The sequence below is a fragment of the Podarcis cretensis genome (assembly GCF_951804945.1).
Source record: "Podarcis cretensis genome assembly, chromosome: 5".
Lineage (NCBI taxonomy): Eukaryota > Metazoa > Chordata > Lepidosauria > Squamata > Lacertidae > Podarcis > Podarcis cretensis.
Window position 1 is genome coordinate 71,722,393 of NC_137174.1, and position 72,089 is coordinate 71,794,481.

The 72,089-nt window shown below is 43.1% G+C and overlaps 2 long non-coding RNA genes across 2 annotated transcripts; both read right to left on the minus strand.

Moving 5' to 3' along the window:
- Positions 1-26,027: 26,027 nt before the first annotated feature.
- LOC307216097 lies at positions 26,028-50,924 on the minus strand. Its single transcript, XR_013838911.1, has 3 exons — positions 50,850-50,924; positions 49,776-49,822; positions 26,028-26,063 (listed from the first exon to the last, which is right to left on the minus strand). It is a non-coding gene; the product is annotated as an uncharacterized lncRNA (long non-coding RNA).
- Positions 50,925-66,425: 15,501 nt separating this feature from the next.
- On the minus strand, positions 66,426-68,068 carry LOC307217457. Its single transcript, XR_013839603.1, has 2 exons — positions 67,958-68,068; positions 66,426-66,667 (listed from the first exon to the last, which is right to left on the minus strand). It is a non-coding gene; the product is annotated as an uncharacterized lncRNA (long non-coding RNA).
- Positions 68,069-72,089: the final 4,021 nt, after the last annotated feature.

Sequence of the window (72,089 nt, forward strand, 5' to 3'; positions counted from 1 at the left end):
CAGACACTGAGGTCCAGTGCCAAGGGCCTTCTGGCGGTTCCCTCACTGCAAGAAACAAAGTTATAGGGAACCAGGCAGAGAGCCTTCTCAGTAGTAGCGCCTGTGGAACGCCCTCCCACCAGACGTCAAGGAAATAAACAACTATCTGACTTTTAGAAGACATCTGAAGGCAGCCCTGTTTAGGGAATTTTTAATGTTTGATGTTTTATTGTGCTTTTAATATCCTGTTGGAAGCCGCCCAGAGTGGCTGGGGAGGCCTGACCAGATGAGCGGGGTATAAGTAATAAATTATTATTATATTATTATTATTATTATCTGTCAGGGAACTGACATGTCAGGGAACTGACATCGGAGCGAGAGGTGGAGGCAAGGCTCCCGAGCGATGCAGGAGAGGGGATCAGCAGAGGGGAAGGAATTCAGCACAACACCAGTAGAGAAGGGAGGGAGATGGAGGATTCGAAGAGGGGTCTCCAAGACTCTTCACCCGAGACTAGTGGAGAGAGCATGGGCACGCCTCTGCCCACTCCTTCCTTGCGCAGAAGAGTTCCGCGCAGGGAGAGTAGGCGGAGACTTGGCGTCAAACAACTTCTATGCTGGAAGAGGTTCAAGAAACGCCCACTGACGGATTCTGCAAGCGACTGAACGGCCACGGAGTGAAGGGCTGTCAGCCGAGGCATGGTTAGCCAGGCAATCTAGCCGAAAGTAACGGCAACTTACGCACAATTAACCCCTAATAACCATTACATTATCCTACACTTTCCAGTGCATTTCCTTTTCCCTTTACTTATTGCAAAATCTTTTGAGGAAGCGGGTTTGTTGTTCAAGACCTCCCAATCAGCTTTAATTGTGAATCTCATCCCAAAAACAGTGGGGATCAGAAGCACCCAGTGTTAGTGACATTTGGAGATGGGTAGGGTTGCTAACCATTGTCTTCCAACAGGGCTCCAGGGTGGAGGCTGCTTCACAGTTATCAATACACAGCTGTTGAAGTTATCTCAGGATGAGCACTAGATTCATTAGTTTAGTGACTGACTGACTGACTCATTCCATGTTCCATTATTTTCAAAGAAGGAAAACAAATTTAATGATTCAATATTTTGAGTTCACCTCACTCTTGCATTTCCCTTAACCAGCTCAAACCAGTTTTGTTGGTTCGATCAGTTCCTGCAGCTGCTTTTGTAGCTATGACAACCTAAACCCCAAAACAGAGGTTTAAAGCCTGTTCTTTTCCAGTCAGTTGATGGTCATTGTTAAAAAGGGTACTGAGGCCTGTAGTACATGAATCATCTTTTACCTGGTGTTTGAAGAAGGTACATCCAGCACCACTTTGGTCTATTTTGAGAAGTATGCTGACATCTTAAATAGCTTCTCCTTTTCACGAACCGTTTTTGTCTTTTGAAAGCAGACTTGGAATTCCAACAACACAATAGCTTTATTTTGGTACTGATTTTAAATGTGGGAGCTATGGAACTCCTCTATATATTTTTGTTTGAGAGTAGCTAGGTGAAGAAATTCTCACTCAGTAAAATATAAGATATCCTCCTTGTCAAAATGCTACTCCATGAGCACTGAAACTCAGAGCTTCTCTCTCTGTATAATCTGGTGGTAGAGAAGGTTCACTTGCTGTAAATGAGCAGCCACGGCCTCTTAGTTCCCACAAAAAGTAGTGATGGCCACCAAACGGGATTTCTTTGAGGGCTAGACAAATTCATGGAGAATAAGGCTGTCAATGGCTTGAAGCCATGATTGCTATGTTTTACTTCTGTTGGAGGCAGTCTGCTTCTGAATACTCCTTACTGGAACCTGCAGGAGAGGAGAGTGCAGGTTCTGTTTACAGGCTTCCTATAGGGATCTTCTTGTCCACTGTGAGTTCGTTTATCTGTTAGAGGCTGCAGGTAGAGGGTAGGGAAAAGCCAAAAGTGGGTGGGGCTTTATTTCACCTGGGTCAAAGACCCAGTTTGGCATCCTCCTATGTGCATTTGCGTACACACACATACACAGACTGGGAGCCTCAATAGCACCCCTCTGGAGGCTTGACCCAGGGCAAAAAACCTGGCTAGGTACCCTGGAACCAAGGCACCCCTTTTCTCTCTTTCTGTGCCCCCTATTCTCTTTTTCTGAGACCCCTCGTCTTCCTCTCTTACTACTCCTTCCTTTTCTTCCACTCAGTTAGGCTGCCAGGGAATAGACAGATCACTCTTGCTAGAGGTCTGAACTGATCACTTGCGGAGCTGTCTGCCCTCCTATTGCTCCTTCCATTGTTCCACCTGTTTCAGCTTTCCCCCACATCCCTCCCTCTCAGTCTCTTCTGCTCTGCTCCAAGCTTCCCCCCCCCCCATGAAATTAGGCTTCAGGTTGCCCACCCCCGCTGAACAGACTTTCTATGCTTCATTTTGCTTCCTTACCAGTGGATGGAAAAGCATTGCGTATTTTAAAAATCAAGAATATGGTTAAAAATACTCCGATTCCTTTTGTATAAACTAGCAAAATTAAATATTTGTATGGTCTGCTTTTTATAGGCATGATGTGATGCATCATTATAGTCATAGCAGATTTAACAGATGTTATGATATTTTTTCAGTTTTCACAAAAACGTTTAGAGCAGTTTCTTACTGGATTGTGCATGCACGCACACACACAAACACACAGAATGAGTAAACAGAGTTATGGCGTTTAATTATGTTTCTCTTAATTAGAGATGGGACTTGTAGTCAAAGTTAAAATCTTAGTACTTTCAGAGATAATTACCTTCTGATTCATGCCCCTTACAGATACAAACATTTTGTTTCCTCCATGTTTTGGAAACAACTTAAAGGCCTGAAAGAGATTTTGCTATTAGGTTTACATTGAGACTATTTTCTTTAGGCGACATGTTGTTATGGTTTCTTGCTGACCATTATTTTGTTAGACAGGTGGCTGGTTAGACATTCAGACTGATGGGAACTAATGGTTAAGAAGTAGGAATAAGGTCACATGGCTCCCCCCAAAGAATCCTAAGAACTGTTTGTTAAGGGTGCTGTCCTCAGAATGCAAGAGGGCAGGATTCTGAAGGACGTGCTCTATGGAGAGTTGGCTTCAGGCACCAGGCCTGTTGGCAGACCAACTCTGCATTACAAAGGCATCTGCAATTGAGACACAAAGGCTGACAACATCAACCCCACCATGTGGGAATCCCTTGCCAGTGACTTCAGCAGCACAACCTTCCTCTGTCTCAGCTGCAACAAAACATGTCTCTCCTGTATACAGCCACAGCAGGTGCTGCAACCTTCCAACAGTTTGACTCAAATGCCTGCCCCCCACCACTGCCAAAGACGCACTCCATTGTCTCCCAAGGCAGATGGATGCCAACAATTTTTATGTATTGACATCATATTGTGATTTCTTCACATTTATGAAAGTTTGTGTTTTCTGGTATGGTGTTGTTTTATTCTGTTATGGTCTATGGACTAACACATTCTATTCTATTCTATTCTATTCTATTCTATTCTATTCTATTCTATTCTATTCTATTCTATTCCTGCCTCATTGGAATGCTTGCTCTTTTTCTCTCTCATTCCCTGCTTGTCTATTTGTAAATAAAGCAAGTATTAGAAACAGCACGAGTCTTTTGAGTGCCCCCTCACTCAAAGGAAACCAAACACGAGTCATGTTCTCATTGGAGCTTCTAACTTCTTATGAAAATGGAAACAGTGCAATAAGGCAGAGGTCCCCTGTTGTTTCAATCAGCCCTAGAGTGGGCCAAATAAGAGACTTTTTGGTTTATATGCTTTATCATGTGAGCAAAACTGTAAGTTTTGGGTGGCAACAGGAAAGAACGTGGGTGGCGCTGTGGTGTAAACCGCTGTGCCTTGGGCCTGCCGATCAAAAGGTAGGTGGTTCGAATCCCCGCGATAGGGTGAGCTCCCATTGCTCGGTCCCAGCTCCTGTCAACCTAGCAGTTCAAAAGCACGCAAAAAAGTGCAAGTAGATTAATAGGTACCGCTCCGGCAGGAAAGTAAATGGCATTTCCGTGCACTGCTCTGGTGTCAGTGTTCTGTTGCGTCAGAAGGGGTTTAGTCATGCTGGCCACATGACCCGAAAAAACTGTGTGCGGACAAACGCCAGCTCCCTTGGCCTGTAAAGCAAGATAAACACCACAACCCCAGAGTCGTCTGTGACTGCACTTAATGTCAGGGGTCCCTTTACCATTAGGAAAGAAGCATGAAGACTGGTCATTGTGCATTAGCCAGGCTGCCACCAGGCTGCCACTATTTTATGGGAGGGATTCATGCACATACTGGAAATTTAGGTTTGCGCAATTAAAGTGGATTAAAGTGCTCTGTCATCCTAGCGCACCAATTTTACTCTTTTGTGGTTAGGAAACTAGCACGGTGATGCAATCCAAAGTACAGGATGGATGAATGATTCATGGGAAAATGTGTAAATACTCCACAAGCAAATCAGGGTGAATGCTCAATAAATAGATTATCTGGAGGAGCCCCTTGATCAGTACAAATGTCACCAAAATTCAAGAAGGTAACTTGTGTTCTTGTTTCAGTTGAGTAGAAGCCCTTTTAGAAAGCAAGACCTTTTTGTTGCTGTTAGATGGACAGTCTGGTACAGCAAATGGCTTCTCTTCTCTGAGAACATTTTGGTTAGTCAATGCTGAGCTTAAAAAGTCCCTTAGGGGTTTCTTTCCCTGCAGTCAGCAGCAGCAGCAGCAGCAGCAAAAAGAAAATGTGAGTGGGAAGTCTTCATTAATCCTTGCTGCAGTTCTTCAAATAATGACGGCATCATAAACAGATTTGCAACGCAGCTTATTGGTTGAATGAATTGTCTTGTGAGGATATGCTTGACGCAAAGGGATAAGCCAGTTACCAACTTAATTATGTTCAGATTAAAAACACTAAAATGTAATCTTCAATATCAGCTAAGCAAGATGACATGAGGTGCAATCAAATTTGGTTACTCAAAAATATTGGCTGCTTTCGGATGTTGTGATAAATTATGGTTTACAGTGGTACCTCAGGTTAAGAACTTAATTTGTTCTTAACCTGAAACCGTTCTTAACCTGAGGTACCACTTTAGCTAATGGGGCCTCCTGCTGCTGTCGTGTCGCCAGAGCACAATTTTTGTTCTCATCCTGAAGCAAAGTTCTTAACCTGAGGTACTATTTCTGGGTTAGCGGAGTCTGTAACCTGAAGCGTCTGTAACCTGAAGTGTCTGTAACCCGAGGTACCACTGTATTGTGTTGTGGGAATGAGCCCTGGCAAGTCTTGAGCTTGTGCACCTACTCCTCCCCTCCCCTCCTCCAGTGTGTCCACAAGGTGGTGATCAGGAGCATTCACATCTGATTTCATCAGGCTACAGGGGTCAGCAAACCTATTCAGCTTGGGGCCGGTCCTCAGACCTTGTGGTGGGCCAGACTATATTTTGGAAAAAAGAATAATGAATGAATTCCTATGCCCCACAAATAACCCAGAGATGCATTTTAAATAAAAGCACACATTCTACTCATGTAAAAACACGCTGATTCCCAGTCCGTTTGTGGGCCGGATTGAGAAGGCGATTGGGCCGGCTCCGGCTCTCAGGGCCTTAGTTTGCCTACCCATGAGCTACAGTTTAGTGTTATGTCTGACGCTAAATTATGGTAATGTTAAGTACAGTTTCTTGCACATTGGCAACTTTATAACCCATGGCTTAAAGTCAGCTTCTTTTATACAACCCATAGTTAAGAGTATGCTCCAGTCACTGAATTTAGATGACAAAATAAGCTGCAAATAATAAAAAAGGGAAGTTAAATCTTCTGAAGTCTTCCTTGCAGCTGCGCTTGGTGGGGGAATGAAAAACCCCAAGGCTTGCCTAGACTCGCTCCTGTTACAATAAACCATGGTTTATGAGGCTGAAAGAAATACCCAGACAACATTGTGTAAATCTAGTACCTTGTGAAGGAAGAGAGGCAACTGGTTCTGTGCAACAATAATTATCAATCTTCTTCTGCCCTAAGGTTGTATACACTTGAATTGTACTGATGCTGGGGAAAACTGAATCACGTTTCAGATGCTGCTGCTTTCCCATAAAACTTCTTCTTTTGTATGATTGGGTCACTCACAGGATAATTAAACAATTTTAATGTGCCTTTATCTTGCCTGGTTTCCATTATAACAAGTGGTGACAAGCTCTTGTAATGCTTTTACCTGAGCTCCAGCTCTTAAAAAGCAGGAGATATTCCTTCTAATAGTGTGGGGTTGGGGGTGGCTTGTGCAATCAGCAGAGCAGTGAAAGGTAGGGAAGGGTCTGAGGCTCCCAAGGTATGCAGGGAAATAGCTGTTCAGAAAATGGAGGCAACCCGTCACCCCTCCTAATGAAAGCTCAGTGTCTACAAAGCTCACATAGAGACAGTTAAACGCCCTGAAGGTGGCAAGTGGAATTAGTCAATGTCCTCTTAATGGAAAAAAGGGTCACCCTCTTGACAGCACAGGAAGTAGAGGTGGGAGTGTCCCTCCTATATATGTTGTACTGCTCAGGATAACCTTGTGAACATCCCTACATGTAGCATTTGAGTTCATGATTCATAGAGATGAGACTTTTTTGCCATACAGGAAATGATGGAAAAATGCACTGGGAAGTGTGTGATAATGCTTGACACGATGGCATCTAGCCTCCCTGCAAACAAATCACGATGGATGCTCAATAAACAGGTCATCTGAAAAACAACAACCCCTGTTTGCCTGTCACAGTGCAGCTCCACACTGTACATTTAAAGCACCTTTGAAATTGCAGTTTGTTAAAGGTGCTAGGAGTTGTCACTTTGTGAGGGGGAAACTGCAGTTCCCAGGATTCTTTGGGGGAAGCCATGTGCTTTTAAGTGTGTGTTGGATGTGTGTACCTACTCATTCTTACCACGCTTAGCCCCATTCGCATCCCAAACAGAACATCAGATGTGACGGTGCGTCTGAGCGTGCATGGGTCACATCTCGCCACTTCAGCGCATGCGTGTGACGTCATTTTGAGCGTCTGCACATGCACGAGTGGCGAAACCCAGAAGTAACGCGCTCCATTACTTCCGGGTTGCCGCGGAGAGCAGCTTGAACGTGCGCAACCCGAAGCACATTAAACTCGAGGTATGACTGTACAGTAAATGGACAAAAGTACAAAGATTCACAAAATGTTTAGGGGTATGTGTACCCCTGCGTACCCCCAGAAAAAAAGGACTAGTGATGCCGCTAGATAGCCTGTGATGTGGCTTTGTGCCACCAATGACTAAATACTTATAACCTACTTCCTAGCCCTAAGATGCTTACAGAAGATTCTCGAAATAAACCTACTCAAATCTAGTACAGGGGCAGAAGCTAGAGGATTATTTTCTTCCCTTGAGAAAAATAAGTACAGTCCAAAAAGTTGGATTAATAAATCTCTTTCGTCTACCCTATTGATTGTGTTTCTGCATGCCGCTGCCCAGCAATTTGGGAGGGCAAATTGGGAACCCCCGCACACCAGTGCACTGCCCCTGTTGCTCGCCAGGTCTCTGCCACCACCATCATGTACCCATCTTCTGCCTTGCCTGCCTGCCTGCTCCCTTCCCACCTTCTAATTTTCTCCTTCTCCTCCGCTGCTTTCTCCTCTGCCTCTTCTGCTGCCACAGTGGCCAAAGCGTCTTCTGAGAAGGTGATCATGAAAAGGTCACACCAGAGCGGAGGAGCTTTGTTGTGTCCCTTTCATGATTACCAAAGCAATCCCAGAAGGCACTCTGGCGCTCTTCAGGAGTGACCCTGCTGACTCACGCCAGGGCGCCAGTCTTAAATGGACATTCTGGCATCAGAACCGAAGCCACAATTGACTTCTGTGATGTCCCACTTAAAATGGGACAGTTGCGGGGTATATCTTTCTGCTTCCAGTCCTTTTTGGGGGGTTCCTGATTTTTTACTGCACTCTGAAAACTCAGCACATTGCTATTTTTTTTTAAAAAATCACCTGTTACTTGTTGAAGCAAAATCTATTTTGGGAGCAAAGGGATGTTCCGTGAGTGGAATGCTGAACGCACGCACAGATCCTTTCCATCATTAGCATTTCAACCATTTAAACATTATCACTTGAGAACAAAATATTTATATTTGAAAGTGGATGGGGGTTAATTCTTTATGCTAATCACTTGAACTTAAAAGACGGTTTGCTGTTTTCCTCCTGGCCCTGCTGACGCATACATTATGGAGGGTAGGTTTTGTAGGAAATCTTCAAATTAGTAAATCAACCCACCTCTCCAAACATTATTACTAATCAGAAGAAAAATTATGGGACTGACCTCCAGCAGTGGCTAATAATAGAGAAACTGCAACCACTAACATATGAATGGTAATGTTTCAGGTGGGTGATGATGTACGCTGTCTGTGTTATTACGTAGACAAAATAGCTGGCTGGGGTACCCACCCTCCTTCTGAACATTGTGTCCAAAAGAAATTGTCAGGGTCACAGTCTACTCCATATGGAGCTTTTGCACCTATTAAATACATCCTCCGTAATCTGTAAGAGGATGCATTAATGCTGTGTGTGTGTGTGTGTGTGTGTGTGTGTGTAACTGTGCCTGTTCCTTTATTTAAAGTCATACTGAACATTTTTTTCTGAGGTGTTTGAATAATAATAATAATATTAATAATAATAATTTATTATTTATACCCCGCCCATCTGGCTGAGTTTCCCAGCCACTCTGGGCGGCTCCCAATTGAGTGTTAAAAATAACACAGCATTAAATATTAAAAACTTCCCTAAACTGGGCTGCCTTCAGATGTCTTTTAAAAACAGGATAGCTGCTTATTTCCTTGACATCTGATGGGAGGGCGTTCCACAGGGCGGGCGCCACTACCGAGAAGGCCCTCTGCCTGGTTCCCTGTAACCTCACTTCTCGCAATGAGGGAACCACCAGAAGGCCCTCAGCACTGGATCTCAGTGTCCAGGCTGAACGATGGGGATGGAGACGCTCCTTCAGGTATACAGGACTGAGGCCGTTTAGGGCTTTAAAGGTCAGCACCAACACTTTGAATTGTGCTTGGAAACGTACTGGGAGCCAATGCAGATCTCTCAAGACCGGTGTTATGTGGTCCCAGCGGCCAGTCCCAGTCACCAGTCTAGCTGCCGCATTCTGGATTAATTGCAGTTTCTGGGTCACCTTCAAAGGTGGCCCCACGTAGAGCGCATTGCAGTAGTCCAAGCGAGAGATAACTAGAGCATGCACCACTCTGGCGAGATAGTCTGTGGGCAGGTAGGGTCTCAGCCTGCATACCAGATGGAGCTGGTAGACATCCACCCTGGACACAGAATTAACCTGTGCCACCATGGACAGCTGTGAGCCCAAAATGACTCCCAGGCTGCGCACCTGGTCCCCCACCCCCTCCCACCCCGTCCCCCAAAAACAGTACTTCTGTCTTGTCAGGATTCAACCTCAATCTGTTAGCCGCCATCCATCCTCCAACCGCCTCCAGGCACTCACACAGGACATTCACCACCCTCACTGGTCCTGATTTAAAAGAGAGGTAGAGCTGGGTGTCATCTGCATATTGATGAACACCCAGCCCAAACCCCCTGATGATCTCTCCCAGCGGCTTCATATAGATATTAAAAAGCATGGGGGAGATCTACAGCACCTGATATAAATCTAAGCTGTAAATTATTTTATGCTTCTTCTTTGCAAAGTGGGTTTTCGCCCCCAGATTTTCATTGTTTGTTGCCGGTTTTAAGCCACTATTGTGTACTGTGTGTTTAAGAATTTGTTCCAAACCTCCCAGTGAATGTTTATAGATGGGAAGCCATATAAATATAATGAAAAAGAAGTAACAATAATATACCAACATTTGGAATTGTGTGCATGAAAGCCCTGGAGGCCACCACTGTAGATAGTAGCTATTGTATGTTATATTTAAAAGAAAGGTTCTTATGTAAGTATGCTAGGATCAGGTTCACAGTAACACAAAATAGGAAGAATAAGATGAGGAATTGAATACGTATCACAATCCTTCCAAAAAGGTGCTCTAGTTTATTTATAGACTGCTTTCGGGGCCCAGCAAGATACAATTAAAATACAATGAATGCACCAAAACAATATAAAATAGCAAAAGTGCCAAGTACCCACCAGTCACACTGGATATCCATTTGTAAGATGAATTCATGCTCTCACTACAGGAACAGATCTTGGGCATTCTACCTCTCACTCGGAAGTCAGGTTCACACACATGCCAGCCCCTGCCCAAGCCAGCTGCTGCCACCTCTCCCCTAGGAACAAGGTCAGCTAAGACCAATCACTTTGTCACATCCTGAAGGAACAACCAGAAAGGGAAGCCTTGTTGGTGGCCCACCAGGGCTGGCCTACCAAATATCAAATCCAAATAAATAGTCTTCCTACCTGGAAACCAACTACAGCTGTGGCAAAATTCTTACTCTTTATGGCTGGGTATAGCCGGGGGCAGCGAATCCCCTTTTGCTGCTTGAGGTGAAACAGGAAGTGCCACCCACCTCAGCTGTCTCTGTTGGAATCCCTGATCTATGATTGCAGTCATGGGATTGTTGTCTATCACATGACAGTGTATGTTTTGACACTACAGAGTGGGAAGTGATGGAGACAGGATGTTTGTGTTACTGTGTTCCATGAAGTGGGACTATTGTCCTTTGTTCTTTTTCGCTTTGCTGTCTGATGCTAGAGAGAGAGGGAGCCATGTTGTAGCGCTCCGTGTGTGTTTATATGTAAATAAAGTAGATTAGCCAAAATGCTGAGTTGCTGAGGTCTGTTATGCAACTGTGCAAACTCTGCAGAACCCCAAGTGTGCCCGTGTCGGTTGGCATCGGTCGCTGTGATGTTCGAGCTGAAGAAAGCTTTTGAAGCTCCCAAACGATTGACCAGGAGGAAGAGAACATGCCAGTCGACCATATGTCTCTACCAGGGTCCTACTCGAGTGTAGGCTGAACTCCTGACAGTCTCTGCTAAGGGTGCCACCGCCATGCCACCAGCCTCTGCCCATGCTGCTTCTGCCAGCCCTGTGTGTAGCCAACAAGCTGCTGTTCTCCACATATAGCAAAGTTCAGCTTGTGTCATATTTGTAACTTAAAAAAAACAAAGAGTTCAGATGTTCAAGACTGTGTTGAAGGGTAATGAAAAATGTTGTTTCAGAGCAAATCCTCTGTACCTCCTTTATCCAGCTTCTGGGTCAGATTATTTAGTATGCTCATATAGTAGAGAGACGGTTTTAATGATTGAGCAAGGTTTTTCCACTGGTAGTGTGATATTTAATTAGAACATCATGAAACAGACCATATAGACATAATTAAGTACACATGCTTTAACCTTTCCTGGCAGAGCACAGTGTGTTTCAAAAGAGGCAACCACAGTAAAGCTTACTAACTGCATTTTTGGTTAAAGGAGGAAAGGACAAAATGCCAATGGGTGGAGAAATGTCCATTTAAAAGCACAATGTCTGTCAATTTCACTTTTATAATTTATTTTAATCTTATAAATTCCATATTATTTCAGAATTGGTATACTGAAGGGTACATAGATGTAAAATAACATACATAAAATGCCAAATGCCTCCTCTCCGTACACTGCAACTCCTATCCAGTTCTTTCTTCCTCACCCTTCAGCTGCTTTTAAATTTTATGGATTTTTTCAGTAACTGAATATTTGTTGATCTGTTGCATTCACGTCCCAGCCTTCCTTCCTATCTGCAACCCAAAACACACAAACTAAGCAGCAAGTGCTCCACAGTTTCAGGCATCAGTACCAGTGCCTTTTTTCTTAAAAAAAAACATGTTTAGGGGTACTCTCATTTTGACTCAAGAAATTCACCATTCAAATCAGTTAGTTCAAATCAGGAAAAATAAATACAGTAATAAATATATTGGCATGAGTTTATGTGCACTAACATCTTCCCGATTCCTCTGCTTGCTGTTGGTGTCCATCGCCAGATGTCGTCCTTTCAAAACCATGAATTCACTGAAGGCTTAAACAAACTCAACGGAGGGCCTACCAATTTTGTAAACATCCACATTCCACACTGCTTCACACATCAAACACTCGCTTCCATCTGAGACACAGGAAACAGGAAATGAGGGCGCCATCAGGGATAGCAACGGAACTGACGATTCACCATGCTAGAGAAGAAACTATTTTTAAAAAAATCATTTTTAGTTTCTTCTCTAGCATGGTGAAATTTTTAGTTTCTTCTCCAGTTAGATTCACAAAATGTTTAGGGGTATGTGTCCCCCTACGTCCCCCCAGAAAAAAAGCACTGATCAGTACCATCACAGTGGGGGTGTTTGGCTGTATGAACTCCATTTCCAGACCAAATGCCAACAATACTCCAAGTTACATAACTGACTTCTTCCTGACACAACTGACTTCCTAAGGAAAAGACAATTTTCAGGAGAACACTTTCTTAGCTACATGGATGCTGTGGCTTCTGCACTAACATCACCCATGAAGATGCATTATTGTTGGGGCTGCAGCACATCTATCCACCAAACCCTACCACTTTGTTCTTATCCACATGCACTTTTGGGGACAACATATATCTCCAGGTCAGCGGCATTGCCATGGGCACTCACATCTGCACAAACTCAAAGACTCCAAGTTCAATCCCAGCAGCTCCTGACAGTGTCTTCCATTGTAGGCTCTTCTTTCGCAGCGTTTCCCAAACTTGGGTCTCCAGCGGTTGTTGGACTATAAATCCCATCATCCTTTTCTAGCAGGACCAGTGGTTAGGGACGGAGGGAATTGTAGTCCAAAGACAGCTGGAGACCCAAGTTTAGGAAACCCTGGAGTAGAGGATGCTTCCAGACTGTCACCATTTTGCAGGAAGGATTCAAGCGCATATCAGGGATTTTAAAATTTTGCAATTAAATTGGACTAAAGTTGCCCTAGTGCAACAAACCCTCTTTTATCAAAGAAACAAATAAGCAACAACAGATATTTTTTGCAGTTAGAACAGTAACGGAGAAATGCATTGGCAATTAAAGCCATTTCCGACCTAGAGAGGAGGTGGTGTTGCGGGGTTCACGCCCCCGCCACGTGCGCGGGGGCTGGCTCTCAGCCTCCGCGCGATTAGGGGAATCCTTGGCCACGTCATCCCCTGGCCAGCCAATCAGCTGGCTCAGGGTGTGTGGCCAGTGCTATTTAATGCAGGCCCAGCCAGGGATCTCCCTCTTTTGCCGCTCAGCTGCTCCGGTTTATTTTTAGATGCTCTGGTTTGTTCCTCTCGGGGTTTTTGCATTGGAATTTTTGTCCTTTTCTCCCTTTCCTTTTTCTCCTTTTAGGTCACCTACCATTTATCATGCAAACAGGCTGAAGCCGGATAGTTGGTTAGGACCAATGCCTAAGCCAATACCGCTCATCACCTGTAACCAATAAAGTTGTGGCCAATTTTAGCCCATTAACCAAAAATAACAGTGTCATGTGCCTTTATTCCTACTGGGGGCGGGGGTAGGAACTCGCCACACAAATAGAATATGTGTAACCAACCTACAAGCAAATCAGGATGAATTCTCATTCTCCAACCACCTTTAGCTGTTCCTATTTTATCTGTAAGCTGCCTTGAGTCCCAGTCAGGGACAAAAGGTGGGATATAAATAAATATACAAAAACAACCAGTAAACAAATCAAGTGAATGCGGGCAAATCAGGATGAATGCTGAATAAGCAGCTTGTTTGGAGGAACCCCAGGAATGACCCCAAATAAGCAACATTTCCCAAGAGTGGTGTGTTTCCTTGATGCACGGTTTGTGGGGTATGGAGGTTAGATGATATAAAGGAATCTTTTTGAATTGTAAGAACTTCAGTACTAGAAAAGGGCTGATTGTCCCATAAAGGCTCATCTAGCTCCCTACATTACATATCTTTAGGCTCCAGGTGAAAACGTTTCTCTGTAACCAGGTCTTTGGTCGATTAACATTCTATGTGCTTTTAAATATGTTTGTGGAGGGGATGGGGTTATTGCTTTGCTTTTGTTTTACTGTGCATTTTGTGTTCTCATTTTGTATTTTTATGTTGTGAAGCGCCCTATGATCTTTGGATGAAAGGCAGTATACAAATTTAATAAATAAAAAAGAAGTAAGAAAGCTACAAGGCTTTGTAATGAATCTCCACTTGCCAGTTTCAATTGCAGTATTTTCAGTGGGTGCTGCCAGTTTTGCATATTAATGGACATGCTGCCTTCTAACAAGTTAGTCACGACAATTTGCCTTGTTGGAATAGTGTCGGGAAAGCCCTCTTGGCACCAAGTGATCAAAACCTTCCCTGTTGCTTTGGCAGACATCGCATCCGAGCATCGCATCCTGTGTTATTGCACAGCTGGCAGAGTAAAAATCAGAAGGAGGAAAGCACAGGGGCCTTCAACCCAGCTATCATGCTGCCCATGCAGTGCTGAGCGATTGTATCTGTATGAGTGGATTGACTCAACAGATGCATCCACTCCCTTCTCACCGATGGCCAGCTGTCTAGCACTATGTGAACAATTCCCACTTCCATTGTGCTGGATGCTAAGAATTAGAGCTGGGAATTATTCAGGCCATACCCTTTGCACACATGATTCGGAATCCAGTAGGGGTGTGTGTCATAGCTGTCAAGTGTCCCTTATTTGAAGGGACAATCCCTTATTCCAGCACCATGTCCCGCTGCTGTCCCTTACTGATGGATGTCCCTTAAATGTCCCTTAAATGATGTCCCTTAAATTTCAAAGGAAGCAGCTCAGCTCCTCTCCCTCCCTCCCTGCCGGCCAGGGAGGAGGGAGGCTCCAGTTGTGTTGCTTGGCTGTGTTGCTCATCCAATAAGAAGTCTAAGAACGACTGGGGGGTGGAGCTTGCATGCCTTCTGCTGATCAAATCGGCTGCGTTGCCTGGGGACTTGCCTTTGCTCAGCGCTTCCCAGCGGAGAGGTGACGGTGGTTTTCCTTGAGGCTTCGTTTGGCTGCTGGCTGGGCTTTCTGCCTTTGGCTCAGAGGGGCTCAGAAGTTGAACATACCTGTGCTGAGTGCTCGGATCAGAATTGGATGGATACGTCATCGACGGCCCACTCACCCTTGCCGGCGAAAAGGTCTGTCTGGAGTGGGGGCACATGGTGGGGGGAAAGGAAAGGAGATCTTGTGGGAGGCGGGGGCTCTTGAATTTGTTTTGGAGGCTCCTTCAATTGACTAATGGGGGAAAAGAAAGGAGCTGGTTGACTAAAATGGTGGGTGACTGGCGATCTTGTGGCGAGGGGGGGAGGCTGTGTGTGTGTGGCTAGTTAATGCAAGCTGAGGGGTTTTTGAATGCTGGACGCCATTTTGTTGCACGTGCTGCTGCAAACTTTGCAGTGCAAAGCCAGGCCAGGGAGCCATCTTAAGTTGAGGCTGCATAGGCCTTGTGGTGCATGTGATTCAGATTCTATTCAGTTGAACCTCTGGTTACAAAGTTGGTTGGACAGTGTTCTCGAAGCTACCAGCATGAGTTTCACCAGACTGCAGGAGGACAGGAAGACTGGAGTGCCTGGAACAGGTGAGGCTGCAGGTCCCTTATTTTGGCTGGTGGTCCCTTATTTTCAAGGCTGCTGGTCCCTTATTTTCAAATCTGTAAGTTGACAGCTATGGTGTGTGTGCATACATAACCCTTGGCGATGGTAGGAATCATAGTCTTATCCACAGGTGGCTTAATAATCAGATTCAGATGAGGAGCAACTTTGACAACTGCAGACACTCAGGAGCAGAGGAAGAGAGCTGCTCATGTGAAATTATGAAGTGTTCTACATATGTAAAAACGTCTGCATGAATATGGGTTGCATAGGAGCCAACTTGTAGGGGCCAAGGTCCCTTCAGCCCCCCAATAAAATATTTAAGGAGCTCCCCCCAAGTTGATGGACATTGCCATTCAAATGGTGTGTATGCGCCATCTTGTGATTGATTATGTGGGGCAGGGCTTACCTGCCTTCCTCCCACTATTTTATTCAATTTGGCAGCCCTGATAGGGTTGTGTCCAACCAAGTTGTCCCATTCATTCACAGGCTCCCTCTGCTTATGCACTGGGGCTTCTCTTCCATCTGCACACACCCAAATCTGTTCTGGAGGCTCCTCAGCTCTCTGCAGCAGATTTGGGGAGAGGAGACAGAAAGTTCGTCTGTGCAAGCAGAAGTCCTTGCGAGGATTGGACACCTTGGCTACAGCTCTACATTTCTGGCAGCACAGTTGTCACAGCTGAGATAGGCATTGGGTCAGTGGGCAAAAAGGCAGAGCTCTTCATTTCAGTCACTATGCTCAGTTTCCCACCCTCAAGTAACATAAACAAATGAGTAAATGGATGGGGAATAATTAGGATTTGAAGTATGGAAGCAGATCATAAAAGCTTTCTAGCAATTATGTAAATAATGTGGATTATCTTTATTTTGAATCCATGGCAATGCTGAATGACTTTTCATAGTTTGGAAGACTTATCAGGCCATAAATCATGCTGAACATTAGGCTGTATTATTATTTCTGAAGCTGAATATCGGCACATGTGGGGGATTTTTCTGGCTTTTTTTAATGTGTTATATTTTGGCACACAGTATCACAGAAGATTTCCATTCCTCCCGCAGGTATGAAATTTTCTCTTCTATTTGCACTGTTGTACTCTAATGCATGTTGTACTCAGATGAGTTCAATTGGACTTACTCCCAGGTAACTGAAGTCTTAATGTTAATATTAGGACAGTGTTCGGGCATTTTTTGTTCATTTAGGTTCATTTCAGTTTATTTATTTAAAAGCATTTCTAAACCGCTTAATATTTAAACACCCCTAAGCTGTATACAAAAATACAATACAAAGACAATAAAAGAGTGTCATAAAAGCGAAGATACAAATGTTAAAAGCAACATTAGGAAAAAGACAAATTCAGCAATAACAGGGATCAATTATAGATCAAGGAAAGCCTGGGCAAAATGATACGACTTCACAAAGCATCTGAAGCAATTCCAGAATTCCAGAGGCAATGGTGGACAATGCCTGTTTTCAGGTCACCATATTCTATCGGTTGCAATGGCATGAGTAATTTTTTTACAGGTGATCTAAGTGATGCTAACATATAAAGCCCTGAACGTCTTGGGACCAGGTTATCTGAAAGCCATAGTATTTGACAATGAATCTTGGGTTTGAGTAATGTTGTCACCTTGTCCCAACATCCGCTAGGCTTAATTTCCTTTAGCTGACAGTCCTGGGTTTTATCTTTCTGTTTCTACCTTATTCTGGCGCTGCAACATTCCTGTTTTTCTGACATTGCCCGCCATCCAAAGTATTTGTAATATTCTCAACTTTCTGGTTATTGTCGTCTCCTCACAATCCTTTGGAGGCTTCTAATCACTCTGTCACCATTTGCAAGAATTTTTGAGAGTGATTAGGTCTCTCCTCCTGTGTATCGCCAGGAAACAAATTCCTGTAATTTTTCTTCCTTTTTTTCCAATCCTTTGAAAAAAAGTGTGCTTAAGTCCCTTCATGTCTATTGTTGGTTTAATACTTCTTATTCAGTGGCTGAGCTCAGGCTGTTTTCTAAGGACTCTCCTTTCTTAAGTAAACGAGAAACATTATTTCCATATTATTTTCAACTCAGCAGGAAAGCATAGGAAGGCCAGTTATGCACCACAAAAGAGGACTCAGATTTGCATAAAAATAGCATAAGCTAATTTGTAGGTATGAATGCAACTTTAGAAATAATTTAAATAGAAATGCAATATGTCTTCCCATAGTGAGGAAGACTGACTGAGTGACCTATAGCTCAGTAGCTCAGGCTACTGTCCAATGTGCTAACTGTTTATGGGCAACTTCAGGGCTCCCTCTCTCCCTTCTTCTGGTTCATTACCTTTAAACCAGGCATGGCCAAACTTGGCCGTCCAGCTGTTTTGGGACCACAATTCCCATCATCCCTGACCACTGGTCCTGTTAGCTAGGGATGATGGGAGTTGTAGTCCCAAAACAGCCGGAGGGCCAAGTTTGGCCATGCCTGCTTTAAACCAGACATGGATTGGGTAGCCTTTCAAACAAGAGTACAGTGGTACCTTGGGTTAAGTACTTAATTCGTTCTGGAGGTCCATTCTTAGCCTGAAACTGTTTTTAACCTGAAGCACCACTTTAGCTAATGGGGCCGCCTGCTGCTGCTGCGCCGCCGAAGCACGATTTCTGTTCTCATCCTGAAGCAAAGTTCTTAACCCGAGGTACTATTTCTGGGTTAGGGGAGTCTGTAACCTGAAGCGTATGTAACCTGAAGCGTATGTAACCTGAGGTACCACTGTACCATCTTCTCTAAAGTGGGCCACACAGTTACCCTAGAAAAGCAACATAAGCTATATTGCTTAAAGAGAATTAACCCTCAATCTTGATATGTCAATGTGCAGCACATTATCTAAATTCATGTGTTGCTCCCCTTCCATTAAAGTTAAAAGCTACTGAAATTATTTAAATGCATACAGTTTCTGTATTTATTGACTGGGGAAATTAGTAACAGAACACTGGAAAAGCTTGAGCTGCATCTTGATCCTAGCAGGAGCCACAGTGGAGTAAACACTTCCATTGCAGCTCTCTGCTCCCATCCCTGGTCAATAATTCCCCACCTCCATGAACCTCAGCAGTCAAGAATGAGCAGTTAGCTTCTTGGGCAGGAAAAACATAATCTTTAGCTTGGAAGATTCACCTGTTTGTTGCCACCTCTTGTGCATGTGTAGATATTTGCTTAGATTTATATGTGGCATATAGGCATATATGATATGTTTCATTGTGCATAATAAAACTGTTTTCTTTAAACAGGCTTTGTTCCATTGATATAGTCGTACCGTGGAAGTCGAAAAGCTTAGTTCCCTAATGTTTTGGCTCCCAAACATCGCAAACCCAGAAGTGACTGTTCTGGTTTGCGAACTATTTTTAGAAGCCGAACGTCTGATGGGGCTTCCGTGGCTTCTGATTGGTTGCAGGAGCTTCCTGCAGCCAATCAGAAGCCAGTCTTTGGTTTTTGAACATCTTGGAAGTCGAACAGACTTCTGGAACAGATTCCGTTTGATTTCCAAAATACGACTATACTTGATTATATTAGAAACTGATGGAGGAGACCAGTGAGGCAGAGCTGCTTGGTGGTAATCTTGTATTTGTCAGAAGAATGATGCTAAAATGTAGTGATGACTGACCAGAAGTCCTTCTTGACAGATATCCTGTGCCTTTATCAGTGGCCTGTTGGAGACAGATTCAACAGGTGCAGCTTTCCTATCAGTCATTGCTTATAAAGTTAGTTGATTTGAGTTTTCAACAAATGCTAAAGAAATAACAATCTGATTTCTTCTCGCTGCATGGACCCAACACTGTAGCCAAATACCTTAATGAAAGACTTAAAAATCCATACAATCTGAGTGGGTGAAAATGTACCTGCCAAAAGGTTTTGTGAGATAGCAGGCAGACAGAACACACATTAGCCAAATTTGCCTCAGAGAACATGTTCTGCCTGGCTGCAGAAATTCAATAGTATTGACTTGAAAATAAAGCCCTTAACTGAGCAGTTTGAGCAATTTAATACTTAGGAGGAAAAGCCAATGTTTTCAGCAAAATGCAACAAATTCTTATTGTGGGCAATGCACACAGAGATTATCCATTCACCGGGGCTGCCGTTTCCTTTCAATGATAGCAGCAGAGCTGCATGAGGATTCCTTTGGAACAGAGGCAAATGCCTTACCTGGACTCAGAACATTGGTCCATCCAACCTACACTGACTTTTCCAACCTTACTTGGATTTGCCAGGGACTGAACAAAGAACTTTTTGCATGCAAAACATGTGATCTACTACTCAGCCACAGTCCTCCTTCCGAAACAACAAATCCTAGTCCTCTTTGGATCAGTGACTTTATTCCAGGCATAGGCAAACTTGGCACTCCAGATGTTTTGGGACTACAACTACCATCATCCCTGACTAGCTAGGGGTGATGGGAGTGGTAGTCCCAAAACATCTGGAGGGCCGAGCTTACCTATGCCTACTTTATTCAAAGGAGCATCAGAATCTGCCTTACTGGTTTATCAAGCTCAGTATTGCCCATTGGCAATGGTGCTCCAGGGTGTCAGATGGGGATGGGGCATTCAAAGCCCGACCAGAAGATGTTGGGGGTTGAACCTGGAACTTTTCTAAATGTGAAGTGCATCCTGGACTATACAAAAATTAATCTCTGATCTCTCTCTGTTTCTCCCTCCCAAGACCACTCCTCTACCTCTACCAAAGTTCCTTTACAAACTGTGCTGGCTTCTGGGCCAGTTCTGCCAAACTGACGCCAGCAACAATAGAGATAGAATCTCAGACTGATTTCCCCAGAGTCATTAGTGTTCCTGAGGAGCTTGTTCTCTGGTCATGGTGGGAAAAGAAGGTTTTAGCTGTGTGTAGAGATGTGTGGTAACAGACCTTCCAGGTGTTCCTATTTTCCAGGGAATGTCCCAGATTTAAAGATGCCATCTTGATTTCTGATTTGACCCTGGAATGTCCTGCTTTTCCTTAGGAAATCCCTATTTTCATCAGTGAAATGATGGAGGTTATGGTAGGACGTCCCTATTTTCATTGCAGAAATGTTGGAGGGTATGTAGTAAGCTACAAGTCCTTCTCAACTTATCTTTGCAATGTGAAGCCACTTAAGCATGCTTCCTGCCCATGCTGCAAAGGGAGCAGGAGAACCCTCAGGTCACATGAGAAAAACTGACATGACAGGACCTCCCCTCAGCAGTGTCACTTAAGTTTCCAGGAATGAAGATTCTGTTCAGATGAGGAGCTACATCACTTGGTGATGCCAGGTCTTCTGAAGAAGTATGGGAAGGAGCTGCACTCCTATACTGGAATTCTGGAAACCTAGTATGAGAAGGGAACTTCTGCCACCACAGGATTCAAGAAGCCAATATTTATTTAATTATCAAACACAAATTTAAATTAAGCCAAGCTGTTTCCCATAGACAATTAGCACATGTTCCTTTATATTTTTGTACATTATTCTCCCTCCTCATTAGCACATGGCAACAAGGTCATCATGGTCTCGTGTCAGATTGACCTCGACCAGCCAGCCCCATTCCTATAATTTGTTCAGCATAGTGAGAGAAGCAACTCAAATCACTGATGAAATCAGATTCAGTTATTACTATGCTGAAGAAAAGTTCATCTCAGTATTTTGCTAATGACTGAACTGGAGATCCAAACATGTCTGAAAGAAGATAACATATCTGACATGGCTCTGGTGGAGATCTAATTAAGCATTGTCTCTAATTGGACTGTCACGGTCAGGGCATGGAGACCATTTTATATCTTTAGCTGATCTGGAAACAAGTTCAATTTCCCGAGAATCTTCCAGCTGCCTGTCACGGGCACATAAGGCAAATGTTTCTGTTAGGAAGATTGCAGAATATATGTCTGTTGGGAGAAAGGAAGTAAGGTTGCAATAATTTTATCCTTCATATTTAAGAGGGAAATGCAGTGGAAGAGGACTGGAAGAAATTTAAAATATATCTTAAAAACAATTGTAGAATTGAGGAATGTTAAGATGTCAGGGGGTAAGAGGTAAAGAATTGCAGCAGTAATTAAAAAAACTAAAGGAAACTTTATGAAAGGGAATTAAGACAATGGACCTAAGGGTTGCTAAAGAACCATTAAACAAGGATGCAGGGATGGGGAGGTATGGGGAAGTCAAAAGAAAGAAGGGTATGAAATGATGATTTTGAAGCTATATTGATTTATATTGTTTTTGTTATCTGTCTGAAAAACGAATAAAAATTATTTTTTTAAAAAAAAAAAGAGGGAAATGCAAAACCACCTGGCATGGGACAGCTTCAGAATTCAAGTCCAAATCTCCCACCTAACCTGAGTTGCTGCCTTTGTAATTTTGAAGTTTTATTTTGAAACAGGCAGGGAACCTTTGCTCTATAAAATCCCTGGAGAGAAGGAGCCAATGTTAACCATAGCTGGAGCCTGAGCCATAAGCGGGTGGAACATGAACATGGACACATGTCAACAGATACCTTTTACATTGGCAATGGTCTCATTGAGACACTGCAGTAGTGAATTTACAACACACTCAAACACCCATATACAGTATATGAATCAAAACATATATATATATATATATATATATATATATATATATATATATATACACACACACACACACACACACACACACACACACAGTGGTGCCCCGCAAGACGAACGCCTTGCAAGATGGAAAACCCACTAGACGAACGGGTTTTCCATTTTGGAGGCGCTTCGCAAAACGAATTTCCCTATGGGCTTGCTTCGCAAGACGAAAATGTCTTGCGAGTTCCTGCGGGTTTTTTTCCCTTTCCCCCCTTTTTTCTAAGCCGCTAAGCTGCTTATCAGCTGATCCGCTAAGCTGATAAGCCGCTAAAAGCCGCTAAAAGCCGCTAATAGCGCTAATCCGCTAAACCGTCAATGGGCTTGCTTCGCAAGACGAAAAACCGCTAGACGAAGAGAATCGCGGCACGGATTATTTTCGTCTTGCGAGGCACCACTGTATGTGTGTGTGTGTGTGTGTGTGTGTGTGTGTGTGTGTATATATATATATATATATATATGCCCTGATTCATATATTTGTGTCTTAGTGAGGCTGTTACCACCCACTCGCCTTCACAATTAGAGGGTTCCATATTGCATGTGTTTTAAATTGATTGTAACCATATTTTAACTAGTTGTTGTTCATTAGAACTGCACTAGCTGAACCTACCAGTGGAGGCTGATGCCCATAGGGACTGGCGGGGTGGGAGTGAGGGAAGGGCGAAGGCAGCAGGGGAAGCCAGAACCAAGGACAGGCAGAGCCACCCTTGACTGGTTGCCATAAGATGGCAGGTAGGTGACTCAGTCTCTGCTGGATCCTACAGTATTCATTACTGTGCAGTTAAAAAAAGGAGAGATCTTGCATTTCCCATTACCTTTCTGGAACTTATGTGGATATTAATTTGGCATAGCTTTTCAAGCTTCCTTTTAAATGAGTAATAAAGTAAAGACTCTTCCTTCCTTCTGCCTTTTCCCCTACAGGAATCTGAATGCTCAGTCATAGATTAATCATTAGCCTTCTGTTCTTCTAGCTGGAGTATGGATTGTTGATTCCCCCACACCCCACCCGCAAACCACTAGGGCGTACTTAAATCTGCTGGCCATTTCTCTCCCTGTGTTTTATAGCACTCTGAGGACTCCACAGTTTAACCTCCCTTTTCACAAGCATGCTTAGGGGCTATCATAATCACTGCTCTCTGATTTGATTGCCTTCATACCATCTGTCATTTCATGTGACTGATATTTATGTCCGTCGCTGATTAGAAAACCCCTCTGCATGGAAAGACAGGATGTCAGAAGAGCCTTTCACTTCCACATTAATGAGACCTCTCTTTACAAACATACTCTCTGTTTCATTTATTCAGTCTTTTTTTCTTCCCACAGTCTATATCCCGGCGATTTCATCTTTTGCTTGCACGTTAAGTAAGGCTGCTAAAAGTACAGTACAGTGAAAATGCCCTTGAGTTAAAGAAATAATAACAAGAAGATCAATATTCTTCTTATATGCTCTGAATGATCATTATGGGAGAAAATTTAATCTGCTGTTGGTGAGAACTGAATGTGCATAACAACACACCTTCAAAATTGACATTGCTCCACTCATTTCCTTATTTTACTCTGTTTCCTTAGCTCTTGGTGTAGGATGGCTCATTTTTTTTATCAGGAAATAAGACTACATGATGACATTCAGAAATAGGAATGTCATTACCCATACCACTCAGGGCAAACTTTTGGCAACATTCAACAAATTATTCCAAAGCTACTGATTCCAAATAATTTCTCATACTTTTCTCCATAGTGATGCATTTGGTATTTACAGGAAATTAGTCCCCTTTTCTTCTCCATCCCTTCCACTCTAAATTTTTGAGATCACAATTCTAGATGGAGAATTTCCCTGTTGAATACAGATTTGTAGTATTTTATACGTGTTTATTTAAATGGAAACATAACTGAACAACTTCCATCAGGGGGGGAAAATATTTTCCCAGGGTCAAGATTTCTTCAGCCTTCTCAGATGGTTTTCAGAACTTGTAAATGCTGTAGATTCACTAGGAATTATAAGCATAGCCAACGAAACCTATCATTAAACTTTTTAAGGCTCACTCTATAAACTTGGTTTATAGAAGGTCTGCATATTTGTAAGTATCCTGCTCAGCAGTGGTAAATTAGAACAATTGGTTTTTGAACAGATGGAAATTAAAGCTCTGGCAAGATGTGCTCTAACTGGCTGGGCCTAATCACTAGTCTTGCAGCAGTATTTTAGGCTAATAAAAATTTCTAAGGAGACTCTTAAAACGAAGGACCTCCATGTACAAAAGTTTACAGCAGTCTGATCTGGAAGTTATGAGAATGTGGATAACAGCAGCAAGGCTATCTCTCTCAAGAAGGGTCCACAGCTAATGAAAGGTGCTTATTATCACATATGCCACTTGGGAATCCAAAGATAAGGCAAATCTAAAAGCATTACTCATCATGCACCTGTGCTGAAGTGTGCAACCCATTTAAGCAGGTCAAACATCACCACTCTGGTCCACAGAACCACCAGGAATAGCTTTTTATGGCAAGCTTGGGGAAAAACTTTTGGGAGGTTTCCACTTCCGGGGAACTTCAAAGAGATCCTGATTTCACTCAGACAAGCTGCCTGAAATGGTCTGTTTCAGTCCAGATTTGTCTGGATCAAACAACTTTATTGTTGGGTCCCATTTTCACAAAGCAGAGTGAATGGAATTAACCTGTCTTTCATGTGTTTTGTTAGGCGAAAACATTCGGTTTTGGAATAACAAGAATCTTACTCCTTATACCACCACGAACTGTTTCCTCTAGTGAAACTAGTTGTATTTATTTAAAAAGCACTAGACATATACTTAATTTGACTTTTGACTGATTCCTCCTTGGAAGCACAACAAGGAGAATTTAGCCTCTCTTCCCTGAATATTCAAGTGGCAATGATCATTCAGAAGCCTCTGTTTTGGACTCTTCATCTTGATTACTAACCTACTCATGTTTTTCAGAAAATGGCTTATTATCACTCAGGGGTCCTTTGAAGTTTCAGGTAATGGAGCTTGACAGTGAAAGTATTGCTCAGGACTCCAGTGGCAGAGCCAAAAAAAGTGGGCGATGATTAGCGTAGATCAAAGAAGAGTTGCACGGATAGCAAATTTAAAGGAAGCTCTGATACAATTGTACTGACCTGAATGACTAGCTGTTCTTATTTTTTATTTGTAAGCAGTCTTGGGTCCCTGTCAGGGGAAAAGGTGGGGTATAAATATACAACAACAACAACAACAACAACAACGTGCTGTAATGATTGCCCCTGGTATGGATATAGAGGGCACATCAGGTTGTAGACTCCAGCACAATAGTAACCAGGTCTACTCAGAAGTAAGCCCTATTGAATTCAACAGGTCTTACTCCCAGATATGTTTGAGATTGCATTATAGAGCAGTAGTGGGGAACCTCTGTCCCACAGGACAATCTTGACCCTCTGGGTGCTCCAATTTGGCCCATGAGACTATTTTATCGAAGCCACACCCACCTGTCAATCAGGCTACATCACTCCAATGGGCAGGTGATGTCAGCTGATGGGCAGAGCATGGGATTCAGTTCTGTGTTGGCTGCACATACCAGTTCCCCGCAGGAACTGTTTAGGGTTTCAATTCTGTTCAGTTTGGTTGCACAAACCAGTTTCTCCTGTGTTGGATGCACATAACAGTTTCCAACAGGGAACTAGCTCATGCAGCTAAACTGGGCAAGATTCATCAGCCTTTCCAAAAAGCCAGGTTGTCTAATGACAACCAGAAATTCTGGTCTACAGCCTGACCTTGTGAAGAGGTGTCACAGTAGAACTAGGAGACCCACACCTTCTTCCATGTCACTAACAAACTGGGCACGCTATTCTTTCAAATGCTTCACTTTTCTTTGGCAGAGAAGTTGGAATGGATTTTCACATCCGGAATAGGAAAAGGCAGCTGAGTAACTGAGAAAAGTGCACTCCTTTTGTCTGCACAGTCAATGGATCAGCTTCAGTAGACACTGTTCTCAAAGAAGTGGGGACAAGATTGCCAAAGAATAATTTAAAGGCACATGGTGTTGTTGAGCTCCTGACTCCAAGCACATCTATACCCCTATAATGTCACTTCCAGACAACCCGTTTACTAGCATTCATCCTGATCTGCCTGCAGGGAGAGTAGACACTGAGTATTCGTTCTGATTTGTTTACAGAGAAGGTAATGGTGTTGCACCAAGCAAACTTCCCCCAAACTTTCAGGCGCATTTTCCTGTCACTTTTTGGGAAAAGTCCAATTCTTAGGGGAAGTAGGTTTGTTGTGGAGGAGTCCCAACAACTTTTAGTAATCCAAATTATGGCTAGCAGCTGTAATATGGTTATTAGCCGCATAATGGCTATAATCTGTAAAGAGACTTCCCCATATATTTGTCTAAAAAGGTAAGGGACCCCTGACAGTTAAGTCCAGTCGCATATGACTCTGGGGTTGCCGCGCTCGTCTCACTTTACAGGCCGAGGGAGCCGGCGTTTGTCTGCAGACAGTTTTTCCAGGTCATGTGGCCAGCATGACTAAGCCGCTTCTGGCACAACAGAACACTGAAACCAGAGCAGCGCGCGGAAACACCATTTACCTTCGTGCCGGAGTTGCACCTATTTATCTACTTGCCCTTTTTGGCATGCTTTCAAACTTCTAGGTTGGCAGGAGCTGGGACCGAGCAACGGGAGCTCACCTCGTTGCGGGGATTCAAACCGCCGACCTTCTGATCAGCAAGCCCAAGAGGCTCAGTGGTTTAGACCACAGCACCACCTATAAAGTTAACATGGGGCCCGGCTACATGTGACTTTGAAACATGTGGAGGATTTGCCTTGTCCTCCCATACCATCATCTCTACAAATAAATCTGTCTTTTAAAGCTCCTATATGGCATGGGAGAACAGCTACCACTGGTACCTATGGAGGCTTTCTGCACCTGCCAAGTAGCAGCTTCAGAGGGGCAATATTAATTACTATTGCAGAGTGGAAGGAAAGGCCCCCCCCATCCCATTTATTTATGTATATACTGATTGATTGCGGAAAAAAGAAGAACCTCAAAGTGGTTCACAAAAAGAATAAAACAATGAAATTATCAGTAATCAGTAACAATGAAATCATCATTGTGCTGCTATGATTAGGGTCCCCAACTGCTATCAGCTGTAGAAGAAAAACACACTCTTAGGCCACTTGTTTAATGTCAAGTGTAATTTGACACTAGACTTCTGGTCACCACCACCTCTTGTAGCCACAAATTGCATATATTAATTGTGAATTGGGTGAAAAAGTACTTTCATTAATGCCACTTAGAAAATAACATCCAATGTTATTTCCTGGCTTTAATTATACAGACACTTGCAATGCAGCATTATTAAGTTCATCTGCACGACATGCTAGTGTTTGGAGAATAAATGATCCATATTGAATTAGTTCTGATTACTAGAAGCAAAGAGGGTCTCTCATATAGCAGGCCACCTTGAACACAGTGCTGCCTCCTGTGGATTATCACAGACAGTCCTGACTTGGAAGATGCAGACAGAAAGCAGACACAAGGCATTTCCTCTGCATTTGCGTAGCTGCATACCCTATACAGGGTTGCCTTGAAACTTATCCAAATGATATGAAGTCAGTAGAAGACTGCTGGGAGGTATCACATGGGAACAGATCTTCTTGTGACATTTCCTGTTCACCCTGCTTGTAGCTGGAGTGGAAATAATGGCAACTGCAGCCTTTTTTAGAGTGATCCTGACAGTTTTTTGGCTGCCACAACTGGATGGAAATAACAACCCAGTTGCATAGCATTGATAAATTTCAAAGTGGATCTATTCATTTATTTAATTCCATTTGTGCATCACTTCCCATCAAATATCTGGAAGCGATCTTAAAAGAAAAACAATGGCACATTTTGATATATAAAAGCCACTAGAACAATTAAAAGACAATGACCAACACATTTATATGTGACAAAAATAAAAACGCTTCCATGCATAAAAAGTTCAGCAAGTTTTGCTAAAAATGTGTTATGCTTTTTTCTCCCCCTTTTGTAAAGCGTTCTACAACCTGCAAGAATAAATGGAAAATACCAATTCTAGTTCACATTTTTAAGCAGCAACAGATGTGATATAGCTTTTTAAGGAAAATTACTGGCCCGCCCTAGCATTTTTTTTTAAGGCATGGAGGCTCTAAAATAGGCACAGAGCTCTCACCCAACAACAATGGCTTCATTCCAGTGAAGGTGACATGCCTATGATCAGACTCTACTCTCTGATCTCTTAAAGAGATAAGAGTGTACATCAGAGTAGGGATGCGGGTGACGCTGTGGTCTAAACCACTGAGCCTCTTGGGTTTGCCAATTAGAAGGTCAGCAGTTCGAATTCCCATGACGGAGTTAGCTCCTGTCACTCTGTCCCAGCTTCTGCCAACCTAGCAGTTCGAAAGCATGCCAGTGCAAGTAGATAAATAGGTACCGCTCTGGCGGGAAGGTAAGCAGTGTTTCTGTGCGCTCTGGTTTCTGTCACCGTGTTCCATTGCGCCAGAAGCGGTTTAGTCATGCTAGCCACATGACCCAGAAAGCTGTCTGTGGACAAATGCCGGCTCCCTCGGCCTGAAGCGAGATGAGTGCCACAACCCCATAGTCGCCTTTGACTGGACTTAACCGTCAAGGGGTCCTTTGCCTCTACCATTTTTTTTTACACCTGGAACTCTGCTTCAAGCTGATAATGATCTTGACAGCACCTATCCAAATCTACTCAGAAGTAAGTCCTATTGAATTCAGTGGGCCTTCCTCCTAGGTAAGTGAGGTTAGGATTGAAGTCTAAAGCAATAAAAGAAATTTGGTTTGGTTTGCATGATGCGTGCCTACTTTGTTTATACTTCAAATATAATAAGCAGCCTGAAATATAATTGTCCTTCAACATTTGTGCTTCTCTTAATTTTGCTGCACATTTCTCCAACAAAAAAGTGTATATTAGGGAAAGCATGCATTTAAAATGTTCACATTAGTGAAAAACAGCATACAAAATACATTATATTAGGAGAAATGACTTGCAGAAATGTGTATATTAGAAGAAATGCAGACAAAAAGGCTGATTGAATTTTTATGATTCTTTAGAAAAACCAATCTAATGCAGAAATGTAGCTAACAGAATTTAAGACTGGAAAAAATTAGACATCACAAGAAACTGAAACTGATGGAACTACCCGTCCCTAGACAAAATTGAAGGTAGTGTCAGAAGGTCTTGTGGTCTCTATCATTACAATTTTGGGTACCCCTCAACTGTCCCAGGAAAATTGGACACCCCATTTTTCACGCTAGGGCATGGCAGCCAGTTTGGGTGCCGCAACCTTGTGCCATGGGTGTGCAGTCATGTGACTTGCCTGGGAGTGAGGCCTGGAAGACATGCGCCCCAAGTTTTGACCTGGACATGTTGGAGGGTATGACTTAAGTTCATCTTTATCCAGTGATTGTTTCATAAACTCCATTAACACACAGTGAAGAGTAACAATAAATGGGCTTTCTTTTTCTATCAAGGCAGACAGGAAAATAAGAGAATATCCATCCCTTTTTCAGGTCGACTGCATACTCTTGTGTTCTCACATTCAAAGGGTTGTGATTTTTGAATGGCAGATTTAAATGTAGGTTTACTTCCACTGACGATGACCCTTGAATTATTATAGCTGATCGATTTGAAGGCATGACCATCTAGGTGTCTTTTTTGGCCTTTAGGACAATCTAATCTGTATTAGATTAATACGTGCTTGGTTTGGGGGGCAGGGATTTTTTAAAAAAAAAAAGAAAAGCAGACTTTTTGTTTTGTTTTGCAGACAGGAAGAACTCAGCCAACATGTCAGCTCTGCAGGAAAGCACAGCAGGGGATTTTCAAAGGGAACGGGACAGTTCCAAACAGACTTTGTGCTTCTCATTCCCCGAGACCCTTCACCTATCAATCTGCGCCTTAATCTCTACATGAAATACACAAATAAACACAGTGATGATCCTCTGTCCCAAAACCAGACAAACACCCTTCACTTTTCCTGCCCCCTTTCCTCACTAATCTTGCCGGAGTCGAACTCTCTCAAGAATTGTAGACTAGCAAATGAAAACTTCCAGCCTGAACAGTTTAGCCAGGGTATCCATGTCGCAAATCTCATTAAATTGCACCGTGGAAGAAGCCATGCGCACCTAGCGCTGGGAATATAATGGGAATGAAGGCAATCAATCACCGCCAAGTCACTGCAGCCGCTCTCCCATTCCCGTTCCCAGTGGCCCCATTGCAATCATGCTAGACACCAGGTTAGCCTGCACACAATTAGAAGGTTATTGGAGGCATTCGAAAACGCACTGGAGGTGATCATCATTGCACACTAGGTTAGTTAAGTTCCTGTTATTAATGAATGATTGGAGCCCTCATTGAGTGTGGTAGACAGAGGGAAAGGAGATTACCCTTTTTTTGCATCAACTTCTTGCAACAACTTCTCTGAGATTCATTGCTTCCAGACTCATATTGCTTAATTGGAGTACATCTGCACCCTGTACTGTTAGCCTACTCTGTCAAGTTATTATTGAGTTCTGAAAACCTGCTGATACACAAAGAAGATTCTTGATCTTGGAAAAAGCAACAGTTCCCTGTTCCTAGGCAGAGATGCTTGTCCCAATGGCTGAAATTGAAACCTCCCTCTAGCAGGAACAGGAAAAACTACAGCGTAGCCTGTTTCAATACAAAACTAAACACGTATCTAAAAATCACTTTGGGGTTGGGCTCCATGTCCTCAATCATTTTCTGTTACAGTGGTGCTTCAGGTTACAGACGCTTCAGGTTACAGACTCCGCTAACCAAGAAATAGTACTTCAGGTTAAGAACTTTGTTTCAGGGTGAGAACAGAAATCGCGTGGCGGCGGCACAGCGGCAGCAGAAAGCCCCATTAGCTAAAGTGGTACCTCAGGTTAAGAACAGTTTCGGGTTAAGAACGGACCTCCAGAATGAATTAAGTTCTTAACCTGAGGTACCACTGTATATGGCAATGTACCTGCGGCAGCAAAGCCTCACCACAAACAGCACATGCAAGCTTTCCTAAGAGCTTTCCCCAGGGTTCTCATGTTGAATTGCCTTCACTTTATAACAGTAAACTCTGACTAAAACGTCAAGTCATATTTCTTTGCAGGGTATGTCTCTTCAGGACAAATAGGATTTCACAATCCTACAATGGAAACATTTAGAGGAATCATAGAATCATAGAGTTGGAAGAGACCACAAGGGCCATCACGTCCAACCCCCTGCCAAGCAGGAGGCAGTAAAAGGATATCATTGTTAACTTCTGGGTGTTTTGGTTTTTTCCTGTGGACTTCGGGGTAGCAGGGATTGGTTGCCAGACCCCAAGTAAAGGCCACAGGGGGCAGACTGACTATAGGGGTGGTGTGCATTTGGAGATGAGGGTGGAAAACAGGGGAACACAAACAGCAAAATTAATACTGCTTATTCTGGACAGAACTTCTTGAAACTGAGCACCACTAATAATCATATAGCAGAGAAAATAAGAACTGACAACTATTTAGAATACTGCTACTTAGATCCTGTTCAAAGAAACTGTTTAAAATAGCAGCTAGTTTACTGTTTTAATGAAGGTAGAAGGACCCGTAGTCCTACAATCCATCGGGGTGATGGAAGTTGTTGGGCATTTCCAGACTCTTGCTGTCTTCAGGTGGGATTCAATCACACACTGCCAAATACAGGTTGCGCAAGTATATTTGATTGGGAAACCTTGTGCGACAAAAGATTTCTGCGACAAACCCACTTCCCCAAGTGACCAGCCTTTTTGCGAAAAGGAAAGTAGCAGCAAAATGCACTGGGAAGTGTGGAACGACACTTGCAACACCACATTACCTCCGTTCATACAAATCTGAATGAATGCTCAGAAACAGCCAGCGTTGTCTTGCAACCTTGCAAACCAATCAGGGTAACACTCAACGAAGAGGTCGCATGGTAGCATATCCAGGAACAATTGGAGAGCCACTGATTGGTTACCTACTGCAAAGTTTTATGCCCGCTCTTACTGTTATGATAAAATGGATGAAGACAACTCTGTATTCAGAAAGTACTTTTGAGACATAATCTAACCAAGACTGAGAACAAATAAGGAGTCCCACCCCACCCCACTTTGGACAATTATGTTTTTGTTAAGCATTTGTAATATATTCAAAGGCACCTGCAGGTTCTTTTGAGAATCGGTTCTTTGTTATGATAATGAAAACACCTTGAAACTAAGAAAAAAATCTCTTTTAGTTCGAAAAGTAATTTGTGTGTTCTGTGGCGTGCATATGATGGCTGTTGTGTACAGATTTAGCAAATGTAACCCTTAAAGAGGGAGAATCAAAATTTATCTCTTGATTTTAAAGGAACAGCTTTACAGTGGCACATTTTATTAAAGTTTAGTTAGATAATATAGAGCAGAGGTAGGCAGAAGGTAGATCCCCGGGTGATTTGTGATAGATCACCAAGGATTTCTGATTCCCAATTAGTTAACAATAGCAGCAGCTTATAAATCACAGGTGAGTAACCTGTAGCCCTCGAGATGTTGTTGGTATGAAGCAACTAAGATCTTAATCTATTTTTTGTGGGATGTGAAACACAGAGCAGTCAATTACAACATTCCTAGAGTGGACATAAAAAGGGGGTGTCTGGACCAGCCAGTTGGAACTTCCTGTTTCCTCCTGGGCTCAGACAGACTTCCTCTACATGTGACCAGAGGTGGGCATGGCTTCATCTGTGCAGGTGACAAAATAGCACAGAGGAGGCAGTCATATCTTTCTCTTACTCCATTCCTTGAAGAAGCAACATCTGCTTAGCCTGAGATGCTAGACCAGTGCTAGTTTTGAGGAAGCCCTGGGCTAGGTGCCATTTGGGGTTCCTCCAGCACATCCCTGGTGCTCCTCTGATACTGTCCCAGTGGATTCCACAAAGAGAGCTTACCAGGGGACAGAGGCGGTAGATATAGAATTATCAGGTTTGCTGACACCTGCTAGGATTATAGCAGTGGCTGCACCTTTGGGCTGAAGCAATTTTCTTGCCATTTACCCCCAACCGCTTCCACTTATTAACAAATAATTTATGCGTAAATGCTGATTGTTTTCCCAACTTCACATTCTGCTGCAATCTTGGTTGCTCATCTGTTACTCACCAGTGATTTGTTCTTTGGGGTACATTATACTGATTCTCATTCTTCCCTGAATAATGGAGTGCTTTTGAGCAGGGAAATTTCACAACGCTACAGTGCTGTGCTTTGCTGTTAAATTCTATTTTTTAAAAAATGCAGACTTTTAAGTATATGAGACAAAATGTACAAGACATTCTCTCTCTCTCTCTCTCTCTCTCTCTCTCTCTCTCTGTGTGTGTGTGTGTGTGTGTGTGTGTTTAGCAGAATGTTCATATATTCAGCCATGGTGCTTTAAATTACTTTAGTGTGCTGAGATTTGTAGGGGGAAATTGGCAGTTATGCCATTGCACCTGCTGAAGGAAATGTGCCCTGAGATACATTCTCAGTGGGCTGCTGTACACTCAGTTTCAACCAAAATGTGGTAGAGACCACCTGGGACTGTACCATTTCAGAATTCATAATGAAATGCTTTCCCTTCCAGCTTTATGAGAAGCTGGAATGTGAAGCAACAAGAGTTCTCGACTAGATTTCTTCATGTCACCCTTGTTTGCAGGAAATGTTTCTTTTACATTTAGGAGCACTTGATCATGTGACACCCCCCCCCATCCTGAAATGGTACAACCCTAAGAGGACTGAACATTGGGGAAAAGAGAGGCGTGCAAATCACCATTATTAATGGAGGGGGTTATTCATTTGTTTGTTTGTTTAGCTATTGTCTCTGGCTGTACACAGTTATTAGAGGGATGTGAGCTGATCTTAACCTTAAAAAGCAATGTCCCTGGGTATGCAAGTGGGGAATCTTCCTTCAGTACTTGCTGTTTTGTATCCATGAGCTGAGAACAGAGATAAGCAAATTTGTCCATGGGGATTTATCCCAGTTTCTCATTTTCCCAGTCTTAAATTCAGTTCTCTACATTTCCATATGAGTTTGTGGTTCTTTTCTTTTTTTAAGTCCTCATGAAAATTTATTATCATTTTAGCGCAAACTTCTCCTAATGCACACATTTTTCTATGCAGTTTTGCCCAATACACACATTTTTGCAAACCAGTGTTTTCTATTATACTGCATCTTTGCATGCTATTTTACTAAGCTATGCAGTTTTATGCACACATTCCCTCAGTATATGCATTTTTGCATATAGGCTGGTAAACTGCAATGCAAAATTCAGGAAAGTGTGGATTTCAAAAGATGGCTGTGTTTCCCTTGGGATATTGCTCTGGAAAGTGCTCATTATACGGTTTACCTTTAAAATTGAACAGAATCAAATTCCTCCCCAATCTCTGAGTGAGAATAGCAACGTTAGGTTATGTCATTCACTTATTCCTTCGCTAAAATAGTTCTCTCCAAAGCACTTCAAGATGGCTTAGAGTATTAAAAAACTAGATGAGTGCTTAAAAGACAATATCAACACAATCAATAAACCAAAAGCGAAACAATGCAGGACTGCCAGCTTGGCCCCACGGCTGTGGGTGCCAGGGGCCATGGGTGTCATGCACCATGCAGGGCCCTGGCACTGAAATTTGTGGGTGCCCGGCCCCTTCCTGAGGAATTTTGTGGGTGCTTGGGCACCCGGGGCCCCAGGCAGTTGGCACCTATGATACAATGGCTCGGTGGCCAGGATGGGGAGTGAAAGGAACACCCCATCACCAGTACAACAGCCCAGAGAGACCCAGCTATCCTGTGTGATAAAGGACTCTTAACATGCCATTGCAAACCCATCAACAAGAGAGGGCTCCCTCCCCAGAGGGATTTTCAGCAAAATCATTTGTATCAGTTGCGTCGTTCATGGCATGTATTCTCTTAGCCATTGTCCATATGCTCCCTTTCCATTGTGTGATGTGTAGATGATCAAGTCCTTTCCTTTTGTAGTTTCATAATGGCCAATGGTTTTTAGCAAATAAATTTGAGCTACTGAGTGGCTGGTTAGCCTGGAGTTGGGTTACAGCTGGAGTTGGGTTATGGCTAAAAATGGCAGCCTATATGGAGTTTCCCCTGCCCTCCCCCCATAATACAGAGGCGGCAATCCTATACCCACTTATTTAGAAGAAACTCAGTGCCGCTCAGTACAGCTCACTTCAGAGTAGACATGATACCTGGGTGATCATAACACTCTCACACCATTCATTTGCTGACACCTGCCATGCATTGTTTGATGCCACTGGCAAAAGTATGGATTGGAAACACAAAATGTGATGATGTTAGAATGTAGGTGCAAAGGAGGACATGTTCCTTGTCTGGTGTAATAATAATAATAATAATAATAATAATAATAATAATAATAATAATTTTTTATTTATACCCCGCCCTCCCCAGCCAAGGCCGGGCTCAGAGCAGCTTACAAGCAATAATAAAAACAAGATGAATGATTACAAACTTAAAAACAAAAATAAAATACAACATTAAAATAATGGAACATTAAAATATTGAAATGTAGCCTCATCGCAGGAGGAGAAGGAAAAGAAAAAGAAGGGGGGAAAAAGAGAGGGAGGGAGGGAATCAAATTGGCTCCAAGCCAAAGGCCAGGCGAACAACTCTGTCTTACAGGCCCTGCGGAAAGAAATCAGATCCTGCAGGGCCCTGGTCTCATGAGGCAGAGCGTTCCACCAGGCCGGAGCCAGAGTTGAAAAGGCCCTGGATCTGGTCGAAGCCAATCTAACTTCCTTAGGGCCTGGGACCACTAGGGTGTTGTTATTTATGGACCTTGAGGCTCTCCGTGGGGCATAACAGGAGAGGCGGTCTCGTAGGTATGAGGGTCCTAGGCCGTGAAGGGCTTTAAAGGTCAAAAGCAGCACCTTAAATCTGACCCTGTACTCCACCGGGAGCCAGTGCAGCTTGAAAAGCACTGGGTGAATATGCTCCCATGGCAGAGACCCTGTGAGGAGCCTCGCTGCAGCATTCTGTACCCGCTGGAGTTTCTGGGACAGCTTCAAGGGCAGCCCCGCGTAGAGCGAATTACAGTAGTCAAGCCTGGAGATGACCGTCGCATGGATCACTGTGGCCAAGTCAGGGCGGGAAAGGTAAGGGACCAACTGCTTGAAGCGGCGAAGGTAGAAAAATGTCGCCTTGGCTGTTGCTGTAACTTGTGCCTCCATGGAAAGGGAGGCGTCAAGGATTACACCCAAACTCTTAACGGAAGGCAATGGCACTAATTGGGCCCCCGCAAGAGAAGGGAGTTGGTCCCTTATCCCCATGCCATCCCGACCTAGCCATAGGACCTCTGTCTTAGAAGGATTTAGTTTCAATCAGCTCCCACAAAACCATCCAGCCACAGCTTCCAAGCATCTGGTCAGTGTGTTCGGGGCCGAGTCGGTGTGGCCATCCATCAGCAGATAGAGCTGAGTGTCATCAGCATATTGGTGACAGCCCAGCCCAAAGCTCTGGATAATCTGGGCAAGGGGGCGCATAAAGATGTTAAAAAGCATCGGGGAGAGAATTGCGCCCTGCGGCACTCCACACACCAAGGAGTGGCGCGATGACATTTCCCTCCCTAGTGCCACCCTCTGTCCCCGACCAGAGATAAAAGAGCACAACCAGTTACGGGCTATGCCCTGTATCCCCACGTCTATGAGGCGGTGGTCCAGAAGATCATGATCGACCATGTCAAAGGCTGCTGACAAATCTAAAAGGATCAGCAGTCCTGACCCGCCTCGATCCAGTTGTCTACAGAGATCATCTGTTAGGGCAACCAGAGCCGTCTCCGTCCCAAAACCAGGACGGAAACCGGACTGAAATGGATCTAATGAGTGTAGTGACTCATTTGGGTCAGAGAGCTGCTCAGGGAGTCAGTGGACTGTCCCATTGATTTCAATGGATCTTAAGTATGTAATGGGCCTACTTTTGGTTGGATTTTTACATAAAGGTGACTTTAAGGGTTAAAGCTTCTCTGGTCAGCAATATAAATGCCAATAAAGAAGCTGCCAGGATCCAAGAGTTCTCTGACCAGGATGTTCATCAGTATGGAAATCTTGAGGACTCAACCCTCCTCCCTTAAGGCCTTGCAGAAAATAGGCCAGGCAAGGGGAATAGGTGGGTTGTTCAGACTCAGTCAAGAAAGCAGACCACAGTTATGACTCACTGGTTACATTGCCACTGAGTCATACTGAGCTCTGCAGTGTTAGCACCGCATAAACAAAGGACAGCTAAAGGAACAGAACTGCTTGAAATGAAGAACTGAGCCTTGCTTGTTTCTCTGGTAAGTTAAAAAAAGGCAAGGAAGAATGCCAAGGTGGACCCTTCCAGATGTCATTGGATGACAACACCCACCATCCCTGACCCTTGGCCATCCTGGCTGGATTTGGAGCCCAAAAAGATCTGGATAGCACTGTATTGGCTATTCTTTTTACCATAGCTTTTACTTCAGAAAAGCAGGCTTGGGGAACTGTAGCCCTCCAGGTGTTTTGGACTTTAATCAGGGCTGATTAAACCCACTAAGTAAAATATTATCAAACCAATTATTAGCAGCACCATTCTATACACATACACTCAGAGACATGTCCCCACCATGTTCAATGGAGCTGACTACATCTATGAAGATTTCGGTTCATGGTAGTATTGGGGAAGTTACATTCGACCCCAGTTTCAACACTGTTTGCATCTGCAATAGTTAGGCTGCAGGCAACTGCAATATGGTAAAGAGGGGGGTCCTTGGAAGGGAATTGCAAAGTCTGGGCAGAGTTTTCTGTGGGGGGAAAACCCACATGCTAGTTCAGCCATAGTGTGAGCTTCTGGCGCCTGGGGCAGGCATGCACGTGTGCCAGGGGGTGTGCACACACTGGGAGCGGGGCACAGATTGCAAAGGGTGAAGGATCCTGTCATGACACCCCAGCCCTCGCCACTGACCCCGGTGGAGTGACCCTGCCCCACAATGAAGCCAAGTAGGGCTGTGCTGTGTCGCCTGCCTGCCTGCCTGCCTGCACAGGGTTCAGCCTGGCCAGCCAACACTTGGTGGGCGCAAACCTGGTGTCACTATGCTGGCACTGGCGGAGGAAGGGGGTGCGGTGGGGGCGGACCGCCCCGGGTGCCATCAATGAGGGGTTTTTTTTTACAAAATGCAACTCGACCGCCCCGGGTGCCATCAATGAGGTTTTTTTAAATAAAATGCAGTGGAACCAAGCAGGGTTGAGTTACCTCGTGGTTGAGTTGCTTCAAGCACAGCTGCATGCACGCACACACTGAGGGGGTGACATTCGGCGTGCTGCCCGCCCGCAACTCCCAAGCCTACCCTGAGCCGTCGGAGGAAGGCGGCTAGCTGTGCCGCTTTGCCGGCGGCCTTTCACCCTTTCCCCTTCCTTTTGACAGCTCAGGGGAGGCTTGGGAGTCATGGGCGGGTGGCACACCATTGCCCCCCACGCTCCCGGGGTGCTGGAGGAGAGCAGGGCACGGCTTTCTTTGACGGGGTGGAGGGAGGGAGGGGGAAAAGGCAGGATCTACATTGGATAGCTGCGTGTGCGGCTTTCTTTGATGGGGGTAGAGGGAGGAAGGGGGAATTTCAATGTGGGGTGCGTGACAAAAAAATTCTACACCGGGTACCACCTGACCTTGCTACGCCACTGTATGCTGGTGCCCCCAGCCCAGCGCAGCCCAATGCCTCTCTCCGCAAGCGTTGATTCCTCCGACTCTGGGAGAGGAGCGCTAGGCCCGGCTGCACTGGGGGCATCTGCCGGGGGTGCCTGCTTTGCACCCCCTCAAAAAACCATGCCTAGGGGCATGGCCCCACTGGCATCCCTCATGCTACACCCCTTCTGCTTTACTGGCTGGTATTTAATATTGTTCTTTCTAATTCAGTGAGTGCTTTCAGTGGTTGCTACCACAACAGGCAAACATATACAAAAATGAAGTGGTTTTCTTTCTGTTTGGTTTGTGAGAGATCTTTGTACTTTTGTTCCCAACAATGTGCAAATGTGCTATTTTTGCTATTCAGCAGACAATAGTTCACCTTCACCTTGACTTAGAAGAAAATAGCAAAACCAAGGGTGGGTCCATAGAAAGAGCTCAGAGAAAGGAACGTGCGTGAGAATTGCTGTCAGCATCCATGCTGACCTAAAATCCTCTTTCTCACTCCAAAATTACATTTCAGCAAGGGCCTCCGCTGTGATATTTATTACTTTGAGCAACACTAAATAGACCTCTTCATGACGAGCTTTGAAGGTCTGTGTCATCCCAGTTTGAAATCACAGTTGCAATTTAAAGCACCTTGTTTTAACTGATAAAAGCTTCCCACCCACTGGGATTCAAATGTTTCTTACACTCTCGTGGTACAGACATTCTTGTTTTTATTCTAGAAACCACAGAGACTGAGTACTTGGGTCCCCACCCCCCGTGTAGTCCACGTACAATCTAGATTTCTTGCAGATTTTTGGCCTCTGAATACTACTCCTTGAGAAACTGATTCCATTCCAAAAAGAAAAACTCATTGCAGTTTGATTCTGCATTTCTCCCACAGTGTGTCCATTTCAAAACAGATGTAGGCAGAACCAGCAATTATGTTTGTGTCTGTGTCCCCACACCTGCCAAATGATGTTGTGGGTGGATGTATACCAAGACTGAAACCACCATGTGCTCCTCCATTAACCTGGAACATGTGCAGGAAGGGAAAGGTGTGGACAACCTAATCACGGGAAGGGTTTTCAAAGAGGTACAAAGTAACTATATACCTTTGTGGATGGCAGGATTCAGAATCAATCTGGATTGAAAGCAGCATATTGAGGACAAGCATAAATGATTCCATATTGAGAAAAAACACATTTTTGTGCTACAGATAGGTTAGCATGTATGCGACCACAGTGAATCCATTAGGCTCACATTTGAACCACAGTAAAAACAAAGAAGCACAGTTGTGCCTTGGAAGTCAAATGGAATCTGTTCCGGAAGTCCGTTCGACTTCCAAAATATTCGGAAACCAAAGCACAGCTTCCGATTGGCTGCAGGAAGCTTCTGCAGCCAATTGGAAGCCATAAAAGCCCCGTCGGACATTCAGGTCCCAAAGAATGTTCACAAACCAGAACACTCACTTCTGGGTTTGCAGCGTTTGGGAGCCAAAATGTCTGAGTACCAAGGCGTTTGGGATCCAAGGTATGACTGTACTGTTTCATTTTATGTTTATGAAACAAAACTTAGGCAGCCCAATCTTTTTTTAAAAAAATCTTTTTATTCATTTTCTATAACCAAACAACGAAAAATAAAGAAAAAAACAAATAAACACACCAAAGAAAAAAGAAAACATCAACCAAAACAGAAAACATGAACAGACCAGAAGACAAACATTAGTTAACAACAAATAATGGTTGACTTCCCTCCATCTCGGTTTTGGGTTATGTAAAATAATAATTCCATTCTGCAGTTTTCATTTTATATCATCTACACATCGCAAGGATTATATTAAACCTACTGTGATTTTTATATCTCTAGAATTTGTTTCCATGTATGTTATAAATTTGGTCCAATCGTCAATAAAATTTGTACCTTTTTGCTGTCTGATATTCTGTGTCATTTTTGCCAAATCCATATATTCAAATAATTTAATTTGCCAATCTTTGACGGTCGGGATATTTGGGGTTTTCCAATTTTGTGCTAACAGGATCCTGGCAGCTACAGTTGCATATTGAAACATTATATGGTCTTCTTTCTTAATCTCGTCTCCGATCATTCCCAGAAGGAAGGCTTCGGTTTTTTTAACAAAAGTGTATTTAAATATTTTTTTCAATTCGTTATATACGGATTCCCAATTTTTTTTAATTTCTTCACACTTCCACCACATGTGGTAGAAACTTCCTTCTTTAGTTTTACTTCCAACACCTTTTATCTCCAGTCTTATACATTTTTTGCAATTTCACAGGGGTGATGTACCAACGGTACATCATCTTTTCCATATTTTCTCTAAGGGTAGTGCAGGCTGTAAATTTCATTCCTTTACTCCACAACCTCGTCCATTTGTCAAAATCCAAATTGTATCCGATGTCTATCGCCCATTTTACCATAACATCCTTGACCTCTTCGTCCTAAATAAAATCAATTTTATTGTGATACTGCAAATTATTATTGCTACTACATTTTTAGCCCATTCCCCCCATGACTTCCCCCAAAGAATCCTGGGAAGTGTCGTTTATCTCTCACAGAGCTACAGTTCTTAATACCCTTAACAAACTACAGTTGGCAGAATTCTTTGGAGGGGAGGGAGTCGTGTGCTTTCAGTGTATGCAGCCTAAGTGTCATTGATCTCAGTGGGGCTTACATCTTAAGTAAATCTGCCCAGGTTTGTACTATTACTCTCTACTACAGTACAGCCTACCTGAATTGTTTGTGCTAGATTACAGTGAAAGTATTATGCTCGAAGGAAGATGCTCTGGTTGATTTTAAATAAGCAATTCTGCTTAATTTGTTTTGTTAGTGATGACCTGGGCTATGGACATCATGGCCTATTGTTAAGATTTGCCTTTGGAAATCTGCTTGGGGCTTGTGTTTGCGACTGTTAAGTCAATATATGACAGAATCCAGGCAAAGCATTAAGTGAACCATCTACGCCGTTTTACGCAAATGCTGAAGATTTGACAGGTAACAGGCAGCTCTGCCTCTCCAGGTCATATTATCTATATTTCACTGTATCACTACATAGATTGACGTGTAGTATTGTGAACAGCTGATACTGTTATTGTAAACAAGTGGACTGCAGGCTGCTTAATGTTCTGCACCAGATGCTTTACTGATGAATGTATGTTCCCCTGGCAGCTCTCAGGAGAGGCTGAAATTGCAATGAAGCCACAGAGAGATGCGAGGAGCCGCAAAGCAGCATTGTTACATCGTATTGTGATGTCAATACGATCAGGCCTCTGTCAATCAAATGGGGAAAAAACATGTGGCTGCATTTAGGGAACTCTAGATCCAAAGGATACATGCTGTGTTTAAAAATCCATGCTTCCCATCTTGGGTTCCAAATAAAATCCATTCTCTTGAAGGATTAAGTGAAGGCTGGGGAATTATGACAGGGAGTCTCATTACAATTTTTCTGTGATTGTCTGCTGTTTTAAATTGTTGCTAATGTTGTATTTAATTTTTTTGCAACCTGCCCTGCAAAGTAGGTAATAAACACAACAAGACTGCTAACAATAATAATGATAATAGTAGTTCATCATTGTTTGCCTTAGGCGTGGTGAGATGAATGAACTGCGAGGCCTTTCAACAATTTTAGTGGTAGAATTAAGCAGTTTTAAATTAGTGGATTAGGTCAGTTTATTTTTATTGTTTTAAGGAAAGTTGTATAGATTGATCAGCATTTTATTGTTGTCTTCTTGATATCTATTGATGACCTTCCTCTACCAACAAGCCTTTTGCATGTAGATTTTTTTATCCCGGTCTTTAACTGTACTGCCCTAGAAATTGTGTTTCTGCATGTTTGGCACCACATGTGCCAACTCCCTGGGGCCCTGGGTGCCCGAGCACCCACAAAATTCCTCATGAAGGGACTGGGTACCCACAAATTTCAGAGCCAGGGCCCCACAACCATGGGTTCTGGGGGCCCCGGCTCCAAAATTTGGCACCCATGGTTGTGGGGCCAAGCTGGCACTCCTGCTACAGATCCACTAACGCTATCACCATGCTAGCTAACACTGCTGTGTAAAACCCACAACCTCTTCCCTTGACTTTCACTGACACTGACAGCAAGCAGGACATGCAGCAGGACAGGACATCAAGATACGACCATCAGGACAACTTAATGAAAGCAATGCCCTAGAGACAGTTATACTCATCTCTAAACCTAGGCATATTTCATTAACCAATGGGAGGGTGAATGACTCAGCAAATAATACACAGGTACCCCTGTGCACCTTCTCTCTTATCTCTGAACATCTGGAGAATGGGGTGTGTGTTCCTCAAGACATGAGACCAAGCATGGTGAAAGTTAACCCACTGTTTAAATTACACCAACACCGGTGATAGCTTGTGAGCTGCTTTGGGCACAGTCTTGTAGGAAAGTGGAATAAAAATAAATGGTTGGAAATTACAGGGTTGGGGCAATCAGTGGCTGTGTACACATTACCATCTTAAAACACAGCCAGGTCATTCTTTTTCTTGATTCAGATTGCATATGCTTTTGCAGGGAAAGGCAGATGCATCAAAATGTGTTGTTTCATAAGAAATCTGGATAGAGACGGGACAGATATGGACTGTGGTTAATGTTGTGTGCTCACCACCTCCCAAACCAGCATCGGGAGCACACTTGATGCAGAGTAAACAGGACTGTGTACACAGTCTGTATCAGGAAAAATCTATTTACTCTTCCTATTTTGCTCTGCTCCCTTCTCTCATTGCTTTTCTGTCTTTATCTGTCTCACACACCCCTTCACACTTAGAGTTATACACACATGCACACACACACAAACACATACCCCTCAGGTGTCTTTCAACATGAAGGTTGGAAGCAGCTGGCTGCTAATTTGCAAGTAAAGAACTGAGCTAGCTTTTAGCACAGTCTTCCTCCCTATGCAATTGCTTCTGTGCCTCTACTTAAGCTGTATATTTTTATAGAAACAGATTACTACAGAGAGGGTATATGCAGGAATGGGAGCAACGGTTCCCTAACTGCTACCATAGCTGCAGCTCTGGTCTAGAAATGTAGTATGCAGAATTCTTGCTGCAGAGGGGAGAAAGCTGATTTGCCTTCACTTAACTTCTTGTCAAGGTACATAGAGAAATATTATCAACTGTCAATATTCAAACACTGTAACATGAATTTGACCCTTTCACCACCTACAAATGCCATCTTCAGGTGCTTCCTAAGTGACATATATTATAAATGTCCCTAATAACAAACTAAATCAGCTTCCATGCATTTGTTTCCTGAGTTTTTTTATTGCTCCAAGTTTGGGACTCCCTCCACCCATTATTTTTTTTAAAAGACATGCTGGGAATAAACCTGGCACCCTCATCCAAATAATTCAACAATTCCCCTTAAGCACCCACTCCTCAGAATATAAGTAACCACAGGAGGTAGGGCCAGTCCCAAATATTTTGGTGCCTGAGGCAGAGTTTCTGCAAATGTTGCCCCACATCAAAGTATGTTGTATCCAAAGCCAACCAAGATATTTTGTGGCCTGAGGCAGAAAACTCTCAAAGCACCTTACCTTTCCCCCTCTCTGGCAGAAAAATAGCAATTTACTGCCCTCCACAACAGTCAATATCACCTCATTCTGCCCAATAGTGTCAGGTGACCCTGGCAGAAGGGAATGGTGGTTATGGGTGGGGTGGAAACTTCCTTACTATCTGTTAAACTCCCTACGCCCCCCAGTCACTAACTGCCAATATTCAATTCCTTCCCACTTTTTCTTTGGATTTTAGTAGCTTTCTCTTTCTCTATGTATAACCCTCTACCTCACAGCAGTATGGTCCAAGTAATTGAATTGTGGTCCTCGTGTGAAATGAAGCCAACTTCATCAATTTGTCAGGGACAGTTCAGTGCAGCAACTGGCCATGTGTAGAGAGCTCCTGAAGTCCTGCCGGCAGGAGAATGAGAAGTTAGGAACCACAGGGAAGCAGTTGCTGTTATAGCTTCTTGTTACTGAAGCTTAAGCTTCATGTTGGGATGGGTGAGGATGTCAATTTTGGGCTTTCAGTTTCCCATTTTTCCAGGCTTCAGTTTGATTCTCCACATTTGGTTTGTGGTTTCTTTTGCAGCACATCAGTGCAAATTTCTCTTAATATACACATTTTGTATGCCGGTTTGTCTAATATACACTTTTGCAAAGCAATTTTCTCTCATTTAATGTGGCGTTGTATGTTATTTCACTAATAAATGCATTTATATCAGGACCGGTTCAAGATGTTTTGGCACCTGAGGTTAATCAGAAAATGACATCCCCCCAAGAATCCTGGAAATCAGAGCTTGTTATTGATTCTTTTTTCATTATTTTAAGAATACAGGAAGGGGGACTAAACCAGGGATATCCACCTAGGTTTCATCTTCCCTGCTCAAATGAGCTGAGCAGCTACTACAGTGCCCAGAAAGTAGCCTTAACGACATCAATGAAACAAGTCTCAGCTCACTTGAAGGTATGAAGACAGCTGCTCTCCCCTACCTTCCCTTATGCGGAAGGGACATTTATCAGCTTGCAGCAGTTGCATGACATGGGGGAGTGAAGGGTCCAGGCTGTCCTTCTCAGCCAAGAGTCCAGGCAGGTACTTGTTCTTGAGCTCGGCCTTGGCTGTGGACCTGGTGCTAGGTACCAGCAGAGTGAGGGTGATGCTGGGCCCAGTGGGACAGAGTCAGTGGCTGAGTGTTAAGTTGTGGGCGAACATATCTGACAACACAGCGATTCTTCAAACAGCTCTTGTTTATTCAAAGGCCAGAACAGAATTGAACTGAAGAGCTCAGTCAGCCTGCTTATATAGAGATCCAGAACAACGTAACTGTAGCAACTTTCTAAAACTATCCAATCACTGAACGTCACTTTCGATCCTTCATTTCCATAACTATCTACAGTATCCCCCTGCTGGCCCAGGGTGAGAACTTCGGTACATAAAACCGAGGGTGGCAGGAGGGATGAAGGCTGGGGCCTGCACACCCTGCTGCTGCTGCCTCCTCTTCTTCCTCCTTTGAGCTATGACACTTCACAAGCTAACAGATGTATTTCCCATCAGCTGCTACTTTGAAATAGAAATGCCTGGGAGTGAACCAGGGTCTACTGCACGCAGAGGATGTGTCCTGCATATTGCTGTGGCTCCTTCCTGACAATTCAAGAGCTAACTTGGTAGATAACTTGGTAAAGGTAAAGATACCCCTGACCGTTAGGTCCAGTCGCAGACGACTCTGGGGTTGTGACGCTCATCTCGCTCTATAGGCCGAGGGAGCCGACATTTGTCCGCAGACAGCTTCCGGGTCATGTGGCCAGCATGACTAAGCTGCTTCTGGCGAAACCAGAGCAGCGCATGGAAACGCCTTTTACCTTCCCGCTGGAGTGGTACCTATTTATCTACTTGCACTTTGACGTGCTTTCAAACTGCTAGGTGGAGAGGAGCTGGGACCAAACAACGGGAGCTCACCCCGTCACAGGGATTTAAACTGCTGACCTTTTGATTGGCAAGCCCTAGGCTCAGTGGTTTAGACCACAGCGCCACCCGCATCTCAGATAACTTGGTAGCTTGCCTCAAATTGGGATATTGGAAACTGGTTAATAATTATCCAATATGGTGGGATTCCGGAAGGATCTTATAACTGTGTCCTTTAGGCCTGCTGAAACCCTGTTTATTGCAAGGAGGCAATGACCACTCCCTTCACCCACCCAACCAATCAACTGGTGGATTTTTTTGATGAGCCAGGAAGGGCAAGGATCTAGCACACATGTGGTAGCTCTCACATTTCCAAGCAGTGCCGGCCCACCCATGAGGCAAGGAAAACTGCCTTCAGCAGCAGGATCCACAGGGGCAGCATAGCCTGATGTAGATCTTCATTTCCTCTTTGTTCCTGATGTAGTTCTCCACCCACCCCTTCTTCCCTGGTGGGGAGCAGGGCTTCATTTTGTGGTTCACCTCAGGTGCCAAAATGTCTTGGACCAGCCCTGTTTCCAAGGATCCCATTCACATCCTTGGGTTGTACAAGTTGAAAAGTATCCATTAACACTGGACAACTAAGGGGGCAAAATTACCTGCACTAGACCTGTAAACTATAACATCCAAGTCAGAATGGAGCTAAGTGATTTTGTCAGCAAAGTGCTGAGCAAATTGTTCACATCAAGTGGTCTAACTGCTCCTCACATGAACCAAAGTGTAAAAGACCACGGACCACTCAAAACAGCCATGCTAGATGGTTCCTTGATAACACAATGCAGGCAGGGGAAAAAAGACATTTCACTGCCTGCATTGCTGCAAAAGAAGAGGAGGAGGAGGAGGAGGAGGAGGAGGAGGAGTTTGGATTTGATATCCCGCTTTATCACTACCCAAAGGAGTCTCAAAGTGGCTAACAATCTTCTTTCCCTTCCTCCCCCACAACAAACACTCTGTGAGGTGAGTGAGGCTAAGAGACTTCAAAGAAGTGTGACTAGCCCAAGGTCACCCAGCAGCTGTATGTGGAGGAGTGGAGACGCGAAGCCGCTTCACCAGATTACGAGTCTACCACTCTTAACCACTACACCACACTGGCCTTCAAATAACCTGTAGCTTGTACTCGGTTGGATTCATTCCAAGTTTTCTGCCAACATGAGTTTCATCATCACCAAGTCCCTAGCGAAACAGGGGGCTGGGCTGGCTCCACTCTCTGAGAGGGTATACTCAGGAATGACCATGTCCACCATTCTGGTCATTTCTCCATTCCAGAGGTCCACCAGGGCTTTGACAGAATTGCCTGCTAAGGTAACAGGAAACCCCTGAAGAGCCATCAGGAAACCATCCAGATTCATCAGCTTCATGGGGTGAACCATCTTAATCATTCTTCCACCCCTGAGAGTATACAATATACTACTGATGGCCTTCAAGTGTACAGTAGCTTCATATATAAGAAGAACTCTGTCCCCAATTCTGTGAAAACGGGTCTCTCTGCTTTTAAAGTTGATTATAGTCCCCTCCCATGTCCATGAGAGCTCTTATTTGCAACAAGCTGGATACTTCACTGGAGACGAGAACCAAGTATGAAATTGGGTTTTCTTCCATCTAAGTAGAAAGGCCAACCAGAGCATTTTGTGCAGTGTAGTCACGTACCCTGGAGCTGAGTGCAGACAGATAAAATTAATTTGATAGGTGACTCACTTCTTGCCCTTGTTAGTTCACAATGATTCATTTGATCCAAGCAGATTTTCTAACTCCAGTAAATGCAGGCTAGCGAAAATATTGCCTGCAATATATTAGCAGACTGGACAATGACAGTTGTTAAGGTACCTGCCTGCCTGTTGGCAATGCCCCTCAGAGCACATTCAGAACAACTTTCTTTAAAACTGAGCTGCTTATTTAAAAGGAGAAATGAATATGCAAAGTGTTCAAATCACCCCAAACAGATTACTAGCGAGAGAACCTGGGCACTGCTGACGTCGAAGCTGTCAGTTAAAATATGTGCCTAGCCTATCTGCGTTTCAATAAAGCCCCCCTAAAGTAAATTCTGGCTATGCCCATGCTGGCATGGCAGGAACAAATATCCCTCAAAAATGCCTTACTTCTGATGGCAAAGCACTTTGAGCCAGGCCTGCAATAGAAAGGGAAAGCTTTAACTCTTACATGGTTCATGGTGGGAGGGGGAAAAACACCCTCAAATCATGTGACAATGTCGAACAGATAACAGGGAAATGCGACTAGTTACCAAATGACATCCAAAGGAAGGCTTCAGCCTAGGCAAACGCACTAAAATACATTCTGCACAACTGGAGCCAAATGTGATTAACCATCATCAGAAGACCACATAAAGTTATTAAACACAACACGGTTTATCTTGTTGTAATATGCTTTTAGGGATGTTCTTCAGCTCCCCAGGGAAAAAAAATTAGCCATGTATGAAAGAACAGGAACTGGGATTATAGAATATAAAATGCAGTTTGGGCCCAGAGGGCTGCAACTATTACAATCTGGGTAGCCATTTTTGGATATTTCCAGCAGTTTCTTCTTCCCAGACACTGCTGGGAGGCAGGCAGTTATCCTATTACAGTATATTAGAAAGCAAGAGAGGTTAGCTGATTTTTTTTTGCATGCGGTTTGCTACAGTCTTGTCAACCAGCACAGCAATTAAATCCATCCATTAAGAAATCTAACAAACCGAGGATTGGTGGTTGTTTTTATCCCAGGCATGTTTCACTAACAATGAATTCTTAATCACTGTCTACTCAGAAATGAGTATTGTTGAGTCCAATGGGTCTTACTCTCAGGAAAGTGGGGAATGGATTGCAATGTACATTTATTCTTTTTGTTGCCCCGTTAAACCACATTGGGTGCAATCTTAAGGCTTGATCTGCTGGAATGAGCAAGCTAGGATCCAGTGAATCTCCAACTGAGCAAGGGAGGGTTATGGCTCAGATAGGTTATGTTGGTGTAAATCCCAAACCCTGGTTTAGCCGAAGTTATGCTAAACCCGAGTTCCTCATTCAGCTCAGCCAGGGCTCAGCCAGCAAAACTCATCTGGGCAGATTTTAAACTAGCATAAGCCCTGGAAAGGAGGTTTTCCTTAGGGCTGGTGAGGAACCTGAAGGTGGACTTAGATGGGATCCTAAGCTTGTTCAGCTAGGCCATATGACCTGATAACTGGTATAAATCAAGCTGGTAAAAAGGGTGGGGAAACTGAAACTCTGGTGACAGTACTATTTGGTATGGTGGTACCAGGAGGGGATGCAAGCCCCAGTCCAGTAGATCTGAGAAGACAAAGGTCTCCCTAGCCTGCTAGAATCTCCAATTTGGCTTGCCAGATTGCCAGGGGCAACTGCTACAGACAGACTGTCTTTGTATTGCAATTCCAGCACATTAGACATTCCAAGACACCACTGGCAGGCTTAGCTATAAAATCCATCTTAGGATAGACAGTTAGAATGAAAAACATTGTTCCATGCCAGCCCCAATCTCCAAGTGGTGAGAGATTTTTAGGGGTTCCAATGCTTACCTGGGGTTTGGTTGTCTTGGAATGAGGGTCAGCAGAGACTGTGATGCCTGCAGGTGATACGGTTTTATTGACACATATGTACAAGCTAAGCATAAGATCATGAGTAGGCAAACTAAGGTCTGTGGGCCAGATCAGGCCCAATTGCCTTCTGGATCCATCCCGCAGACAGTTCAGGGATCGCCACGTGGATCGCCAGCACACACATTCTTTCCCTCCTCCCTCCCTCCTCCTGGCTTCTCCCCTAGAAGCGGAAGGGGGCTGGGCTTTGTTGATGCCAGCAGCAGCAGCAGCAGCAGCACTCAAGCGGCTGCCATTTTAAGCAGCCCCTCTCTGGAGCCCTTTCACGCACTGCTCATCGTCCCTCCGCCGCCAGCCCCTGTCACGCACAAGACACAGGTAAGCCACCGGGGCTCGTGGTGCTCTTGCATCACCCGCCCCCCCCCCCAAATATAGTCTGGCCGCCCATAAGGTCTGAGGGACAGTGGACCAGCCCCCTTGCTGAAAAAGTTTGCTGATCCCTGCATAAGATGGAGATGTTCGCAGTATTAACTCCCCAACATATCTTGTTTCTCCATTAATTACAGATTTGGATCCAGCACAGATCAAGCATGTCTCCAGCTTTCAGCCTGCTTCAGTTCAGCTCTCTCTCTCACTCTCCAGCTATTGTTCTCCTACCTAGCAGCTAGGTGAGGCAAGACCCACCCATTAGCCTGGAGGGCACCATCACTTAGTTGCAACCTAGCTCATTCTTTAAGTGGCCAGCTAAGGTCTTATAAAAAACTTGTCTGACTAGTTCTTCAAACTCCTCTGTTGGATGCTCTCACTGGGTACAGAATTCCAAGAACTGGAACAGAATCAGGACATTCTAGACTGACACCCCCCCCACACACACACACACAAACCCACAACAATATGAAAGTACATCTGGGAGGAAAAAAATCAAATTATCATTTATAGCTAGCCATTCTTTCTCAGTATGCATCTTACTACACTTTTAGACATTGCCCTACTGTGAGGAAATAAATGTGAAAATACTTGCAAAATGTCCAATAATTGGGAATATGTATGAAGTGCCTGCGTGCATTTTTAAAATCTTTTGCTGAGAGGCCTATTAAACATGCTGTTTGTAGTCTGTTGCTTACTAGGTGTGCATATCAGGCTGCAAGAATGAGGTCAGTCTGCAAGAATGAGGTCTGAGGTAAAGCTTATGGTGTCACAAAGGCAAAGGTGCTCCCTGAATACCCTGTTCCTGCAGGGAAGGGATATTAGGACACCTCCCTCTCATATCGTATGCCATAAGGTTGCTAATCCACTCTGTTACTTTCCTCTTCATCTTAGCTTTCAAATAAACACCTCTCCCTGGTGTGATAGAAAAGTTGTTCTGGAAAGGAAACCATACTTTCTGAATAAAACAATAGATGGATCTGCCTATTTCCATTCTGTGTCATTTATCACGTGTTCACTGATACGTCTGTTGGGTGTCTTGACTCTCTTAGAGTCTGTGGGCTCGGCCCTAGGACAGAAGGCTCTGGAGGAGGAATAAGATAGAGAGGAAGAGGTTTGAAGAGATGGAAGTCATTCATTCCCTCCATCTGATCTCATCCAGTTTTAATAATAATAATAATAATAATTTTTATTTATACCCTGCCCTCCCCAGCCAAGGCCAGGCTCAGGGCGGCTAACAAGCAATAATAAAAACAAGTTGAATGATTACAACTTAAAAACAAAAATTAAAATACAACATTAAAATATTGAAACATTAAAATATTAAAATGTAGCCTCATCGCAGGAGGAGAAAGGAAAAGAAAAATGAAAGAGAGGGAGGGAGGGAATCAAATTGGCTCCAAGCCAAAGGCCAGGCAGAACAACTCTGTCTTACAGGACCTGCGGAAAGAAATCAGATCCTGCAGGGCCCTGGTCTCATGAGGCAGAGCGTTCCACCAAGCCGGAGCCAGAGTTGAAAAGGCCCTGGCTCTGGTTGAAGCCAATCTACCTTCCTTTTTAAAAAAATAATAATATTTATTAAAAATTTTAAGGGTTACAAAAAACAAAAGTAAAAGTAATAACACCATATTAAACAAAAACAAAACAACACATCACAATAAGAAAAAAAACACACACAAAAACAAAAACAAAAAACACAACTAATCTTCCCAACTTATCTTTCATTTGCTTGTTTCCTTGACCTCCTCACACCTCCCTTTTTTGTATTCTAATTCGATTAACTATTTCAGCAAATCCTTTCCATCTTTTCCAATTTTTGTTCTGTATTTTATCTCAATATAATGTAACTTTACTTTCCCTCCTTTCACCAATTTTTTTAACCTTATTTTAACATGAATACTAAAATACTTATATATGCTTAACTCCTTATAACATTTCTGCTAAATCCATAAAATATCAATCCACCATTTTTCTATCACTCATTAATTTTGCGATATTTCTATATATAAACTTTAAATTTTCCAATCTTCTTCCATCAACTCCTCTCCCTGGTTTCGGATTCTGCCAGTCCTTTCCGTCAATTCCATATAGTCCATCAACCTGGAGATCTTATGTCCGAGGCTCTTAACTCTTTTCCAGGTCCCTTCTGCAGATCTTCTTCATATTCTTTAATGCTAGAGAGCAAATCTCGAGAGAACTCCATCCTAACATTACTTTTATTCCTTCTGGACAGTTCAGCCAAATTTCCATAGTTGAAGCTAGAGTCTATACAGTGTTTCAGGACGTATTTCAAGATTCCTCCAAATCCAAAGGCCTCCAAAACTTCAATCTGCTTCAAATCCAAGTCCATGTCCCAAAAGTCAATTAATTCCTGGATAGAGAGATCTTTCCAACTTTCCTTCTTCAGTCCAAGCCGGGATCCAATCCTCAAAATCTGGCTTTTTCTAGATTCAATCATAAAAGGCCTCAATTTATAGTCCTCAATTTGCTTCTGTAGAAATAAGGATCCTGCTTGTGTTATTTTAGGTTCAAAAACAACGACTTTCTCCTTTTCCTCCACCATTTGTTCTGCCAAGGTAGGTTCCTGTGCCAGGTCCTGAATTATTTCTGTGTTGGTGCTCGCTTTTTGTCTCATATTAGTCACTTTCTGTTCCAAATTATCAGTTTTACAAGTCATGTCATCCATCTTTTTATGAATCTCTTCCAGCAAATAGTTTGTCTTACATAATGCAGTCAAAATAACTTCTATCAACATTTTGAATAGTCCAAGGTCAATCTCTGGTTCTCAGAATCCTTATCTTGCAGCTGGAGACCTCCCAGTTACACTCCTATAACAATTTCAAAGGCTCCCTCTAGAGGGAAACAGTCTCCACTTGTATCAGTTCTTTCAAGCACAACTCAGGCATTAAACATAGTTTCGATTTCCAGTTACTTTTTCCTCCATTTTAAATGCAGAAGAGGACAATGGAAACAGTATCTTGCTCTTATTTTAGCTAGCTGTCAAATCCGTTCTGTCAATAAACTTTCCCCAAGCGTCATCTGGCAGCCCTTTCCCAGGTTCAGAGCTGGGTAATTTGATCTTCCCCTCACTCCTGCAGGCTTACTAAGTTCAAAATTTCCCCCCTCTTCACCTGCTTCCAAGGGGGGTTTTTGTATTTTTAACCGATGGATCTCCGCCTTCACCATGGTGGTCAAACCCTATTTTCCACGGAGTAAGTTCCTCCCGATCGGAGGAGCTCAGCCATTGCTGGAGGCGCCAACCCAGAAGTTCCACTATGAAGCCAATCTAACTTCCTTAGGGCCTGGGACCACTAGGGTGTTGCTATTTATGGACCTTGAGGCTCTCCGTGGGGCATACCGGGTGAGGCAGTCCCGTAGGTACGAGGGTCCTTGGCCATGAAGGGCTTTAAAGGTCAAAAGCAGCAACTTAAATCTGACCCTGTACTCCACCGGGAGCCAGTGCAGCTGGAAAAGCACTGGGTGAATATGCTCCCATGGCAGAGACCCCGTGAGGAGCCTCGCTGCAGCATTCTGCACCTGCTGGAGTTTCTGGGACAGCTTCAAGGGCAGCCCCGCGTAGAGCGAATTACAGTAGTCAAGCCTGGAGGTGACTGTCGCATTTTAGTATGGCAATACGACCTCCAGTTCCCTCCCTTCCTAAGGGGAAGAGAGAATTGCTAGAATCTAAAGAGGGCTCTGAATAGGAGCCTGGAATAGCCAAGCAGGATTTGGGATTGGGGGTTGAGCAGGTCCAAAGCTCTCACTCAGAATCAGGCACCGCCTTAGAGAAAGGAAGAGACACACCCACTCAGTGACTCAGACACAGTGCCCATGTGCAGACCTGCCTCATACAGAAACACTTGCGAAAACTTGATGGGTGAGCGTCAGCCTCGTGGAACAACTAAAGAAGAATGGCAACTTAAGTTGAAAGAATATGCACAACTCGCAGACTTAAGATGCAGAATAAGAGAACAAGAAGAACATACGTTTAAAGAAAATTGGAAAACGTTTATTGAATATATGGGAAATAATTGTGTACAGCTGAAAACGCTGGCAGCATTAAGTTGAATTCAACAGTGTAAACAAGTTTTGATGGAAGCAATAATGGAATACTTAATGGTATAGTTTCTGTAACATATGCAGGGATTTATGATATGTAAAATGAACCATGGAAGGAGAAGAATGGAAGTCATTGATATCTTAAGAATGTGAAATGAGTATTTTAAATGGTAAAACAGAAAAGTTAATAAAAATTATACAGTGGTACCTCGGGTTACATACGCTTCAGGTTACAGACTCCGCTAACCCAGAAATATTACCTCGGGTTAAGAACTTTGCTTCAGGATGAGAACAGAAATCGTGCTCCGGCAGCGCGGCAGCAGCAGGAGGCCCCATTAGCTAAAGTGGTGCTTCAGGTTAAGAACAGTTTCAGGTTAAGTACAGACCTCCGGAATGAATTAAGTACTTAACCCGAGGTACCACTGTATACACAAAAGAAACAAACCCCCCTCATGGAACAACTTTTCCACTCTTGTGACTAATTGAACTTCTCGTGCTTGGACCCAGAACTTGTGGACCTTAGCCTCATCCCTAGACTGGGATCTGGGACTGTAATACTGTAGCTGTTTCCCTGATGCTGAACCTGTGCTGTTTCTTCCTTAATAAAGGTATTGTTCTTACCCGCATGGCAATAAGAACATTGTCATGTTTTGGGTGCAGGAACCAGGACAGTAGGTTGTATTCAGCTAAGACCTACTCCAAGTTCACCCATTGAAATGAATGAAGCTAATTTAGGCAGGTCCAGTACCTTCAGTGAATCTACTCTGAGTAGGACTAGTGTGACATACCACGCATTATGTTCCATTTTCTATGGACTGGGGGGGGGGAGGGCACCATACCAAAAATTTCATTTACCCGGTAAATTGTTCACAATTTCTCACTAAAGGCATTTCTCATTAAAATACACGATTTCTTTATATTCTCCCCTAAAAATACGCATTTGTATACATATTGCTCCCTTCAAAAAAAATATGAGTTTTGTATGGATTTCCTTGGAGAAAAACTGAACAAAATTTGGGGAAGTACACAGTACTGTTGATAACTATGCTGCGTTCCACATACAAATGCAGGAATTGCAGATTAGGTTGTTTCTCCCTAAAATGCAGACTCTCCACCATGCCTGTCTCTGTGAGATATTATTATACAATTGTGCAATGTCTTGCTTAATTGAGGCCTTTGTTCTTTTATTTATACCCCTGCAGCAAATTGAATGTGTGCATGGAACTCATTTGGCAGGGAAGATGTGCTTAAAAGCAGCTGTGAGCATCCATTTGAAAGGTAGTAAAAGCCCACATCCTTTCTCATCTTTTTGCCTCTATCCAAATTGAGTTGATTTTTCTGTTCCACAACATATGCAGAGGTAGCAAAAGTGGGAAATGAAGGAAGTGCAAACGAAGCTGACTCAGCATCTTCTAATGTCTGCTTTGCTCCAAGCTATTAAAGCAGACGACAAAAATTAATTATGGCTCGAGAAAAATCATAATTGTACATGTAAACGGCATTTGACAGGGTTCCAACTATATTGACACTTGCTTCCTGGCTAGGAAGAGAAATGAGAAAACGTTACTGCAGAAGATGTTTTATAGATGATATAGATATAGATAAAATGTGTGTGTGTGTAGTGTATATGTTTGTGTATGATGTTAAGTGATTTGAAAATCAAATTTTTTCAAGGTGGTGTGTGTGCAGAGGCACGTCTTAGAGTCTACACAATGACCATCCATCACTTTACCAACTCCATCCATCATGCCCTTTCCCAGTGTATGTGTCTCTGCAAAATGGTATCTGCTTTTCACCATTACGGAGGACTTGTATAAAAGACCTTATCATTCCAGTAGCCTGATGCGTATTTCAATCAAGTGACCTAGAGATCTGTAGGCAAGGAAATCTGCAGCCTCGTTTTCTCAGAACATGCTTGACTTCCCATTTGGGCTACCTAACCTATGTTTTATGCCATGTACTTTGATATTTTTTGTAGTTGTTTTTTTTAGCTTTTCCCATTATTATTATTAAGGATTTTTCTTTTGTAATTTTGGTTGTTTATATTTATCTGTATTTGTTTAAAGCAAAATAAAAGTATAAAAAATATTTTTTTTAAAAAAATGCAATGCATAAATATATTAAGTAGAATATTAGCGACAAACCAGTTACACCACAGCCTTTTTCACATTCACAGGAGATAGGCTTTGCTTCTAAATCTTGTGCTTGCTTGAAACCTCCTTCCAATTCCTTGGCTTCATTTGCTATCTAGAATTATTTTAAAGGTAGAAAGAAAGAGTTAAATTCAATTTCAGTACGGCCATACAGCCAAATTATCATCTTCCTAGGGAAGGTATTGATTTAAACCCCCTGCGGCACAAAAGTCAACACCATCTTCATTTTTTAAACAGTAAATATCTGTATTAAATATATAACCATACCTGTTCCATATTTTTACAATACAGTGTCATTTTAATCACATACTGAACTCTCTGTTCTAATAAATATCAGCTCAGCTCACAATTTTATATATATCTAAAATGACTGAGCTTTATTGCTAACTACCTCTCAGCTTTGTGATGGTGGCAACACAGTAAAATACTTGTTTGAAACTGATACACAGAACATTCAGGCAAGGTAGGAAAAATGCACAGTTATTGATTTTTTTTGGGGGGGGTTCCTAGTACTCTTATTTTTCAAGGTGTTTCACTGAAATAAAAGTAGTGAACGCTGGGGTTTTTGTTTTTAAAAAACACTACAGTCAATATTTCCACAAAGAGCTAAAAGATCACGTCAAAGATCCCCACATATTATTTACTTGTAATGGAATTGTGGTTTGGAAAACAACTAGGGACCACTTCTAAATTTAACTTTGTAGATGGACCTAAGCACTTCAGAAACTACAAAAATGGTCTGCTTCAGCCTTAGCATTGTATCGATCGAAATAATACAATATTCATCAAGAATGTGTGGTTTGGAAAAGGGAGCTAAGAAGGAAGAGTGCTTAGGCTGTGTAATAATGAACCATGCCTCATCTAAAGGAATGTTCATGTAAAGAGAGGCTACATCTAAAGGAGCTAATACTATAGTATCAGTAACTCTGGTATGCTCTATAACCCTGATGAAGTGAGGTGTGTTTTGCAGATAGGCAGGTGAGTCCTTTGCAAAAGGTTGCAAAAATGAATCTAAATATTCCGCAATGGGTTCCAGAGTAGACCTGGAGCCCAATACTATAGGTCTACCTGGGGGAGAACGTATGTCCTTGTGGATTTTGGGTAAACAATAAAATATAGGTGTGCGAGGATAAGGCTAATTCCCAAATCTTTGAAATTTAAGGCGGCTTATCTCTGTGCTCCACTACTGTGGGAAGCTCATTATGTCATAGTGTGCAATGCACTTTCGTCATAAGCCAGGTCCACTGTCAATAGTTTAAAGTCCCAGTAATGGTTGTTTAGCCTGTTCTGTTGTTCTTAGCTTTCATTTTTTTTAAAAAAGAAATAAAGACAGGTGTACAATAGTTTATTGTTTTGTTATGCATTTTATCATTTATGTTATATACCCTGTCCTGGTATTTATATAGATGCTGAGTGGGCTCTCTCTATTTTTTTAATAAATAGAATAAATCACATAAGGGAGTGTTGGGGTAAGTGTGGCAGAGTGGAATAACACCGCCATACTTGCAAAATACTTGAGTTCAGTTTAAGCTGCTGGAGCAGAAGTTAGTGAACCAGAGGATTGGCACCATTCAATCTAATGTAGCTCAACTGAGATAATAGGATGTGCCTTCAAGTAGTTTTCCACAGGCTTCCCTGGGGAAATCACAATGGATGCCACACGTTAGCATTGCAAATATAATAGATTTTAGATAGTAGGATTCTCTTTTAAATGCTACTTAGAGAATGGGAGCAGGCTTCTAATATCTGGTCCTTTCATTTCTGCTAATAACATTTCAGTGAGGATCTTACTAAGTCAAATAGTTTCCCTTTAAAAAAATTATGGTTGAAATAGCAAGTCCTGGGTGGGAAATTTCCCATGTGATGTATCCTGCACTCCTTTGTGCATTATTGCGTTCAGCAGCAGAGTAGGAAAGGAATTCCTTATCCTGTGCAAAACCATCCTTTCTTGCTGAGAACATCACAACACCATCTGCTGCTGTGAAACACTGCTTAGTGCTTAGTGCTGCTGGCTTCTCCTGACTCATATAATAAATAACCTGCTCCTGTTGTTCTATTGCCATGTTTCATTATGGAGCACTTAATGAGCTCTTATTTGGGTGTTAAAAATGCTACATTACATGCACTTCATTTTAAAATAATCCCAAGCAACCCTTTGGGTCAGTTTTGCAAGTTGAGAAGGTTTTAATTGATGATCATGATGATATGCCAATAACGTTATCATATGCTACTTTGCTAATTTAGTGGCTGATACATTAACCCTTCCTTCCTTTATATATGTCCCCAGGATAACAACAGACAGACAGATGCCACCACATTATCATGGCAAAGACTCTCCTCCCTGAAAGAGAGGGGAGTGGTTGTGGACGGGAGCCCGAGCACCGCTCCTAGCAGGGGGCGTTGCCCCCTGCCTCCAGCTCACCTGGCTGGCACTCACGCCCCCCCGGTGGCTGTCCAACCAGGTGCCATGGGGGGGCGTGTCCAGCACTATCCAGCCATCTCGTCCTCTGTCGCCCCCTTCTCCTTGTGCCCTCCATCTTTCCCAACATCAGGGTCTTCTCCAGGGAGTCTTCTCTTCTCATGAGGTGGCCAAAGTACTGGAGCCTCAGCTTCACAATCTGTCCTTCCAGTGAGCACTCAGGGCTGATTTCCTTCAGAATGGAGAGGTTTGATCTTCTTAATAAATAACACACGCACCCCACACATAATAATTGGATAAACTATTGAACATTTAACCAAATAATTGGAAAAAATTGTTATTTATTATAAGTGAATCAATTGTTAATTAGTACATTCGTTTCAGAATCTATAACAGGTGCCTGTATAACCGCTTGTAAACAGCAGCACGTGTTTGTGGCAGTAACTTTAGCGCGTTATCCATGGCGCCTAAGAGGAAGTGCTCTGCGGCGGAGTCAGCTCACACCTCAGGCTGCATGGGTGCCACATGGACAGGATAATAACACCAAACCTATTTCGCACTACCTAAATGCCTTTAGATCGTTCATTGGTGATTATGAGCAGCATTTTTTCGAGCAACCCCTAACCCCATGCCCTCCGCTGCTACCCCTGATACGATACTAGATTCCCAGGTGGTTCCGGAGAGCCTGCCTTTCACCCAGGTTGATGACCTCCCAGGCACCTCTGCCGCCCTCTTCAACGTTTCTCAGTTTTCAGGCGCAGGCCCAAGCTCTCTGGCAGTAACTGCGGCAGTGAAAACTAGGCCTCTGGCCCTCAGAATCTGCATTGGGTCGCCTGTGCGGAGGCCGCCGGCCTGTGTCAATAACCCTGTTGCGTCCAGTTCTTCCGGTTCTTTGCAGAATATGCAGCCCGCTTCCAGGATCCATCTAGCATGCTGGGATCTAATTGAAGATGGCACCTGGTCTGTGGTGGTCGTCCCGTATGTTGAGAAGAAGCCATTAGATTCTTATCGCACTGGTAAGCCGGACCTGAGAAGGGAGCCAAAGCGCAAGGTCAAGGTACGTTGGGAATTCAATAAGGGGTCATGCCCAAGGCAGTCTTGTAGGTATCTGCACGAGTGCGAGAGCTGTGCAGGGGTACTTCCAGCCGTGGCGTGTTACAGAAGGCAGCAGCCCTTTAGGGAAGGTGGGGTGCCAGTGCCACAACTCTCTCCAACAACTTCCCAAAGAAGGGGGTGAGATTCCATAGTTACTGCAGTCCAAGGAGTCCAAGGCTGGTTTCCTTAGGAGAGACAACACCTATTACCTCTTTCAAGGTAATAGCCACCATTGCTTCACCCAGCATAGAGCTAACCATGTTTTGGACCCAACCAGTTAACATGCTGCCCATGTTGAAGTAAGAATAAATTGCCAATGTGGAATGGGGTGCCATCTTGTCCTTCAGCTTTGGCAGCAAAATGTATTGGGGCAGCTCTGTGTGAAAGGAACTACTGTTAAATTGTTCATAGAATAGATCCACACGGATTTTTTTCAGAATGAGTGGCAAGATGGACTTCAAAAAGAGCTGGTCCACATAGACTTGCTCATCACCTGATGTCTGTAACATCAAGGGTTGTAGCCAACAAATTCTACTCAGAGTAGACCTACTGAAATTAACAGACCTAAGTTCATTAATTTCACTGGATGTACTCTGAGTAGGACTAGCTTTGGCTATCACCCCAAATAATTGATCCTCTTTGTGAGTTGTTGACCACTGCAGATATAACATTAACAAATGAAATAGCCATGAAAAATCACATTCTGCTGACAGACTTTTGCTTCCAATGTAGCACTGTGCTTGTCAACGGAGAAAGTTTCCACATTCAGCTGTCAGTTATCAAATCTGCAATATTCCAGTATAGGGAAATCAAATCATGGGCATGAATGTGCAAAGCAGACCAAAGATCATGAGACTCGCATTCAGACATCTTATAAAAATGAAGCAGGGAGGGAATGCTGTTTGCACCAAACCTTTAGAAATTGAGTTCTGATGATAGCCAGAAGGAAAAAATAACCACAAACAAAGCAAAAGGTTGTATATATAATTGTTTCCATCGCCAGGCAGAATTCTGTTTGATGTTAATACAGATGCTGCAGCCGGTACCTTTATACACCTGTGTCCTTGAAAATAAAGTTGTTATAGCAACAGGCTGAACTGTTATACCGATTTAATTCTGCAGCTATACTGTAAGAGCTATAAATAATTAGCAATTATTTGGTACCACAGACAGACTTTAAAAGCCCATGCAATATCTCTGTGCGTCAAACTGTGAAATAATGGACACAACATCATTTGCTTCCACAACTGAATAAGAGAGGGATGCATTATTTATGTACACAAACAAACAAAAAGTGGGAAATCCTTTATTTTTCCTTAGCAAAAGGAACATGCAATCTATTAAACATGCATATATAAATCTAGGTTTTCAAGATTGTCATTCATTGTTGACATGCATCCCTTTTTCATCCTTTCTGTGTCGGGAGATAATTATGACCCTGTCAATAAGCTATCAGGCGTCCTTGCTCAAAGATTCTAAATCAATCTCATCTGAATTTGAAAAATAAAATTGAAAAATAAAATCGAGTTAGATCTTTTAGTAACCAAGTGAAGACTTTCATTGTGCCTTGCAGGATAAGAAGGCTTGAGATCAATGTCCATGTCTGAATTTAGAAACAAACAAGTTTTAGAATGCAAAGCAATCATGGAAACATGGTTAGAGGCAACTTTCTCCAGGTGGCAACATCTGAAAAGATTGTGCTGTGAAGGTAGTGTTAAAAGTAACATTAACAATTCACAAATGATGTTTCAGATGATTGAGAATGTTATAGTTCAGAAAACACCGAACTGCTGAGTCCCCTATAATAACATAGAAAAAAATGATGTATTGAAAAGCAATTGTGAAAAGAAAGGGCGTAATGCCATATGGCAAATACAGTCAAAGCTTTGTGCAAAGGATCCAGACAGAAAGCATATTAGAAACAGTCACAACTGCGAACTAGATGTCATTCCCTATTTTTATGAGACAGAAGGCTGGGCTTTTAGGGGAATTTGACATTTTGCTGAAGAGCAAAGTGTTTTGTTTTCTTCTTAAATACTGGAATATTATTCATAAATCATTATTTTCATACAAAACATCAGATAGTAAGTTATGGGTTGACTATAATCAGAGAGTAAGTTCTGAACTATCCAGCACAAGATACTGGCTGAGCAATCCAAACACTCTTTGTTCTGGGCAGGTGGTGGTTGGATTGGGCAGAGGTTTCTTTCTGCCAGCCCTGTGGGCCTCCACCATCATCTGCCTGCTGGTACAGAGATCCCTATTTCCACCTGTTGAACAGGTGAGCAGAGGTGCTGCTGGCCTCCTGGCAGCAACCAGCAGAAAGCCCTGGAATGGATCTGTTGGAGCCAGTGGAATCATCCCATGACTGTGTCAGATCCTGCCAGGCCTGAATTGCTGTGCTGGCTCCAGCTTGATGCAAACATCTGCTTCTACCCTGTCCACTGTGCACAGCAGGGCGAAGAACACAGCAGTATCCCTCTCATTTATAAAGCCCTGCTGGAGTAATATTATTGCTCCCCAAAAGCATTACGAGGCTCATTAATTCCTTTCTCAGGAAATAGCTACCAGCTTCTCTACTCATAGAGCAGATGATCATGGTACAGAACAGCCTTCCTCAATCTGATGCCTTCTGGAAATTCCTGGACCACAACTCCCATCATCTCTTACCTCTGGAATTTGGGTGGCACCAGGTTGAGGAAGGTATGTCTAGAACTTCCAGGTGCAAGCTCAGCTGAGAGCTGTACAGTGGTACCTAAGGTTAAGTACTTAATTCGTTCCGGAGGTCCGTTCTTAACCTGAAACTGTTCTTAATCTGAAGCACCACTTTAGCTAATGGGGCCTCCTGCTGCCACCACACGATTTCTGTTCTCATCCTGAAGCAAAGTTCTTAACCCAAGGTACTATTTCTGGGTTAGCAGAGTCTGTAACCTGAAGCGTCTGTAACCCGAGTCACCACTGTATTGCCAAAATGCACCTGTATGTTTTTGGTGCTTTTTCAACTGCTTCCTCAAAATTTCTCAAAATTTCTGTTCTCATCCTGAAGCAAAGTTCTTAACCCAAGGTACTATTTCTGGGTTAGCAGAGTCTGTAACCTGAAGCGTCTGTAACCCAAGTCACCACTGTATTGCCAAAATGCACCTGTATGTTTTTGGTGCTTTTTCAACTGCTTCCTCAAAATTTCTCAGTTTATACATAAAGGGCCAACTCATGCGTGACAGGGTCAGCTTCTTCTTTTCTCTGTGCAATATTCAATATCTCCCAAGCAAACTGCAGCAGGAGTTTGTTTGTGGGCCATACATTACTACTCTCAACAAAATATCTGTGCACACAGAGAGAAAAAGTGTTCATTTGCCTGTGCGAGATCAGACCCAGACCATTTCTTGCTAACCCGTCACAATTATCAACCTGAAATAGGCTTCTGCCTACAAGTGTTTGCACTGTAAGAAATCAGAATTTATCTGAAAAGAGCAACAAAACTTTGAGTTTATTAAATCTCAAATTAACACGGATCTTCTTCTGCAATGTATCCAGCAGGGGGCAATAATAATTTCATTAAATTCTGCATTCTGAAATGGAGAGAAACCAGTAAATTAACTTGCCTGCAAATATTTCAAAACACTTCTGGTGCTTTCATTCAAAACTTTAATGAAAAAATGCCCTTATTTTTCATTATTCTTATCACCTGAAGAAGCAGAAGTATCAGAGATTTGCCCATTTTGTTGCTGTAATTTGTATGCCAAATCAAATTCAGTGATTCGCTAAAAGGTTTAGTGATGTTGATGCTGCTGGAATTTTATGTCCATAATTAAATCTAGATTATTATTTTTGCCAACTTCAGCATTTGGACTTCTCTTTCCTTTGTATATTCCTTTCAAAACCATAACTGATTGAAAATAATGATTCACAAATGTACTCTGTTGGCTAAATAAAAACTTGGCAACCATGCAAGCGGAACCTGGAGTCTCAGGCTATCTCTAAATGCAGCCTTTTGCAAAGCCACAAGCATACTGAAATGAAAATCAAATGCAGTTTTCAATCAACAGTGTATTTTCTTTGTTGTTGAAGCTGTATCAGTTATGTTGCCGCACTTTTCCTGATATCAATAATCTAAATCGGTTCACAAATCTTCCTATGTCTGAGGCAGCATACGCTCTACACCTTTGAAGCACATTCTCACTGCAAAGAATTCTGGGCACTGTAGTTTACCCCTTGCAGAGTTACATTTCCTAGCATCCCTTAACAAACTACAGCATCCAGGATTCTTTGAGAGGAAGGTGTGCTCCACATGTGCAGACACATCTTGAGAAGGATTAATGCCTATTTTTTATCTCCAAGTTACTGAAGAAAAAATAAGTGGACCTTCACATTGTCCTAAGTATATCTAGTTTTCCTGAGATAGCCACTGCCAACATTTCATTTTCTATTCTATTAAAAGAATTGTATAAGCAACCTACAATTATTTTATGTATTAGTTTCATACAATGTACATGCTGTGTTAAATATAATTGGTTTAATTCAGACTGAAATGGGGAATGGCTCGATGTATATTGCTGAAAGGGTTTAACTGGGATATTGAAACTGAAGCTTTAGAAAAGCAAGGAGAGCTCCTTCTCAGCTTTTTGCCTTTTATTGTAACATATTTTGGCCCCAATATATTTGTTCCTAGGTTCAGCCCTTGCCTGGTTCAATCCCTGGCATCTCCACATTTGGCTAAGAAAGACCCCTTTCTGAAAGTAAACCTGGCTAGTGGCATTCAATGAATGTAGACAATACCAAGCTAGGCAAATCAGTGGTAGTTGTGGTATAAGGCAGCTTCCAATGTTTGTGAGAAGAAAAGAGGACATCTACAGGCACATGAGCACTACAGTGGTACCTTGGGTTAAGAACTTAATTTGTTCTGGAGGTCCATTCTTAACCTGAAACTGTTCTTAACCTGAGGTACCACTTTAGCTAATGGGGCCTCCAGCTGCCGCTGTGCCACCGCTGCGCGATTTCTGTTCTCATCCTGAAGCAAAGTTCTTAACCTGAAGCACTTTTTCTGGGTTAGCAGAGTCTGTAACCTGAAGCGTCTGTAACCTGAAGTGTTTGTAACCCGAGGTACCACTATACTGGAAAAGATTGAAGACTCTCACGCACTATTGTAGCAGTAGCAAGTGCTGATTACTGCAGATAGTTGATGAACATTCCACACAATCTACGAATGGAACTATGAAATTACACATATCCATTCCCTCCACCTACTTTAATACACATTAATTCTGATAGCCATATGCTCCATAGTGCCAGTGGCGGAGCTTCATGCTCCAGCACTGGGGGGTGGAGAGCAGGCGGGGGCAGGGCTGGTGCACGTCCTGGGCACGTGGCGTGCATCCTGAAGGGGCGTGGTGCCCAGCACGGGTGGGTGGGACAGCCGCGATGGCACCCCACCAGAATCGCGCTGCTGGGAGCGGTACGCTCCCCCCACATTCCTCTTCCTCCACCACGACATGGTGCTTTGTGTCCTGATTCCTTTGCCTTATTGAAAAAAGTTAGAGAACAGCTTCTTCTTCTTTTCTGGACATGGCACATAGTTGTACGAACCTATAACGATTCCATTTGCATTTGTGCAGTGCTTTTTTCTAAAAAAAATGCTTAGGGGTAACTCTCATTTTGACTCAAGAAGATCACCGTTTTATAGTTCAAATTGGGGAAAATAAATACAGTAAATAGACAAAAGTACAAAAAACACGCATTACCTCATATTACACAGCTGACAGCTCAAAGTACCGGTAACTTTCACATTGGCATGAGGTTGTGTGCACTAACATCTTCCCAGTTCCTCTGCTTGAAATACTGCCCCTCAATGAGGCCAAACTTTTGTCAGTAAAACACCTAAAATCCACATTCCACACTGCTTCACACATTAAATGCTCTCTTCCACCTGAGACTCAGGAAATACCAGGAAAGGAAAGGAAGCCGCCATTGGAGCTGGTAACAACGAAACTGACCAATCACCGTGCTAGATTCCAACTCCTACTTTACACATTAAATGCTCGCTTCCGTCTAAGACTCAGGAAACACTGTGACAAGAAATGAGGCCGGCATTGGGGGTAGCAACGGAACTGACAATTCACTGTCAGTTTAGGGGTATGTGTCCCCCTGCATCCCCCCAGAAAAAAGCACTGCATTTGTGCCTGTTTAATATTAGTGTGTATGTAAATCTGCCCCTCTGGTGAAATGAATGGGGGAGGTCTGCAAGCACAGGAGTTCCTTGTATTCAGCAGATCATATCTGGGGCGTCAATCAGATGTGCTGCTTGGTCATTAAGTCTAATTGTCATTTTACACATTAGCAGAATCTCTTAAATATTTAAATGCTTCCTTAAAATGGGGGGAAAAAAAACTATAGAGCCATAAATCTCTCTAAAGTGCAAGCAGAACATATCCTGTGGGACGAGTGAATAATTTCTCTAATAAATAAGAACTCAGTCTCAGACAATTGGTTTTCAAAATATACTTAGTGCCAAAATAATAGTTAATTGGTGGTGATGATGCATAGCTGTTTGTTTGTTACAAGACTCTTCCAGGCCTTCCCAGGAGAACTCAGGATGGAAGATGATACTGGAAGCAGCTGACAAGAGCTTCTTCATGCTAAAAGCTCAGACATCAACATCAGGAAATCAAATGGCTTTATTCTGTTTGTGACTGATCAGGTCGCTTGAGATGATTCCTCCTTAATACCTGAAGGATAAAAGAATCAAGATGCCAAACACATATGTTCTAATTGGTGCACACGCATGTTGAAGGAACAATACAGAAAGGATGCAATGCAGTAAAGATATTTCCATGTAGGGCAATTGAGCCAATGTTAATCTGCTGCACTCAATCTGAACACAGCCTCATCTCTTTGATTCTGTTAATGTCTTCCATTCATTTGATCTCTCATCCAAGGAACTGGAGACAGCCCCCCAAATGTATCTCACAGCAACCAACTGAGGAAGGTTTGGCTGAAAAAGACTGTTACTAGACCATGGTAATAACCCACAAGGAGCTTGGAGATAGAACCCCATGTGATAAGAATCCAATTTTTAAAATGAACATATCATTTCTATTTAAACCTGGAGAATGCTGTCCAAGTGTAACCTACAGGGTCAATCCAATACATTTTACCACCTGAGGCAAAGGAGAAAGAGGGTGTCCACTCCCAGAAGCCAACTCAACTGGCAGTCGAATCTCACTTCAACACTGGTGATGCGATATCATCCCCTACCACTCCTGAGGCAACAGGCCAGGTTAGGCCCCCCTGAAAAAGCCACCTGGCAACAGAAGGGAATGGCTGGGGACTTCGGAGAAAGATCTAGAGCTGCTGTTCCTGCTCCTGAGCAGTTGACACCTGAGACGGTTGCTTCACTCTGCCTAATGGGAGGGCAGACCCTCGTAACCTATCAGAATGCTATTAGCTGTTGTTCTTTGGAATTAATCCAATTAACTTTGATGACATGGCCTAGTTCCCTCCCTCTCCTCCAAATTCTGAAAATAGTATCCTTAGGGGCTTACACCTGTAGTCTAGCTTACTGGCTATTTTTACAGTTTACATTGTTTTGTGCATTATGTTATTAATTCTTGCAAACTGTCTTGTAAGGGTTCCACCCCATAATGAACATATTAAATAAATAAGCAACATAGCATTGTATTCATAAACATTAGTATGAGAAACTCCACTTTGAATTTGTGGTGAGATATTAGATTTATTTTGCAACACATATCAGAGCAAAATATTTTCAAATTTTAATGTGCTAAAGCTGATGGCAGTTCTAGGCTTATTCTGATGTCAGACAACTGTTATGTAGCGCTATCCCATCTCTTAATCTTCCAGGACTCAGCTTCCTTAAAAACTGAAGGCAAATCAAACCAACCTTTAAGAACTGACAATATTAATAGGGGGAAAGAAACAAGTCATGGATTGTGATGGAAGACAAATGTCAAGCAACACCAGGTCAGATATATTTAAATGTTTAAATATGATCATACCTGTCTGCCTCATCTCAGAAACATTTTTCAGCTGTTTCTGGACCTAAAATATAACAAATGATGTGATTTTTCACATTTAAATGGCAAGCAATGCCACCAAGACAGAACATCCAGTGCCTCTGTGATTCTGGTTGCTAAGTACCCAGTGTTTATCACTTTGACTTAAGGTGGAAGTTTGTGAATCCAAAGATTTCCGCTGTCTTCGCTAGAAAGCCTGTAAGATCTCTGGCCTCAGAGAATCAGAGCTTCTCTTATTAAGTTAGAAGGTTACATACTGGCCCAGATTCCCTCCATCTCCCTCCCCCCACCCCCTGGTAAGCAGCTATTGATGCAGCTCTGCCCCAAGAGAGCCACAGGAATGGAATGGTAAATCTCTAGAATATTTGCAGGGGGTTGGCAAGGTTTTCTGACTCACAGTTGTTTAAGAAAAGCAACAGCAATAGAACTTTTCTCTCCAAAATCAGGCTGTTCAATGAAGAAAGCTAGGCAGGAATGGACTTCCGTATGAAAGCACTGTGATCTCAGTTCAATTCTGCTGCATAAAAGAAATTCCTAGGCCCAGAATGTGCTCACAGGAACTTTGTTTTTCTGTTCTAACTGTTTGTCTTCCAAACCCTGGCTCTGACTGTTAGATCTTAGTGTTCTACCCCTGCCATGGTTTTTTTTAAAATATAAAATAAATAAATAAACAATACATCACAAATTGCTGCAGAATATGGAGAAACAAATTTAAGACTGGAAAAACGAGAAACTAGGAGAATCAAAACTCAGAGATCCTTCCATCCAGGGCTTTTTTTTTTCAGCTGGAACTCAGTTCCAGCACCTCTCAGGTGGGTACTATTGCAATTATAAGAGAACAAGGGAGGTATTTGTGGTGAGTTCTGGCACCTCTGTTTCTAGAAAAAGAGCACTGCTTCCATCCTTCCATTAATGTCAGGAGCTTTTCACTTGGCTGGGAAGCTTGTGACATTGGCCCAAGGGCTCTGCAAAGTCCCTAGGCGAGCCCCAGATGAAATGTCTTCTAGCTCACTAGTCTGGATTCATCTGTGTCCACCCATTAGAAGGCAGGCGTGCATGTGCTTTCTTTGCAGAAGTGATTGCCAAATTAACTTAGAGTCTCTCTCCCCCCCCCCACCCATAGATATAGGTTGTGTGTCTTTATCTGTTTGATAAAGCACTCACCTGAAGGAAGAATCCCTTGTCTTTGTTTCACAAACAAATGCAAAAAGCCGTGTGTATATTGCAAGGATGAACGTTAAATTGCCTAAAGGAGATACAGTAAGCAGAAAAGCTCCAAGTGGAACAAGGCAAACTCTTCATGATGTGATGCTTGTTTGAGCACCAAGTTCAAGTGAAGATGAAAGCCATGTGAGATGTTTGTATTGTAATGCTGAACTGCTCTCTCTCTCTCTCTCTCTCTCTCTCTCTCTCTCTCTCTATCTCTATCTATCTCTCTCTCTCTAATCCCTTCGGATTTCATTTCCATCTCTTGCTCTCTCTCCCAAGAAACCCTTTCTGCCTCGTTGCTTTTAAAACACATCTCTCCCCTCCTCCAGATCACTCAGAGCGTCTATGCCTATTTTGCATGATCAAAAAGCATGCTTAATATGACCCTCCCACAAACCGTGACCCACAGCGAATAAAGAGGATATAACTCCAAATAATGGTTTCAGTGGTGGTGTTGATGGAGGGACAGGAATAACAGACCAGCTTTTCTCCCAATCTAATAGATAGGTGTGCATTTGGGTATGGGAAAAGGGGGGGGGGCACAGCCTGTAAGGAATGGAACTGAAAGACTGTATTCATCAGTAAAGAAACAGATGATAGCATTTTGCTGCTCATCCAGAGGGAAGAGGACATATGATGAAGCATTGCCTTGTGAAGGGCAAATCCAACAGGCAGCAGGATGAGAAGTCACAATGTGGTGAAATCAACATACATAAGCAGGCAGGAGTCAACGTGAACCCACTGCAAATAACTCTGGTGAGAAACACATTTATGCAATTGAACAAAAGAGTTATCTAGCAGTGTGTATTTATGACTTCACTGAACACAGATAGAGGACATGTGCATTAGAATGTCTGCACAGGGCTCCATTGCCTCTTACAAATTGCAAATTCAGTCTCTCCCCTGGTCCTTAAATGTTGCTTTCTAGCTCCATGGCTTTGCCAGGCCTCTTCCTGCCAGCCTGTTCCCAATGCCTCCCTGCTGCCTGCTTGGACTGCTTTCTCGGAACTGACCTTGACTTCTTGAATATTCATTTCTCTTATTCCTCAAGAGGGATGCAATGTTTTGAAATCAGAAAGTCCAGTATTGATGAGCTCAGAGCCCAAAGCAGGCCTGAGAGTTAGAACGAGGGGCACAGACTGTTTTGTTGTTTGCTTGTTCACCAGGGCCTAGATGCCAGAAACTTTCAAAACCATGGTCTATATCCAACATTAGTCATCATCTGTGTAGACCCATTGAAATCATGGTCCTAAGTTAGTCGTGTTCATTAATTTCAATGGATCTGCTCTGAGGATGACTGCTGTTGCATACAATCCCATTATTTGCAAGAAAATAAGAAAACAATGACAATATGCTTATTTTGTGTAGGCTGATTTTCTTCTTCTAAATCCTATACTAAGGTTGTCCAGGCATGTCCTTCTACTTTTGTCCCTTACAGATTATTCAATGCCCCTATCTACTATTATAGCATCACTTGTTCACTCACTGTCACGAATTGTCCTTGTCCTCATTAATGCATTGTTTGGTGCAGCCTCCAGTTGATCATTCTTGGACCTCCTCAGGCAATTTAAGCCTGTCGTCTGTCAGAATAGCATGTTTGTTCTTACTTACTCATACTTTTTTGCCTGAGACAGAACCATTTGATTTACTTTTAAGACATTACACAGGGTTTTTAAATTTTCCCACTTTTACATTTTGGTCCACAAATGGATGGCCATGGTATTGCCCTGAAGAAAGTTAGCCACCCCTGTTTTACATCATAAGCATTCATTGTTCCCAGTATTACATTACATCTGTTGGACTCTGACATCTTCAAAGCAGTTTTGCACAACTTGTCTACTGATGGGATAACTCTCCTCAGCTGGGTTTGGAACAGAACCAGCATTTTGAGTATGATTGGAGGAAGCTAAAAAAAAAAAGTGAGTTTTCAAGAGTTCTTTATAGGCTTGTCATCTTTGCACCCATGCTTGCACAAATAAGGAGTATTTCTCAAGAAGCTATGAGATACCAATGAATTGTGGTTAACATCACATGTTCTCGCTTCAAACACCAATGTCAAGAGCATGCTGGAGACAGAGTCAGCAGTAATGTGAACACAGCCTACATTAGGGATTTTTCCTTTTCCTTTTTTAAGCATTCATGAAAATTCATCAGCATTTTTGTGCAAATTTCACCCAATATACATATTTTTGCGTGCATTTCCTCCTTAATATACTGTATTTTTCACCCCATAGGATGCACTTTTCCCCCTCCAAAAATGAAAGGGAAATGTGTGTGCGTCCTATGGGGCGAATGCAGGCTTTTGCTGAAGCCTGGAGAGCCAGAGGGGTCGGTGCGCAGAGTTGCCTGCATGCCGAAGGCTGGGCGCACTGAGCTCAGCTCACCCAGGCTTAGCGCAGCTCTCTGCAAGGCGCGGGAGCCCGGCGCTGGGCTCCCACGGCTTGTGGAGAGTTGCCTGCATGCCGAAGGCTGGGTGCACTCAGCTCAGCGCGCCCAGGCTTCGCACAGCTCTCCGCAAGGCACGGGAGCCCGACGCCGGGCTCCCACGGCTTGCAGAGAGTTGCCTGTTCTGGGGGCTGGGGTCGGGGGAAGCTCAGGCTTCCCCCGCCCCAGCCCCGCACCTGGGGGAAAATAAATTTTTCCCTTTATTCCCCCCCCAAAAAAAAAACAACTAGGTGCGCTTTATGGGACGGTGTCCTATAGGGCGAAAAATACGGTGGTGCTTTTTTACATGTGATTTTTCACTAATAAGTGCATTTTTATGCACACTATACCCTAGTATATGCATTTTTCTCCACAATACTTGGCTGGCGAATCAAACTATGAAATTCCAAGGAGGATTTCAAAAGTGGCTGTGTTTTGCTGTGCAAAGGAAAGCTGCCTTTAAATGTAAACTGAATCAAAC